General features: G+C 39.0%; 4 protein-coding genes, 1 non-coding gene and 1 pseudogene across 5 annotated transcripts in view; 1 reads left to right on the top strand and 5 right to left on the bottom strand.

Moving 5' to 3' along the window:
- Window positions 1–17,163: 17,163 nt before the first annotated feature.
- On the bottom strand, window positions 17,164–18,102 carry LOC127677417 (olfactory receptor 6B1). The gene has a single exon (XM_052172502.1). The coding sequence runs from the start codon at window positions 18,097–18,099 to the stop codon at window positions 17,164–17,166; it is 936 nt and encodes a 311-aa protein (XP_052028462.1). The 5' UTR covers window positions 18,100–18,102.
- A 4,932-nt stretch (window positions 18,103–23,034) lies between these two features.
- On the bottom strand, window positions 23,035–23,141 carry LOC127679488 (U6 spliceosomal RNA). Its single transcript, XR_007976795.1, has one exon. It is a non-coding gene; the product is annotated as a U6 spliceosomal RNA (small nuclear RNA).
- Window positions 23,142–38,267: 15,126 nt separating this feature from the next.
- Window positions 38,268–39,200, bottom strand: LOC127677416 (olfactory receptor-like protein OLF3). Its single transcript, XM_052172501.1, has one exon. It carries the CDS (start codon window positions 39,198–39,200, stop codon window positions 38,268–38,270), a length of 933 nt encoding a protein of 310 aa, XP_052028461.1.
- A 14,017-nt stretch (window positions 39,201–53,217) lies between these two features.
- On the bottom strand, window positions 53,218–54,156 carry LOC127677908 (olfactory receptor-like protein OLF3). Its single transcript, XM_052172850.1, has one exon. It carries the CDS (start codon window positions 54,154–54,156, stop codon window positions 53,218–53,220), a length of 939 nt encoding a protein of 312 aa, XP_052028810.1.
- A 3,387-nt stretch (window positions 54,157–57,543) lies between these two features.
- LOC127679603 (uncharacterized) lies at window positions 57,544–57,647 on the top strand (annotated as a pseudogene).
- Window positions 57,648–71,588: 13,941 nt separating this feature from the next.
- Window positions 71,589–72,089, bottom strand: part of LOC127677415 (olfactory receptor-like protein OLF3) — a 954-nt gene continuing 453 nt past the window's right edge. Inside the window, exon 1 of the mRNA XM_052172500.1 lies at window positions 71,589–72,089. This exon is cut by the window's right edge and continues 453 nt beyond it. Coding sequence (XP_052028460.1) covers window positions 71,589–72,089 — 501 coding nt within the window.

Below are 72,089 nucleotides of genomic sequence, written 5' to 3'. Positions count from 1 at the left end.
TACTCTTGTATCAGAAATAGGTGCAGCAACAAGACAATAAAGGGAAACTGCAAAGAGATAGGGTAACAGTCAGTGATAACAAGCCTTTCTTAGACAAAGTGATGATAGTCTTCACAATTTGGTATATCCAGCTGGTTTAAATCCCTTTTGTGCTGGGGTTTAGACACTTACCTAGCTTGATAGAAACAAGGTAGATATGTAAATAGACCAGTTAAAATGATTTCAAGCCATCACAGTGTATTAGCTATTTTCGCCAGTTCAATGAGAAAGATGAATTTAGTCTAGATCTGAGGACAAAGAGGCCAATAGGTCTTTTAGGATTAGTTTAATAGTATTTTTTTGCGGGGGGGGGGGGGGGCTCTGAAAGCAGAGAAAGGTCTGGGTTCCATCTGGAAGCACTCATGAAATCCAATCACAAAGTGGTTGATTCCTTCCATGACATTAGTGTCACTATTGCACCAGTCTTGCAAAATCAATACTTGGTCTCAGCGTTCACAGATGAGTAAGACTATTAGTTACTTTTCTTCTACCGTAGCACACATAGTATCTTCCAGCACTATAAAAGCTTTTAATAAGGATGAAGCTTCCAAGTGAGTATGAATGTGATTTCTCATATTTTATGACAAAAGTATGTAGTATCATCAGCACTATGATCTTATTTTTAAATTCTATTTAATAAGACAGAGCTATTGGCAGCAGAAACATGATGGCAGATGAAGTCAATTTACTTTAAGGATATGACTTCTAATAGTTTGGCTATCTTCCAGTGAAAGGCCATACATCCAAAAGTATACAAACTGCACAAACTGGACTTGACAAAATAAGAAACAGAATACCAAAGTTGGTTGGGAAAGGAAATGTGGTGGAGCTTGGAGAAGTTGCAATGGGGGTGAATACGATCAAAATATACTATACTAAGTTCTCAAAGGACTATCTATTCGTTCCATCTATCTATCCATCTATCTATCTATCCATCTATCTATCTATCATCTATCTATCTATCCATCCATCCATCTGTTTGAAACAAGGTCTCTCTTAATTACCACTGGTTGTTACAAAATTCACTATGTAGACCAAGGTAGCTTTACCTCACAAACATATACTTTACCTAGTGCTAGAACTAAAGGTATGAGACACCATGCCCAGCAAATGTATATTTTTAAAAAACTTAGTTTCTGTTTCCTTTAGTCCAGGATTTGAGTTTTCAGAGATTTGAATTTAACCAGAAAAAAAAAAAGCATGACACTTTGATTCTGGATAAGATGAATTTTATTCAGAGAGACTCTGATATTCTTGCTGATCCTGCAGAATGTTATTATTCCTGTTGTGTAAAGTTGCTTATCCATACTATATAATCTAGGCGCCAATGGCATGTTATTTTATTCTCATGGAAACATTATTTCATTTTATTTCAGGGTGGCAGAAGTTGATCCTGAATTAAGAGTTTAAGTCATAAAAACAAGAAATAGAATAAGCAAACAATGACCATTTTCAGTACACACTGAAATATCTGTACCAACTTGATACTCAAGTATTTTTTCTTTCAGTACACACTCACATTAATTAAACCAAAATGAAAAATAAATTCTGCTAAATTTCTTTGAAAGTTAGATTGATAGGTAAATCCCAGCCCAGTCATGTTATAGCACATTAAGGACTAAAAAAATTTACTGAAAAAAAATTATAGAAGTAATTTTCTATCACATTGTGGTCCACTGCATGATACAAGGGAAAATAACTGCATTTTTAAATGCTCTTTCCTATTTAAAATTGTTATTTAGGGTCTGTAAACCCTGAAACCAGACAACATGTCCTATATGTCCTATGTCAGCTGTGTAGATTTTCCACAATTCTTTTGTTAATATAGAATCCTGATTGGCAAATTAACAATAACTATAAATAGTTATTATAATATTCTAATATCTATTGTTTGAATGGTGTGTGTGTGTGTGTGTGTGTGTGTGTGTGTGTGTGTGTGTTTTGAGTTGGGGATGGGAGGCCCATTTGAAGAGCTTTGTTGTCAGCCTTTACCTTGTACCAGACCTTAGGGTTCGAGACTCTGCTTCTCAGTTGGAGGGATTAAATGCAATGAGTTTAATTGGGACCCCCGAAGTACAGCAGTCATACATTAGTACTGAATTGGGAAAGGCAAGATGATTGTAGTTATTTTAATGGGTAGCACAGACAAAGTCATGTCCATAATGACCTAAACTATAATGGAAAGTACAGGCAAAGTGAATTTTACTCATATGGACCTTTGGTGCTGGCTAAGTCAGTGGTTCTCAGTTTTATTCCTGCTACAGTCCTTTAACATAGTTCATTATGTTGTGGTAATCTCTAACCATAAAATTCCTTTTTTACTACTTCACAACTGTAATGTTATTATTGTTATAAATTGTAATGTAAATCTCTCTCTCTGTCTGTCACACACACAAACACACACCATTCAATGATCTTAGGCATCACCTTTGGAAGGGTCATTCAATCCCCAAAGTAACCACAACCCACTGGTTGATAACCACTGGACTAAGCAATCATGTTGTTTGTGGGTATAAAAGAGATAAGACACCTACTGAATTTTCATTTGTTCTGAATGAGTAGAAAATTTTTCAAAAAATAAAAGAAAGGTTCCATTAAATCTTGGCAAAAAGTAATCTTGGCCGGTGAACAAATTGGCCTAGAATCCCTTGAAAGAAGGGATAGCCAGGCTCCTCTAAGAAGGAACCTGGCTAAATCCCTAAGAGTTTTACTTTGGTAGGCATCTAGTGATCTAACAAATGCTTTTCTCCTCATTATCTGTTGATAAAGACAACCAGAGGCAATTAGCTTTTGGTTGGCAAGGCCTGCAGCATCCCTTTGCAGTTTTACCTCAAGGATATGTCAACTGTCCAGCCCTGAGTAATACCTTAATTAAAAGGAATTTTGATCATTTGTATATTCTACAAAATATCAAACTGGTTCACTGAATTGATGACATTATGCTAGTTGAAACAAGTGAGCAGTAACAACCACTTAGAACTTGTTGGTAACATATATGCATATCAGAAGATGGAAAATAAATAAAAATTCAAGGGCCTTCTAGTTTAAAAATATGCTTAGAAATCTAATGGTAAGGATTTGCCTTTCCTGCATATAATGCTCCTGCCCAAACCCCCATCCACAGACTTACAAAATGCCTTATTCACTGTCATGTTATCCCATATAGTATTGATTCTGATTAAGGAATTCACTTCACAGACAGAGAAGTTTGCCAGTGGGGCCAGATTATGAAATCCACTGGTTTTTACCATTTTCCCCACTACCCAGAAGCAATTTATCTGACAAAAAGATGATATGCCCATTTGAAGAGATAGTTATAGTGGCAATAGGGTGGTATATGCTTTGAATTAACATCCAGTATATGGTGTAGTTTCTACTATAACTAGGATCCCTGGGTCCAGGCATCCAGAGGTGGAAAGGGAATAGTTTTATTCACTATGACCCCTAGGTGCCAAGTCCTGCTTGGCCATGTGTAAGGGACAGTGTGACATGGTTCATGCTCCTGGAATAGAGTCAGTAGGTTGATGGCCTCCAAGGGAATGGTGGTTACTGTAGGAGTAAGGCTTGTTTGTATAATAATATACATATTTTCATATTCTCCCTTTGGGGAATGTCCTCTCTGCCAGGGTTAATGACTCCATGATAATCAGAAACAGCATGAGTCCAGAAGGTGAGGGTGTGTCTAATGTCTCAGCAAAACTGTAGAATGCTGTGACCTTCAGGACAGCCATTAAGGCTGTGGGAAAGGACTCTGAAAGCATGAGTTCAAATTCAAATAGTATAATTTTTCAACTACGTAAAATTTAAGGATGCAGCATCAATTGTATAAGGAGATTCACAGATCTAAAGTAACAGAAGCAGCTGAACTATGAGCTAGCTTGTCAGAAAGATTCTAAAGAAGGAGATAAAGAGATTTGAGGAGTGCTGATCACAGGGCAAGATCCCACCCAGCTTACTTTTTTATTTGTTTGTTTGTTTGTTTATGCTTATAAAAGCAGACAATTCCTGAGTTCAAGATCAACGTGAAACAGAGGGAATATAAGTCCTGGCCCAGATGTGTTAAGAATGATAATTTCAGGACAGAGTCCTACCCAGCTATTTTATTCTCTGTGCTTGTGCTTGCTGTGTCTTTCTAAGAATCAAGGGGCTGGGTTCATGGGGTGCTGATTCATTGGATAATCAAAAGGGAATATGGGAGATAATGACTGAATTGATACATAAATAAAAGACTGGTCTTTTGATCTACAAGAGATGAGCTATTAAGAGTTTCAGTTTTGCAAAAAAAGTGCTATTTCCTGCTGAGAGCTGTGTAGAGATCTCTAAGAAAGCAGACCACAGAGAGAGCTTTCTGTCTTTAATGTAGCATTCCCCATCAGCTTTGATCCACAATTTGACTTCAAGTCATTTGCTTTGCCACTCTCAGACACCCCTTTCTTAAAATTCCTCTCCAGGCTGAGGCTGGTCCTTGGCACCTATTAAGCTACTAAGAAATATTTTGTTTTATGTTTCTGCAAACTTAAGTTCATCTAGCCTACAAGTTTTGGTTCTAGAGGAAGGGGTAGTGTTCCTGCCAGTAGCCACAACAAACAATCTATTGAGCTCAAACTTCCCCTAGCCACTTCAGGATTTTGATGCCCTTAAGCCAATAGGCTAAGAAAGAAATAACAGTGTTAGGAGGGGTGATTGATCTAGATTATTGAGGAGAAATTGGATTTCTTCTCCACCATGGAGGTAAGAAAGAATCTATTTGCAGTGCTGAAGAAAAGAAAAATATTTCAGGGTATCTCTTGATCATCCCATGTCCTGTGATTAATCACAGGACTAAATGGGAAACTACAACATCCTATTTCAGGCAGGGTGACAGAGGGCACAGTCTCCTCAAGAATGAAGGCATACGTCACTCCTTCAGGAAAAGAGCTAAGTTCTAATTAGGTGTTTGCTGAGGGTGTGGCTAAATACAAAATGTACAATAGAGGAATTCAGTCATCTATACCAGCTAAGGCCATGTGACCAGTAGCATAAATGAAGATTATAATTGATATGCTTCTGCATATTGTACTAAGAATGGTTTTGTGGAAAAAAAAAAGAATGGTTTTGTGCACATATTTTTGCTTTCTTTCCTCAACTTTTTTATCATGAAATGTAACATCAATTTAGAGAATAGCAGTGGTTGTATTTAAATTTGAGACACTAAAGGAATGTCCCTCAAGAGACATTGCCACATAGTTTAATTACAATGCATTTGTGGTGGTACAAGGGATAGTTATATTATCATATTAGGCATAATAATGTTCTGATTATTATCTTTCTTTGGAAATTAAGCATGACATAAGGAGATATGATTGTGTGTCAAATTAACAAGGGTGAACTTCTGATGGCTATTCTTGGTTGTCAACTTGACTACAACGAGAATTAATTAAAACCCAAATGGCTAGGGACATCTGTGAAGGACTTTTTCTTAATTTAATCATTTGAAATGGGAAGACTCATTTCCAATTCACAGCTCTGAGGTAGAAAAATCTACCGTTAATCAGAATCTTTTGAGTTGTAAAAGATATTCCTTTAAATTTGGCTACACCTTCTGCTGGAAACATACACACACACTCACACACACACACACACACATATCTTGGAAGAATGAAACTTTTGCTCTTTTCATGCTTTCTCTTGCATTGCTAACTAGTCTATTTCTTCATTGGCATTAGAGCCTACTTCAGGATTCTGGCATATACCGAAGACAAATTGAGACATCCAGCCTTGAGGACTGAACAACTATTGGCTTCTTAAACCTTTCATTGGTATACAGCTTATAACTGGTAGGTAACTAGACCATAGCCTGCAGGCTGTTGTAATAAATTCCATTTATGTATGTGTTTGTATATGTGCATGTGTGTGTACATGTGTTTATATATTCATTCTGCAAGTTCCATTTCTTTAAAGACCCCTAACATACCTTCCAACCTTTTTCCCCTGAATTCATACCATCATACCAGCCCCCAGCATCAGCAGGTATTCCCCGGGACCCTCAGGCTACTTTGTTCAGGGAAGAAAGTAGAGTAACTGTAGATCTTCAAATCTCTCTGAAACCTAATTCTCAAGTATCATCCACAGCTCTGTAGCATACCACCGGCTGTGGCCTCACCTCCCTCCTTCCCTCCATCTGTCCCTCCATCTCCATTGGATCCCACAGATCTTTTCCTCCAAATTTCCTTCCCTCCACTCATTACTTTATCCCAGTCCTCAAATCCAGAAGGCATTCCCTGGGAACCTGTGGGTCAGTCCAGCCAGGGAAGCAGATAGCTTATCTTTGCATCTTCACCTTTACTTCTTAAAATCCAATGCCACACTTTTATCCCCAGCTCTATAACAGGCTTCTTGCTACAGCCCCCAGCCTCATCCCCATTTCTATCTGATATTTCTGATCTTCTCATCCAACCTCTCTCCTAGTTATCCTTTTATTCTAACCTACTACTCCAGCAGTCATTCCCTATGAACCCACCAGGCAACCCTCCAGAGAAGCAAGTAGGACAGGGAAGCATATGGGCTAGTTTCAGATCTTCACTTTCCCTCCTGTCCACAAATCCAGTTCCCACTAGTCCTGTCCACTTCTCTGTAGAAGACTAGCTGCTGTGGCCTCTCAGTGTCTGCTCCCATTCCTAGTAGACAAAGCAGTTCCTGGTAGAGCACTTGCTTTCTTTCCTTTCTGAGAACCACTGACTTAAATGAAGAGAAATTTAAGCAATTCCACTCACATCAGGAACAAGAAAATATTCATCATTTCCATACCTATTAAATATAGTACTGTGTTCTTACGCTAGAGAAGTAAGACAATTGAAGGAGCTTAAAGTGGTACAAATCAGAGAGAAGGAAGTCAATGTATCTTGATTTGCAGGGGATGTGATAATATACGTAAGTGACACTAAAAATTCACATGAATGTTCTGCAGCTGAGTAAAGCTGAGCAAAGTACCTGGATGCAAAATTAATTCACAAAAGTCAATATTGTTCATATATACAAATGTCAAACAGACGGAAAAATTAATTAGAAAAACAACTTTAACAATAGTCTTAAATAATACATTATCTTGGGGTAACTATCACAAAAATAAAAGAAAGAAAGAAAGAAAGAAAGAAAGAAAGAAAGAAAGAAAGAAAGAAAGAAAGAAAGAAAGAAAGAAAGAAAGAAGAAGAGAGAAAGAAAGAAAGAAAGGAAGGAAGGAAGGAAGGAAGGAAGGAAGGAAAGAAGGAAGGAAGGAAGGAAGGAAGAAAGAAAGAAAGAAAGAAAGAAAGAAAGAAAGAAAGAAAGAAAGAAAGAAAGAAAGAAAGAAAGAAAGGAAGGAAGGAAGGAAGGAAGGAAGAAAGATGGGGTATCCAGGACATGCTGGTAAAGGAGAATTGGGTTCAGATGTTGCCATATTGCCTTGATTTCTGTTAGTGACGTTCCTGCGTTTGCCTTTTGCCATCTAGTTCTCACTGGTGTTAGTTGGTCTTCTAAATGCTGGACTCACCAGTGTAAGCTGCCCCTTCCCAGGTGGCCGCTGGTGCACAGCTTACCTCCTGCACTGCCTGGAGACAGGGTGCTGTTGCCCAGGGTGTTTAGACCCCGAAGCAGACACCTGAAGGCTCCCGCTGGGGCCTGCTGGATTCACAGGAGCACACCGACTTCTCCCCGCTGGCCGCCCAGAAGCCCCTCTTGCCTCTTGCAGGACCTGGAGATGTGGTGTTGCCACCCAGGCTGATCTGGATCCCGAAGCATAGATGTCTGAGGGCTACCGCCAGAGGCCTGCAGACTGGAGCCTAAGCTCTGTGCCACAGGAGCAAGCTGTGCCTTGAGCTCCCAGACTGCCTCTGGGTGCACACCAGGTCTCCCGCACTTCCTGGAGACCAAGTGCTGTGGCCCGGGCTGTTCAGATCCCAGAGCAGGCACCTGACAGCTCTGCCAGAGGCCTCCAGACTGGAGGCCACTTGATCCTCGACAAAGAGGCTGAAAACATCCAATGGAAAAAAGATAGCCTTTTCAACAAATGGTGCTGGTTCAACTGGAGGTCAGCATGCAGAAGAATGCGAATTGATCCATCCTTGTCTCCTTGTACTAAGCTCAAATCCAAATGGATCAAGGACCTCCACATAAAGCCAGACACTCTGAAGCTAATAGAAAAGAAACTGGGGAAGACCCTTGAGGACATCAGTACAGGGAGAAAGTTTCTGAACAGAACACCAATAGCGTATGCTCTAAGATCAAGAATTAACAAATGGGACCTCATAAAATTACAAAGTTTCTGTAAGGCAAAGGACACCATCAAGAGGACAAATCAGCAACCAACAAATTGGGAAAAGATCTTCACCAATCCTACATCAGATAGAGGGCTAATATCCAATATATATAAAGAACTCAAGAAGTTAGACTCCAGAAAACCAAACAACCCTATTAAAAAATGGGGTACAGAGTTAAACAAAGAATTCTCACCTGAAGAACTTCGGATGGCATAGAAGCTTCTTAAAAAATGCTCAACTTCATTAGTCATTAGGGAAATGCAAATCAAAACAACCCTGAGATTTCACCTTACACCAGTCAGAATGGCTAAGATTAAAAACTCAGGAGACAGCAGGTGTTGGAGAGGGTGTGGAGAAAGAGGAACACTCCTCCACTGCTGGTGGGATTGCAAATTGGTACAACCACTCTGGAAATCAGTCTGGCGGTTCCTCCAAAAACTGGGCACCTCACTTCCAGAAGATCCTGCTATACCACTCCTGGGCATATACCCAGAAGATTCCCCACCATGCAATAAGGATACATGCTCTACTATGTTCATAGCAGCCCTATTTATAATTGCCAGATGCTGGAAAGAACCCAGGTATCCCTCAACAGAAGAGTGGATGCAAAAAATGTGGTATATCTACACAATGGAGTACTATTCAATCATTAGAAACAATGAATTCATGAAATTCTTAGGCAAATGGATGGAGCTAGAGAACATCATACTAAGTGATGTAACCGTGACTCAAAAGGTGAATCATGGTATGCACTCACTAATAAGTGGATATTAACCTAGAAAACTGGAATACCCAAAACATAATCCACACATCAAATGAGGTACAAGAAGAAAGGAAGAGTGGCCCCCTGTTCTGGAAAGACTCAGTGAAGCAGTAATCGGCAAAACCAGAATGGGGAAGTGGGAAGGGGTGGGTTAGAGGACAGGGGGAGGTAAGGGGGCTTGCGGGACTTTTGGGGAGTGGGGGGCTAGAAAACGAGAAGTCATTTGAAATGTAAATAAAAAATATATCGAATAAAAAAAGAAAGAAAGAAAGAAAGAAAGAAGGAAAGAAAGAAAGAAAGAAAGAAAGAAAGAAAGAAAGAAAGAAAGAAAGAAAGAAAGAAAGGAAGAAAGAAAGAAAGAAAGAAAGAAAGAAAGATGTGAATTGAATATGTGTCTTGGGTATTCCAAGCTTTTGGGTTAATATCCACTTATCAGTGAGTGCATACCATGTATGTTCTTTTGTGATTGGGTTACCTCACTTAGAATGACATTTTCCTGTTCCACCCATTTGTCTAAGAATTTCACGAATTCATTGTTTTTAATAGCTGAGTAGTATTTCATAGTGTAAATATATCACATTTTCTGTATTCATTCCTCTGTTGAGGGTTCATTTCTGAGTTCTGTCCAGCTTCTGGCTACTATAAATAGGGCTGCTATGAACATAGTGAAGCATATATCCTTACTACATACTGGGGAATCCTCTGGGTATATGCCCAGGAATGATATAACAGGGTCATCTGGTAGTACCATGCCCAATTTTCTGAGGAACCTCCAGACTGATTTCCAGAGTTGTTTTACCAGCTTACAATCCCACCAGCAGTGGAGGAGTATTCCTATTTCTCTACATCCTCCCTAGCACCTGCTGTCTCCTGAGTTTTGATCTTAGCCATTCTGACAGATATGAGGTGAAATCTCAGGGTTGTTTTGATTTGCATTTCCCTGGTGACTAAGGATGCTGAACATTTCTTTAGGTGCTTCTCAGCCATTCAATATTCCTCAGGTGAAAAATCTTTGTTTTGCTCTGTACCCCATCTTTTAATAGGGTTATTTGACTCTCTTACAAACCTAGATGTCCCTCAACAGGACAATGGATAAAGAGAATGTAGTACATTTACCCACTGGAATATTATTTAGTTGTTAAAAAATAAAAATATTTTTTTCAGGTAAGTGGACAGAAATAGAAAAAAATCTGACTGAGGTAACTCATATCCAAAATAACAAATATCATATGTATTCACTTATATGTGAATGTTAGCTATTCAGTCAATGATAACTGAACTAGAATTCATGGTCATAGAACCATGGAGGTTATGTCTAGAGTAAGGGACTGGGGTAGGGGGCAGATAAGTCACCCTAGAAAAGATAAATAGAATAGATATGGGTGAGTGTGTGTGTGTGTGTGTGTGTGTGTGTGTATGTGTGTGTGTGAGTGAGTGAAGGTGATTTAAAAGAAATTGCTAAATAATAGGAAAGACAGTCCTAACTGGCAATCTCTTGTCACTAAATAAAGTTCTAGTACCAGGAATGGGTGACAGCTAATTGAGTTGTTTGGAAAAAGCTTCTCATGGGAATCTCAAAAAAAAAAAACAAAAAACAAAAAACAAAAACAAAACAAAAAACAGTTTCCATGACTATAGGTTGCTTTCCACAGACTAAAGCCAAGGGACCATTGCAGAAGACAACATCTACACAATTCATTGAGCATGGAGAAGTTGAGCTTTTTTCCTTCAAAGAGCCTCACTTCTATATTCTAGTGCCTTTGGTATAGGAAGGCGATCTGCACACTACCAAAGGAGAGATGGAAATACCAATTCAATCACAAACACTTTAATCAACATTGGGAAGCTGCCTGCAACATGTGTTAGTACAATTGTGGTACAAGGCTTGAGGGAGTAACCAACTAATGTATTATTTGACTCAAGACTCATTTGAGAAGATTGGACCAATACCCAACATTGCTTGAATGATGAATAACCTAAATAACTAAATACTCTTGATCCACCAAAGGAATATAAGAGTAAAATGACTCCTAAGGATGTTTTATTATACTCATAGATCAGTACCTTACTTAGCCATAAGATCTCAGAAAATGGAGAAATCTTCTATGCTCATAGATTGGCAGAATTAACATAGTTAAAATCGCCATCCTACATTAAGACAATCTATAAATTCAATGCAATTCCCATCAAAATCCCAACACAATTCTTCACAAGACATGAAAAAAACATTTTCAAATTCATCTGGAAAGGCACAAAAACCATAATAGCGAAAACAAGTCTTAACAATAAAAAAATGTCTGGGCAAATCACCATCCCTGACCTCAAGCTTTACTATAGAACAATAGTGATAAAAACTGCATGGTATGTGTACAGAGACAGACATGTTGATCAACGGAATAGAATTGAGGACCCAGAAATAAAACCACACATTTATGGACACTTGATCTTTAACAAAGAAGCAAAAAATATACAATGTAAAAAAGAAAGCATCTTCAGTAAATGGTGCTGGCCTAAATGGCTATCTATTTGTAGAAAAATGAAAATAGACCCACATTTGTCACCTTGCACAAAGCTCAAGTCAAAGTGGGTCAAGGACCTCAACACAACACCAGATACACCCAGTCTAATAGAAGAGAAAGTAGGAAAAAGCCTTGAACTCATTGGCACAGGGGGAAATTTCCTAAACAGGACTCCAATGGCTCATGCTCTAAGATTAAGAATTGATAAATGGGATCTCATAAAACTGGAAAGTTTCTGCAAGGCAAAGGATATAGTCAATAAGACAAATCAGCAACCTACAGAATGGGAAAAAAATCTACACTAACTCCACATCTGATAGAGAGCTAGTATCCAAAATACATAAAGAACTCAAGAAACTAATCACCAAAAACCAAACAGCCCAATCAAAAAATGGGTTATAGAACTAAATTGAGATTTCACAACTGAGGAATCTTGAATTGCTGGAAAGCATCTAAAAAATGTTCAAAGTCCTTATTGACCAGAGAAATGCAAATCAAAATGACCCCAAGATTTCACCTTACACCAATCAGAATGGCTAAGATCAAAACTACAGGTAACAACACATGTTGGAGAGGATGTATAGAAAGAGGAACATTCCTCCATTGCTGATGGGATTGCAAACTTGTACAACCACTCTGGAAATCAATCTGGAATTTCCTCAGAAATTTGGAAATAGACCTATCTGAAGACCCAGCAATACCACTCCTGGGAATATACCCAAAAGATTCCCCACCATGTCACAGGGGCAAGTGTTCCACTATATTCATAGCAGTCTTATTTGTGATACCAAGAAACTGGAAACAACCTAGATGTCCCACAACAGAACAATGAATATAGAAATTGTGGTTCATTTACACAAGGGAATACTACTCAGGTATTAAGAACAAGGACATCCTGAGTTTTGCAGGCAAATGAATAGAACAAGAAAATATCCTTTGAGGTAACTGAGACCCAAAAGGACAAGCATGATATGTTTTCACTAATATGTGAATGTTAAAAAGTACAGAGCACCCAAGATACTGTCCACAGAACTCAAAAAGGTCAACAAGCTGAAGTGTCCAAGTGAGGACACCCCAGTCCCACTTGGGAGAGAGAACATTGCAATCACAAATTGGGATGGAGGGAGGGACCTGGGAGGGAAAGTAGACAGGTGAAGAGGAAGTTGGGGGAGAGGGGGATATGATCTGGTATTGGGTGAGGGAAAAGAACTGAAGCCTTGAGGACCAGCAGAAAGAATGGAAACAGGCAACCTCAGGAGATAGGAGATTGGGGTGACCCTCCAGAATACACCAGAGACCAGGGAGGTGAGAGGCTTTCAGAACTCAAAGGGAGGGACCTTAGATGAGATGACCAACAGTAAGGAGAGGGAACTCATAGAGCCCACCTCCAGCAGGAAGACAGGGCACCAAATGAGGGAGAGGGGGGGCCACCCCACAGTCACAACCCTGACCCATAATTGTGCCTCTCTGAAATGAATTACAGGGATGAAAATGGAGAGGAGCCCGAGGAAAAGAAGATCCAGAGACAGACCCAAAGTGGGATTCAGCTCAAGGGGAGGTCCCAAGTCCTCAGGACAAACTATTACTATCCACTGTTATTGAGGCTATGGAGCACTCAAAAAATAGGACTGAGCATGAGCTCACTCTAGAAGACCCAACAAGCATCTGAAAGAGTCAGATGCTGATATTTGTACCCCACCAATGGACAGAAGCAGCTGAGCCCTGTTGTTGAACTAGGGAAGGTTGAAAGAAGCTGAGAAGGACAATCCTGTAGGAGGATCCACAATCTCATTTAACTGGGACCCCCCTGTCCAGATCTCTCAAACACTGGAACATCAAACAGGCAGCATACACCAGCTGATATGAGGCCCCCAACACACAGTAGAGGACAGCTGGATCTGTGTTCATTCAGAGATGATACACCTAACCCTCAAGAGACTGGAGGCCCCAGGGAGTTTAGAGGTCAGGGGGTATGGAGGGCGGTGATAACTACGTGGAGACAGGGAGGTGAGGAGGAGGTTCGGGATGTGGAACAGTCAGAAGGTGGACAGAGGTTGGGTGAAAAATATGGAGTGTAAAAAATAAATTAATTAATTAAAAAAAAGAAACTTGCTCCTGCAGTGGTTGGGAACAAAGGCAGAGACCCACAGCTAGACCTTATGGGAGTAAGAGATCTTGGAACACTCGGCCGCAAATGAGGTGTCACCACTAAATTCCCCCATCAGTGCTCAGGAAACACTGCAAAGGAGAAGTTGGAAAGAGTGTGTGATTCAGAGGGGACAAAGGAAAGGTTCAAATATGAACTTACAGAAACTGAGGCAGCATGCACAGAGACTGCTCAGGTCTTTACCAGCTGCCCCATGAGATGACCCCCCATCCCAACATAGATGCAATCTTAATTGATAACCACTTGCAAATGAAAATTTGGTTTTCTCCATGGGAGTCTCACTGGAGAAACAAATGACACTTAAAGATAATGTGCATGTCCAGCAGTAGAAGCAAACAGAAAACCAACTCAAGAGCGTTTTTGAAGGCTCCTTGTCTCATAATGTTGCTTCAGGACTTTTCCTCTCCTTTTTTTTTTTTTTTTTTTTTTTTTTTTTTTTTTTTTTTTTTTACAAATTTTACATTATTTTTATTTCCTTTTATTTATTTATTTATTTCTCTTTTCCCATATGTTCTTTCCATTTATATTATGAATCTCACTTTCATGTTTTATTCCTGAGTGTACAAAGAAATAGGTCCTATGTCTATGAGTGTTTCTTGTGACTTTTCTAGGGCTCTTTTCCTTCTGTTTTGTCCAATTCTGATTTGTTAGTTTTTCTATATTATATTATATTATATTATATTATATTATATTATATTATATTATATTATATTATATTATATTATATTATATTATATTATATTATGTTATATTATCCCATTGTATATTCTATTATATTATCATCACTTAGAAGCCAGATTGCTTTTTAATGAAAGACAGAAAGGGGGTAGATTCACATAGGAGAGGAAGTGGAAAGGAACTGGGAATAAAGGGAAGAGAAGCCATGATCAGGATACATTACTTAAGAAAAATAAATTTATTTTCAGTAAAAGAAGAACATAACACTTAGTAATGCCTAAGAAGCAAAGGCAGGGAGCAGCTGATGGGAATAGACACCTTCACTAATGGAGCATTCTCTGAGTACAATCTACTTTTAAATCAAACTGTGGTTTCCTCCAATGTCTTTAACCTTCTGCATAATAGAAAGTGTTTTTGTTCTCATATCTTAAAAGATTTATTTTATTTATAAAAAGATAAATAAAATTAATTTGTCTATATCAAATTTTATGAAATTTCTTATAAGTTTGACTGGGGATAATGAGAGTCTTAGTGCTTGCCTTCTGGGTAAACTAACCACAAGACTTGTAGCATCTTTACCTGGTACAAACTCACTCTAAGTAAAACAGTCTGGTGTAAATGGGATTGCTGGGGAGTCTGGTGTTCTGCCATGAGCAGACAGATGGCTCAGCACATTAACATTTGATCTCAGAACTGTTCTTTATTTCAGTGACTGAAGCAGGCCTTTCCACACACTCCCACCTCTCATTCTGATTAACTCAGTTATCACTTTACCTATATGCTTAGAATCTCTGCATTGGGTTCGAGTCTAGCAGAATTCTAGCTAGCTACACAGTGTGTATGCCTTCAAAGTTCAAACAACATGAATACATAGGCAGAATGGCCTGCAACTTGTATAAATATGGTGACACCATATGGGTACCATTAGTGACTATCTGGGCCACTGAAGGAGAAATTATACAGAAGTGGAACATAGAATCATTAATTGCTAGGAAATCATAGCATACCAGTCAGATCCAGTGGCCTAACCTTAGACTACTTTCTTCACAGTTTCTTTGATCTTTCTGCTCTTCTGGAAATAATTGAAAGAGTTAAGGGGTGCAGTCACAGTGACATTAAATATATATGGTGTCATATATAACAGATAGCTTGTTGTATCAGAATTTACCTATTGAACTGTTAAGAGTCGTATTCTTTCTGTTGAGGCAAATTTGTGTATTACTCTGAATTACAGAATACCCCTCTAATTTCCTTCTCTACCTTCTTTTCTCAAAGAAGTCAAGGGTACATTCCTTCCCTTCCCTTCCCTTCCCTTCCCTTCCCTTCCCTTCCCTTCCCTTCCCTTCCCTTCCCTTCCCTTCCCTTCCGTTTCCTTAGATCTGTGCTTCCCATTTGTCCACTATATTTTATTAGTTGTCTCCTGCTGTACATGTTCATTATCCACTGGGTCCCTTTGCAATTAGCTTCCACTCCTTGCCGCCGCCAAAGAGGCATGTTTTCCTTAGGGAGACTCTGCACAGGATAGGAAAGCTTCAGAGCTCAGGATCAAGCAAGCTGAGTTTTTGACCTTTACTCTTTAATGTTTGGAGGGAAATACTATTTACAAACACTCTGAATGAGTGAATCACCAAATAATCCTGCCTAAACACTTCTTACTTTAAAAATGGTTCTTCTACCTAGGTGAAAGTTGTAATAATGCAATGAGTATTCTTGTTTAAAATTGCTCATAAGAAAAACTAAATTCTGACTCCTCTAGACATTATGTTGATTGTAGCTTACAGCAGAACTTACTTCACTCTTGTCTAGATTATGAAATAGAGAAAATCTAAAGAGCTAATCGAAAAGATTTCATGTCAGATAAAGAGTTGAGGATGATGGTGGTGTGGAATAAAAATCCTGTAATTCCTGAAAATTGTGTTGTTATTGTATCTATGCACACATGGTAAAATGAAAAGACAGGGAAAGGAGGATGAATGAGGAAATACTTGGTTTGCAAGACAAGACAATCAAGGCTAGTTGAGCCACTACTGAATTTATTTAAAATTTATTCACCATCTACTTTACATTAATCCATCAGAGAATGTAAATAAATATTCTGAAGAAAAACATGGACTTCAAGGAAAAACAAGTGCATAAATTGTATCAGACAACAAAATTTGATTGTATAATGTGCAAATCACTTTATAAAAGCTTGCTAGCAGAGAGGGTACTACTCAGAGTGGTACTTACACCAGGAAGTTGATGCCAAAGAAAGGTTTTGGAAGGATTTGAGGAACCACCTTCCAGCCTCTGCAGCAATGCCAGCTCCAAGCACATAGAAAATGAAGTTGTTGAACAAGTTACTTCCTCTGCCAGCCAGGTAAATGGGAAAGGAGGGACACCATGAAATCTTTTAACCTCACAGCTGTGTGGTGCTTGCAGGACCCAAATCAGGCCAAACCACACAACACCATACCGCATCTTATTTAACTTAGTTATTTTACACTCTTATAAACTCCATCCATATTGGATTAGAGTCAAAGAGAATTATTTTTCTATTGATATATACATAGCATGTATGTCCTTAGAACAGATCTCATGCACAAATACATACAAGTGCCAAGATTGGTTTGTACATGGTGAAATCATATCAACACCATCAATCTTGAGCTGAGACATTGAAAGAGAGAGGACAGAATAGCAGAGAAGGTAGCTTTTTCTTTCCAATCAGCCATAAGAGACTAACTAGTCAGATCGGATGGCCTGGCAATAGATCAATTTCTTTAGAGCTTCTTTGACTTCTCGGTTCCTTAGGCAATAAATGAAAGGATTGAGGGCTGGGGTCACAATGGCATAGAAGATAGAAATAACTTTGTTCATGTTGAAGGCGTGGATAGCTCGGGGTCGGGCATACATAAAAATAGTGGCTGAGTAGAAGATGGTAACCACCACAAGGTGGGAAGCACAGGTGGAAAAGGCTTTCTGCTTTCCTGTTGGCATGCGTAACACAGTGGCCAGAATACATCCATATGATAAAACAGTGATTGACAGTGGGAAGAGGAAGATGACCAGAGCCAAGACAAAGTCCACCAGCTCAGCAATGGACATGTCTGTGCAGGAGAGGTTAAGAACTGGTGAGATGTCACAGAAAAAGTGGTTGATGACATTGGGGCCACAGAAGCTGAGGCGAGAGATGAAGTAGATCTTTGCCAAAGAGATACCAAAGCCAATGACCCAGGAACCAAGAGCTAGGCGGAAACAGAGTCCATGACTCATGATGGTGGGGTAGTGCAACGGGCGACAGATTGCCACATAACGGTCATAGGCCATCGCAGCTAAGAGAACGCATTCTGTACACATAAGTGCAATGAAGAAGTAAAGCTGAATCATACAGTGAGTGAAGGAGATGCCATTACTCATGGACCAGAAGCTGAACAGAAGCTTGGGCACAGTCACAGAGATGTACCAGGTCTCCAAGAAAGACAGGTTGGCGAGGAAGAAGTACATAGGCTTGTGTAGTGGGCGGTTCTGCTGCACCAGTAGGATGATGATCACGTTTTCAGCTACAGTCAGAATATAGGCCACAAGAAACATCAGGAACACAGCTGCTCTCATGCCCAAGCTCCCAGGAAACCCCACCAGAATGAACTTGGTGACTCGTGTCTGGTTCTCCACATCCATATCAAGCACACAGGACTTAGCCTTTCTGAGAGAAAAGAATCACATGGTCAGAGTCCATAGTCTAATAAACATCTTTTACCCCTGCCCTCTTAGAATACCGAGAGCAGTAACAGTTGCTTATGAATAGCATATTATAGGTTAGAATTCAGTGATTCTCAATCTTCTTTTGGGGATCATATATGAGATGTCCCACATATCAGGTATTTACATTACAATTTATAACAGTAGCAAATTTGTAGTTGTGAATAGCAATGAAATAAATTTTGGTTGGAACTGTATAGAAGAGGTGCTGTAGTAGAGGGTGGCAGCATTAGGAAGGTTGAGAATCACTGAGTTAGATAGATGCATGGGCCATAATAACCTGCTCTAACTCAATTTTCCACAAAGCTTCTTTACTTATATACTATTATTTCTACATTAATGATATGGCATTAGAGAGGTATTAAGTATATTTTCATTTTCCCATCGACAGGAGTGTAAGGATTGTATTCAAGTCTAAACCAAAGCCATGTGCTATCTAATTTCCTCATGGATACCTCCTAAGCACACTAGCAATACCCATTTTGTGTTACTTTTGTACTTCAAAAGATACACTGGCCCTCACTGCTGTCATCTGCTCACGATTGTGGAAGTTCTTCCTTGTAAGTGGGCATCTGTTACATGTCACTTATTCTTTTTTTCTACTATCATTGGAGATGGAAAAGGCTTGTCACCATTCGAGGGTCACATGATTAAGAGGTATGAGGAGTCAAGCTTGTCCCTGTGAGATCTCTGGACTTCATTCTAATCCCAAGTTTTCCATGGAGTTGCTCTGCCCTTGAAACCATGTCCTCTCAGAAACCCATTTTCCTTTTTTGTTATGTGAATATTAATCTATTCAGAGGATGTCACAGTGGATTAAAACGAAAATTAAAATCCAGAAAAAGGTGTTTAATATAAATGTCAGATGACAATGAGTGTGGAAGGGGCTCCTGTTGCATATTAAGTCAGTAAAGACAAGTCTAGATTGGTAGTGGGGGGTGAGTAACTGCTATAATCCAGTAAGTGATGAAAAACAGAAAGGAGGGCCTGTGGGCTTTAAGTTTTGGAGGCTAAAGATAGGGTCTCTGGGAGCTGTAACTGCTTAAGCTAAAATGGAAATGCATTAGATATTTTAAAATGAAGATTAAAAATACATGAAGTAACAACATATGATCTAGAATGGGATGGTGCTTTGACCTCTGAGGAGGTGACATTTAAGCAGAAGATTCTAATTAGACCATCTTTTTTAAGACCTTAGGTAAAAGAAACCCAAGCGAAAGCAAGATCCCTGTTGCTACATTGTGGTGGATAGAAAGGAGGTTAGAAAGTGGTAGAAAGGTAAGTGTAACTGAGTAGATGAGACCCCAAAGCTAAAAAAGGAACTAAGTACAATGGAAGATAAGCAGAAGATTAAAAAGATATACATGGTTATGTCATGGAAAGATAATTGTCTTTCAAAGTGAACTACTTGAGTGTACTATGGGCTTTAACAGAAGATTCTAGTGACCCTGAAGACTGGCTTGTCAGAAGTGAACCCAGTTTAAGTTTAATGTCCATTTTAGATATAGAATCTTTAACAGAAAAGGATAGATTTGGATGTGGAAAATTGGAGGGGGGGAGATGAAGGAGAAGTCACAGATAAGATTTAGGGGTTTTCATAGGCATTTTCTAAGTAATCAAAGAAATGGAAATGGATGAGCACTTGCTTATTTAATGTTCTACTGAATCCTATAAAAAGAAATCAGGGTATATTTAGTAGGTACCAGGAAGGTTGGCTATTACTGTTCATAGAATGTAACAGTTAATCCATAAAATAATGTTAATGAGACACAGTCCAATTTCCCAGAAGAGGCACTGTATTTCAGATACTTAAAGTGGTAACAGTTTCTAATTAAATAGGGATGCAATCAGAATTATACCAAAGTTCAGGCCTGTCTGAGCTATGCCATCAACCACTGACCCACAAAGAAAGTCAGATTTTAGTCTCATCACTACTTTTAATCATTTAAAATTTGTAATTCTAGAAAATGTTCTCCAGTCTTACTGAAATTTTACTATAAGCACAGGCCATTAGCAGTGGAATAAATATATAACACAAGAATACATTTTACTTCAAACACACACAAGAGAATGAAACATACAAAGATGCTTGTCACTTGTGCCAGAGATAAAATAAGCACATAATACATCCCAAGATCTATCAGGGAGAAAGTGGAATATTGCAGACAAATGAATTAGAGAAAAAAATGCATAGAGGTCAGAAGAGCCCAGCACAGCTTAAAAGCTCAATAGCTGTGTGTTTGACAAAGAGAGCGGGAATAAATTGGAAAGGGGTGCATAGAGGGAAAAGGAGACTCATTAAGGGCCCAGATTTTGGGGAACTCCACACAAAGCAGTAGGGAGTTTAGAGCCATCCTTAAGCAGAAACCACATAATAACTGAATGTTTGTCGTGGGGATTATAATAGCTTTATAGTAAACCCTTGTTGATGATATGAGAAAATATATTGGGTAGAACAATTCAAATTAGAACTTGATGGTCAATGTCAAAGTCACACTTATAACAGACATGTAGACTTACAAGAAAGAGCAAAATCACTAGCTAAAGATTGATCGTTAAAGAAACTGAGATGAAAATATTCAGCTCTCTCCAGTACCATAAGCAATACCAAGATCTACCTACTTACACAAGAAAGACCAAGAAGTATGTAGCATAGGGATGCTGGGGATCACATAGGAATCTAAGGGTGATGATCATAACTGGGGTATTTTCTGAGGACCCAACATCAGGAAATAATCTTTTAAAAGCAACAGGTGAAACCTATTCTTTTTGTTTATTGTATAACTTTCTGCACATAAGTTTCAGAAAATGAGAATATAATTTTGTTCAGTTGCTGGAATTACAGTAGATGGAAAGGGAAAACATGAAAGATTTACAGTTGAAATACCACTGTATCTAGAGTTTGTCTGAGTATTATGGATATTGCAAGAGGGACCACTTACCTTGTCTTAGCAGCCTCTGATGGGGTAGAGTGTGAAAAACAATTCCTCACTGATTCTAAAATAGAAAGAAGTACAAAGAAAAGATTCAGGTATTGAGTAGATATGAGTATCCCTCTTCCTAAACCTACAGCAAACCAACAGGCACAGATTACCCCACTGCTTTGCAGCAGCTGGCCAGTGCTATATGAGAGGATGTCCCTGGACACTGAGACCACATTTGTGTCCAGTGTCGCATCTAGCTGGATCTTCCAGCCCTCTGGAGCCAGAGCTCCCATTGCCTTCTGGTGAATACTTTTCTGGACTAGAGCACATCAAGCTGTGAATGTCTTTGTTCATCTGAGGACTTTATTCAGCATCAAGATCTTCTTGGCATCTCTCCCAGGACTCAAGAGGAAAGAACAATGACAATGGCTGTCCAAGTCTCTTGTGGTATCCAAGGAAATTTGTGCCCACTGTGGCCATCTCATTTGTTGTACGTGATATTGGCTCCATGGGGGAAAATCATTTATGGTCACATCCTTTAGAAAGAACCATGCTTTATTTATTCTTTGTTGAAAGAGTAAGATGAAAGAGAGCGTTGCATTTAAATATCTCACTTGAGATATTGAGGAGTATTATCTTAGGTTTTGGGAAACACAATGACCATATCAGCTCTCCTAGGAAAACAATGACTACTGAGAGCTAGACTGGTATTGTGACAATTTGGTATGGGTTTAAATTGAAGTCTTTGTCATCAGGTATGTCATAAGGTAATGTCATAAAGTATGCTAAATGAATTAATCATCATGGGTGACTGTCGCTGTCATCTGCAGGGTATCATTTGACTTATATTTCATATCCTGAGATAAAATTACAGTTAAGCACTTATCACTTCTCTGTATTTACAGAAATTCTAAGCAGCCCTCACAACAAAGAAAAGCTTATAGATTCACTGTGATTTTATAAGACAGTAAGTGGAAATATTGAAAGTTAAAAACAGTCCATTCTGGGGTGACACTCACATTTATGGTAATTAGGGGAGCAGCTTCCCATGCCAATTCTTTTGCAGGACTGAAATATAGAAAACAGAGTATAAAATAGTAAAACAATAAGGTCCTTCTCTTAAATCTATGTCCTCAATTCACCTCTAAGTTACAGAAACAACCTGATATCACTGAAAATGTACAATTTAACCATAATTTCTCATCATGGATCTAAACTCTTTTGTTGTAGTGACTGTAAATGGAAAATGAGAGAATTTATACCAGACCATGGCTGCTTTAGCAGCATGAGCAGAATGCTAGGCAGGGCATGCATCTCCTCCAGAAACAGGAAACATCCTTCCTATCATGACAAGAGCCCATGAATTGCTATGACTATAATTTTGAAGTCAATTTTTTAAATACAAGTAATCTTAAATGGATCTGAAAGATTTGTCAAATACAACTGGGTATATCTGGTGCACCCTGACATGCTGTCATAAAAAGTTGAAATAATAAGGCTTTCCTTGGAACTTTTAGTGTACCTCCCAGTGGCTCCAGGCTGGTGGTCCCTGACCCGTGAGATGTGGTCTGCAATAAGGAAGCCAATGGGACTCACTACACAGATTCCTTATCTTCTGAGGTTTATAGGTGTTTTCTGTTTATCAAAACTCTCTCTTGCCATTGTGTTGCGACTGGGATCTTTTTATTTCTCCAACAATATGAGTATCACATAGTTTACTTTTGAGCAGCTGGTGGACTTATGGTTCCATTTGGGACATATTTTCAAGACTTGGGCGATTTGTAATTCTACTTTAGACTTCCCTTGCTATTGAATTAATCCTGAAGGTCACCTGGAGGTAAACTCTTTGGATCGCTTCAGACCTTATTTGAACAAGCACTCAAACCTACACATATGCACGACTTTCCCAGGTATACATCAAGGTTGTTTATTTTATTTTAAGTACTCCATGGATTTGCATATATTCCTTGCAAAAGGACCATGCTAATCCTCTCTGTAGTGTTCTGATTTTAGGATATACACTGCCAAAGCAAGCATCACACTAAGTTTTTTCAATTCCTAAATCCCCAGTGTATCTTCTTCCCCAACCACCTCCTTCTGACTATTTTCAATCTGTCCATTACTTATCCCAACCCTCACTCATAGGCAGAGGCTGCTACAACTTTCTCCTTTAAATGCTTGCAGACAGACTGGCTAGGTGGTATACTTCAGCTACTCAGCACATAGGAAACAAGGTGAAGGTCAACCTAGACAATTTAGTGAGATACCCTCTCAAGTCATGAAAATTAAACAGAGGGCTAGCTCAGTGGAGATGTGCCTAGTGCATGCAAAGCTCAGGGCCTAATCACTAGTAAACACCACCTCCCAGCAAACACACATACAAACACTGCATTCAGAAATATCATCCTACGTGAGGTAACCCAATCACAAAAGAACACATATGGTATGCACTCACTGATAAGTGGATATTAGCCCAGAAGCTCGGAATACCCAAGACACAATTCACATATCAAATGTTGTCCAAGAAGAATGAAGTAGAGGCCCCTGGTCCTGGAAAGGCTCAGTGCAGCAGTGTAGGGGAATAACAGGACAGGGAAGCAGGAGGGGTTGATTGGGGAACAGGGGCACAGGAGAGTGCTTATGGGGCTTTTGGGTAGGGGGGGGATCCAGGAAAGGGGAAATCATTTGAAATGTAAATAAAGAATATATCTAATAAAAAGAAAAAGAAAACATCACCTGCAAAGCTATTCTAGTCTTTTCTCTGAATGCTGTAAGAATTTTTTCAGTTAGACAAAAGTTAATTCAGACAGGTTTTGACATCCAGCAAATTATTTCTGTATTGAGTCAGAATTTCCCATGTCCTTGGCATAAGTGATGTTAGTAGGCACATACATGCACAACATAGATTGTTTTTGAAACTTTCAAGCTTCCCAATCCTGCTTGTTAGTTATAGATGCTTTACTGTGAGTTTTCCTTATTGAATATTTTAAAATAATTATATTTATTTCTGTTTTACATGATTTTCCTTCACTTTTCAGGGCCTTAACACATTGCCTATGACTCTTAGTTAAAAATAGATGGTGAGCATGAACATGGATAGGAAGCTTGTCTTCAATCTTAGAGAGAAATTATTTGTGCCTCTTAGCCACTAAAGATGATGCAAACTGTTAAGCATTATAGATAAAATAAATTCTTTCCCCACCCCACTTTTGTTTCATGATTCTGGCTCTCTGAAGGATCACTTCTACTGGACTCTAGTTAATTTTTAAATTCTAATATATTACTCTCTCTCTCTCTCCCTTTAGCCCATCCTATTTCTCCTTCCAACCCCATTCATGCCTCCAATTCCCTTTCAAGCCTAAAGCTTAGTGTCTGCCATTCAAGCTTTGCTAGTCATTTAGTGAATGTATGTAAGTAGGCAATAAATAGGCAATCATGTCTTTTATCTTTGAATATCTAAAAGTCACAGAAATTAAATGATTATAGACTAAAACACAGTTCACATTTCAGTCTTTCAAGGTGGGAACTTAGTGCGAAGGAATACCCCAGGTGTATCAAAAGTAAAGTTTCCATGGAAAGACTGAGGTGCAATAGTCTATCTAAGAGCAAAAAAGACAGGGCTGAAGATTGGCTTCACACATTCACTGACTTCATTATTTGCCCCCATGTAAGTGACCAGCTGTCATTTAACATCAGTCATATGCCACATAGAGTCTTTTACGATTGTTTTTGAAGAACTTGTGCTTTAGGAGGGTGCTACCCATGATATTGTGTTTCAGTGAGCCTTTCTAGAGTATGTTGCTAAAAGATCCTTATAGCATGAAAATCAGTATCAAGAAGACACAAAAACTCACCCTATAATTGGAGTTAAAAATCATCCTTGAGTTTTGGTTGTGCCTTTTTCAAGTGTCAGCTTTGTCTTATTGGGACAAAATATTATGTTAATTAAAAGGAAGGAAGACTTCATTTTGGTTTGTCCCAGTACCCCTACTCTACCTTGCATTCTGTTGTAATAAACAAGATCAAAAGCAAGTAGGGAAGAAAAAGGATTTACGTATGCTACAATGTCCCTTTATTGTTTGCCCAAAGGTGATCCTACATTAGGCCAGTTCTCATTTTCTTAGAAGTTTTATTATCTATCAATAGGATCAAGTTAAGACCTACATCTTCAACTCATGAGTCTTTAGAAAACATTCAAGGTCCAAATGATTGATAACTTCTAGCAGCAACATACAAAAACCTAAAATTATGTTAGGGAAATCAGGAATTCATGTACAGTCCACTAAAAGGTATTACAGTAAGTAAGGTCAGAAGACTATAGGAAATGTCTCTTTCCTATATAATTGGTGTATATTATATATACCAAATATACTTTTCTGACGTTTTATTTGGAGTCATTGGCATTAGTCTGATGATGTTGCTTTTGTTATATGAGAAATATAAACCTTATCTCAAATTATGTTAATAAAGGGGTAAACTATTAGTTAGGAATTATTGATGTGGTTCCTTTGAATGAGATTGGAAAGAGCTGTTATGAGGTGGCACTTTCTGTACACAGTTACCAGCATAAAGTTTGTATGATACTATTTCTTTCCTTGGAGTATGTTAGAGAAAGATGATGTATTATGAAATAACTTGATTAGTTTAGGTCTTGGCTATCCAGTTTCTGCAAAAGAAAGACATGTTGTGCAAATTTTTCAAGGAGATACATTGAAATTTATAGACCAATGATAGGCTAAGCAAACAATCTTAACAAGTCTACTTTGGTGAACAAATAAGATTGCTGGATTTACTTATAAGTGCATTGTTGCCTCCTGGGTATCCTCATCACTGAAAAGCTCACCCCAGCATAGGTAATGACTCATAAAAACTGAATAGTTTTCTGTGCAACTTGCTAAAAAATCTCCTTTCTCCCTATAATTTTCACTACTACTCTAATCTCAGGACAGACAGAGCATTGTGAGTCTTGTAAATTCCTTGTGAGTTAGAATAAAATTCTGGAAAGTTTTGTGAGCTGCTTCTCTTCTCCCCATCAGGGCATGGTTCAATCTGGAAGAAATTGCTTTCTCTTGGAAGTGTATATTTGAGGAACAGAACCTTGGCTCCTGGCAAAAATATCTCAAATTGAGTTTTTGAGATTTGTGTTAATATGTTATACTAATCCTAGGTTATGATAATGAGGATTATGATAATACTGGGATATTGGCCAAATTCTGCCAAAAGTTTGAATTACTTGTTTAGTATCAGAGGTCCTTCGTCACTATGACATTTAGACAGTAATTCCCAAGAACAAGTAATCTTTCTAAGAGTATTTTACTGACTTTAGCAGCTATGCTCTGTAACATAGAAAAACTTCCACTGAAATGGGAAACCACAAAAATGACTAATAGCACATTTATCATACTTCTACAGCCACAGAAGCTGAAGGAAATTACTTTCCTTGGAGGAATTATTTCTCAGGCTGACAGTTGAATGACCCTTCACATGCCTCTTTAGGAAATGGGTTCCAATGACAGGGCTATCCTATTGGGTTATCATATTAGTGTTAGACTGGGTCAGTCTGTGTGTAGAGGAAAGAAGAGAAGAGAAAAAGAATGTCGGTGTTGTTTCCCACAGTTGGTACATTAGTTTCTTCACTTCAACAGCACAGAAGGATTCTCTTTCTTCCATTTGCTCAACAGTATTAGTTTAAATTTGTTTGTTTGCTTTCTTTTCTTTTTTATATTGAAAACATATTCTTCTCTCATACAATACATCCCTACCACAAACTTCCCTCCCTCCACATCCCCCAGCTCCCTCCTCTCCTCTGTACCAGATCTACTCCCCATCTGTTTGTCTTCAGGAAAAAAAAGTAGGTTGCCAAGAGACAACAGTTAAACAAGACATTTGTTTTATTTTTAATTAATTAATTAACTTTACATCTTGCCTGCAGATCTATACCTACCCTTACCTCTCTGGATCTTTCAGTCATTCCTCTCTCTTCTACAGGATTTTCCAAGCTCCATCAGTGTCTATCTATGGGTCTCTGCATCTGTTTTCATCATCTCTGGGGTGAAGTCTCCCTGCTGACAGTTATGCTAGGCCTTTGTCTGCAATTATAGCAGAATGTCATTAACTGTGTTGGAGATGGGCCCTTTCTCCTGGCATGGGTGTTAAGTTTGGTCAATCATTCATTGGCTATTCCCTCAATTTCTCCCCAGTCTTTATGGCTGCATATTTTGTAAGAAGAACAAATTGTAGGTTGAGAGTTTTGTGGCTGCTTTGGTCTCTTTATCTCTCCATTGGAAGTTTTGCTTGGTTACAGCAGGTGCACATTTAAGATTGCATATCCCCCATTGCTGGGAGTTTTGGTTAGATTCCTCATAGATTCCTAGGAATTTCAATTGTTCTAGATTAAAACTCAAAAGATAGCTCATGCTGGCAAGGATATGAAGCAAGAGGAACACTTGTCTATTGGTGGTGGGAGGGAAAATTTGTACAATCCTTTTGGAAACCAATTTGCTAAATTTTCAGAAAATTGGTAATACGTCTCTCTGAAAACCCAGCTATACCACTCCTAGGCATAGACCCAAAAGATACTCCACCATACCACAAGGACAGTTGTTCAACTATGTTCATAGCAGCTTTGTTTGTAATAGCCATAAACTGGAAATAACCTACATGATCCTCAAGCAAAGAATGAATAAATGAAATGTAGTATATTTTCATGATGGAATATTACTCAGCCATTGAAAACTATGACATCCATGAAATTTGCAGGATGGAGGGAACTAGAAAAGATCATCCTGAATGAGGTAACCCAGACTCAGAAGGACAACCAAGCAAGGTACTCACTTATAAGTGTATATTAGCCACAGACTCAAAGAAGTTAAGTAACAAGGAGAGCCCAATAGGGGGATGGTTGAATCTCACTGAGAAGTGGAAATAGAATAGACATCAGGGGTGGATGTTTGAAGGGAACTGTGTAGGAGAAGGGGTCGGGAGGGGAATAGGAGGAATCAGATGTGGGAGGTTTAAGGGAAAGAGAAATGGAATTGCTGTGTTGGGGGCGTCTCTGCAATGTGCCAGGCATTTGTTTTCTTAATGGCCATCACTCTGACTGGAGTAAGACAAACATTTTTTGGCATATTGGATCTGCATTTTCCTGATGACCAAAAATGCTGAATGTTTTTTCTATATTCTTATGGCTGTTTATATTTCATCTCTTGAGAATTTCTACATAGCTATTGCCTTTTTAGGTTTCTGAATTCTCAATGTGTTTATGTAGTAATCCTCAGTACCATATGCATAGCTAGTAGATATTTACTCCCATTCTATGGGAGTAAAGAATTGTTTCCTTTGGTGAGCAGAAGAGTTTGACTTTCATGGAATTCTTTTTTCAGTTCTTGGTTTTATTTCTTGAACTATTAGGATCTGTAAGTTATTACCAATACCTTCAAACTGAAGAAAACACAATATGGTTTTGATCAACTTTTCAATTGATTTTTGTAAAAGGGTAAGAAATATGTCTAGTACCCAGCTGTCCCAGCATTATTTGTTGATGGTGCTGTCTGTTCTTCAATGTGTGCTTTGACAACTTGTCAAACATCATGTAACTGTAGATTTTCAGGTCTGTTTCTGGGTTCTCTGTTCTCTCCCATTATCTTATACATGTGTTGTTGCCCGGGTACTACATTGCTTCAGCTAGTATGGGTAGGTAGTAATAACTTGAAATCAAGCATTGTGATACCCCCTGCATTGTTCCATTTCTCACAACTGCATTAACTATTCTATGAAAAATGTTGTTGGAATTATGGTCTAATTTGCATTGAATTTATGAATTGCTTTTGGTAAAAGGTCTAGTTTCCTAATATTAATTCTGTTATTGCTTAAACATGGAATGTCTTTCCATCTTCTAATACTTTTTCTTAAATTCTTGAATTTTTTAATTATAGAAGTATTTTATTTCTTTTATTATGTTTTATTTCGAGGTATTTTTTTACTTTTGTGAGTGGAAAACTAAGCATTCTGGGAATTTAATTAGCCTTCTATAGAATAAGAATGCACACAAGGAGGCCATAATAATCCATTTGTGACCTATAATGCTTTAACAATGCCTACAATTGCTCTCATTTGAGAAGGTAACCACTAGCAAAAGGAACTATCTGTTATCTATGATATCTAATCAGCCATGACAAGTCTCCCTGTTCCTAAATAAGTCCTGACTTGTTCCTATGTATTTCTTGAACAAAAATAAGTTGGCTATTTATTCTTTCAGCAAGACAACCTTTCAGTAAGAGGTCTAGGCAGAATCTTCTTTGTCTCCACAGGCATGTTTTCAGATTTTTCTGTTCAGTGTTTACTTATAGTTGGATATAAGTTAGGTAATTTATATAATGCAAAATGAAGACATATGGATGTACTTTCCTTTGTATATTAGAAATCCCCTTAACTGACTTTTAGTTTGAGAGAAAGGCACTATGTCACAAGAATGATTGGGTACTAAGATTAGTTCTTGTTTAGACACAGGAGGCCTTTAAAACTTTGAAGAAAGAGTTTCTGCAGCATGTGCAGCTTTTGTATTGGGGAATCTTTCTGAGAAGATGAATCTCAACAGTGAGTCATCTGTCTATTTTACCAGAACAATCCCCTCTGAAAAAGTTGAATCAACCTTTAGACCTTGGGAGATATACATAGAATCTCAACTAGCCTTTTGCCTTAATGGTCAGGTATCTTGTTGAGTTTTGCATATAAATATAAAAGAGTTAGTACCTGTGAAAGGCAGAATCAGAAGATCTAATTGTCAAAGTAGGTGGTTTAGGAATACAGGGCAGCTAAGTGTGAGTATATGTGGCCCATAAGCCTTGAAAAAGATTCTGTTCCCCTATATGTATTTTCTATCCAGGGACAGTAGGTGTTATTATGAAAACTGCTATAGGAAATAGTAAACCCAGGATTTACACAATCACTAACAATAGGCATCTTTCTGTTATCTTCTGTATTTAGAGGATCATGTTAAATGTTGAATGAGGTCCTGATTTAACTAGCCTTGTGTTTCTAAAATGGCATGGAATGATTTTTTTTCTGAGCTAAATGAATGTGACCAATGTTCATGTTATTTTTAGATTTAGATTTTGTAAAGAATATATTTATGTTGAATTTGACGATTGGTTTGAATGTAAATATCTTTCCTCCTTTTAGTTTGAGGTTAAAGAATGTCAATAAATTATATTCCAGTGCAGGTGCCATGCCCAGAAGTTGATGGTCAACACAAAATAAAGATCATGCTTCTTTTGGTGGATTTTTTGTTCTGTGCTGGTTTCTTTTAGAACTTTTTTTTGTTCATTTTGATTTTTGTTTTGTGGGGTTGTTAGGAAGGTAGAAAGGATCTAGAGGAATGGGGAGAGGGGAACATGAGAATATGAAAGAAATTTAAAAATATTCTAACAAATTATAGGTTAAAAGTAAACCACGAATGAATTCATCAATAGGTCCTACCTACAAAAGAATTGGTTAGGAATTCAAAATGAATTTTTGACTATAGTGAAGCCCCTATCACTGGAATGTCCTTTATCCAGGGGAAGGGGGATATGGAAGCTGTTAGAGAACTGAAGAAGAAAAGTCTTATGTCCGTTAGGGTCTTGGTAACTTCACAAGTTGAGTGAGTTGTTAATATCAATAAAACCCTCCTTAGTATATCAGAGCTATAACACTGAGATGAAAGTATCAAATGATATGGAGTGAGACTATAATTTAAATTCCACTAGAGAGAAAAATGCTAAGCATTTAATATCAAGAGCCAGATAGGAGTAATAGAAGAGAAAAAGAATATTGGAAGTATCATTTTTTAAAGAGAGGCAGACCTCAACATAAGCTGATCTGGACAGTCTTTTGACTTATCTATACAAAGAAACAATACCTAATTAATTGATTTGTAGATATTTAATGAGAAAATATATGTGCTGCTGAAGCACAGACAATATATCTCTGTCCCAATTCCTATAACAACTAGTGACATGGGATAAAGGTTAAAGGAAACCTGCCTGAGAATTGTGGCTTAAGCAAAACAAGCACTTTCTTACACATTTGCAAAGGGAGCAGAACAGCATAGAGATGCTGCTATGGTAAGAAGTGAAAGACATGCTGTGGAATCAGGTGGGGATCAGAACACACAGGACACTCAGATCATTATTACAAATGAGATCAAGATGCTGGGCACTTAGTTCATTGTAGCAAATGAGATTATGTCTGCTAATAGGTGGGCACCATTAAAATATTTAAGTCAGAGTGAAAAATATACGGCATGCAATTATATATTGGCAAATCATTAGAATATGGATGATAGCTGAAGATAAGTAAGTTTTACAAACTTATTTTTCTGTAAGAAAGAAAATCAGGGTCTGGAGAGAGCTCTCTGAGGTAAGAGAACTTGCTGTTCTTGCAAAGGAGCCAGGCTTGGCTCCCAGTGGCCACGTGGCAGTTCGTAGCCACTTACAACTCTAGTTTCAGGAGATCTGATGGCTTCTTCTGACTTATCCAGGAATCAGGCACACAGGCATACAGGCAATACACTCATACACATGTAGATAGATAGATAGATAGATAGATAGATAGATAGATAGATAGATAGATAGATAGATATAGATACAGAGAGGGATGGATGGATGGATGGATGGATAGATGGATGGGTGGGTGGGTAGGTAGATAGATGATAGATAGAGAGATAGATAAAACATCTGCAAAAGAACAAGTAAAAGAAAGTATACTGAGTAATTGCTGCCCTTCAAGTCCAGAATCCTCCATGCTTGCTAATGTGTTTGTAAAAAGATAGAGAAGATATGTTTTTGTGGATGTGTGGTAAGGTGTGGGGAAGGAGGTGCCTCAGTGGGCCCATGTGAAGGCATCCCTTCCCCCTGAAGGACCAGCCACAGGGCAGTATAGTATAGAATAGTTTATTAAGGGCATGGGGAGGGGAGTTAAAAGGGTAGTAGAGGCAGAGAAAGGGAGAGAGAGAGAGAGAAAGAGAGAGAGAGAGAAGGAGGAGGAGGAAGAGAAGAAAAGGAGGAGGAGAAGAAGAAGAGGAGGAGGAGGAGAAGAAGAGGAGGAGGAGGAGGAGAGGAGGAGGAGGAGGAGGAGGAGGAGGAGGATGCCTCTCTCTAGAGGAGGGTGCAAACAGTACCTTTTATAGTGGTTTTTGCCATGTAATGGTGCGAAAGAACATACCTGAATATTGTCAGGTAATTGTGGGGCAGAGCTTAGACAAAATGCTTACAGTTGCCTTACTACTGGAGTCTTTGATTGAAGAAAAACAAGTGTCAGAACAGTGTTGAAACAATCTTCTGGGTGATTAAGCCATATTTCCTGTGCATCAAACCTTTGTCTTCTTATTAGCAATAAAATAAGATAATGAAATGACATATCTAGGAAACAGAGACTGTGCAAGCTATCTCTGTGTTTTTATGCAATTGAGAAAGTCACAATGACTCAAATGATAACTCATTGACTTGCAAAAATAATATCTTCTTTTTCCAAATATTAAATATTTCCTCCTATTACACAGAATTTAGATTTCTTTAAAGATTTCAGTTGGTTTTAATAGCACTTAATACTTAAATACAAACAGCTGTATATCATAATACTATCTGACATCATTTTCTAATAAAAATTTATATACTGTACTATGAAAACCCTTTTAATGAAATATTTTCTTATTTTATTAGATATTTCCTTTATTTAAGTTTCAAATGGTATTCACGTTCCTTGCTACTCCTCTGATAATCCCTTATCCCATCCTCCCTCCCCTGCTCACCCCCCCCCCCCCACTTTCCTGACTGGCATTCCCCTATTCTGGGGAATTGAGTCTTCACAGGACCGATGGCCTCTCCTCTCATTGATGTCTGAAATGGCCATCTTCTGCTACATATGCAGCTGGAACCATGGGTTCCTCCATGTGTTCTCTTAGGTAATATTTGGAAAAAGTACCTGAGAACTCTGGGGGTACTTGTTGGTATACATTATTGTTCCTCCTGCAGGGCTGCAAACCTCTTCAACTCCTTAGGTCCTTTCTCTAGTGGCTCCACTGGGGACCCAATGCTCAGTCTATTGGTTGGCTATGAGCTATGGGTATTTTGATCCACCTTCCAATAAGGATCAAATTATTCACACTTTGGTCTACCTTCTTGAGCTTCATGTGGTCTGTGAGTTGTATCTTGGGTATTACAAACTGCTTTCATTGTGTCCTATGAGTTTGGGTATGTTGTGGTTCATTTACATTAAATTCTAAAAAGTCTTTAATTGTAACTGGCTGCAGTTGCATCAAACAGGTTACCTTGAAGGGAAGCTGGGGATGTATTAGAAGGCAGCAAAAAAGAGATGGAGACCAAGATAACACCTGCTATTCAAGGTCTCAAAGTTTAATGAAGAACTCCCAATATATATAGACAGGGGAAAAGTCTGGGAAGCTTCTCAGCAGAATCAGTTCAATTGCTCCACAGGTGGCTTGTGTTTTTCAGGAAACTGCAGGTCCTTGAAGAACAATAGGCTTCATCTTTGTCTGGGCACCCTACTCTAGGTGGGGGGATTATGGTAGACACAGGAGTTCTCACTCAAAGGCAGGGAGGGAGAGGAACTTCACATATGGTCGATATCAAGTTCCTGCCACGGCGTGGCATGGCACCTCAATAAGGCTCTCTACATTTAATTTTTTTTCTTTATTTCTTCCTTGACCAAGTTTTCATTGAGTAGAATATTGTTTGGTTTCCATGTGTATGTGGGATTTCTGTTGTTTTTGTTGTTATTGAAGACCAGCCTTAGTCTGTGGTGATCTGATAGGGTACGTGGAATTATTTCAATATTCTTATATCTGCTGAGGTCTGCTTTGTAACCCATTGTATGGACAATTTTGGAGAAGGTACCATGAGGTGCTGTGTAGAAGGTATGTATATTCTTTTGTTTTAGGATGAAATATTCTCTAGATATCTGTTAAGTCCATTTGCTTCACAACTTCTTTTAGTTTTACAATGTCTCTGTTCATTTTCTGTTTCCATGATCTGTCCATTGATGAGAGTGGGGTGTTGAATTCTCTGTATGTCTGTAGGACATATGCCCAGGATTTTCTGGCTTTCAAAGTCTCTGGCGAGAAGTCTGGTGTAATTCTGACAGACCTACCTTTAGATGTATTTGACCTTTTTCCCTTACTGCTTTTAATATTCTTTCATGGTTTAATGCATTTGTTTTTTAATTATTATGTAACGGGAGGAATTCCTTTCCCTTCCAATCTATTTGGAGTTCTTTGGGCTTCTTCTTTAGTTGAGGGAAGTTTTCTTCTATAATTTTGTTGAAGACATTTACTGGCCCTTTAAGTTGTAAATCTGCTCTGTCCTCTATACCTATAATCCTTAGGTTTGGTCTTCTCATTTTGTCCTGGATCTCCTAGATGTTTTGAATTAGGAGCTTTTTGCCTTTTGCATTTTCTTTAACTGTAGTGTCAATGCTTTCTATGATATTTTCTGCATCTGAGATTCTCTCTTCTATCTCTTGTATTCTATTGTTGATGCTTGCATCTATGATTCCTGACTTCTTTCCTAGGTTTTCTATGTTAAGAGTTGTTTCCCTTTGTGGTTTATTTATTGTTTCTACTTCCATTTTTAGATCCTGGATAGTTTTGTTCAATTCCTTTACCTGTTTGTGTTTTCCTGTAATTCCTTAAGGGCTTCTACCTGTTTAACTGTGCTCTCCTCTATTTCTTTAAGGGAGTTATTTATGTCCTTCTTGAAGCCCTCTATCAGCCTCATGAGCTGTTATTTCAAATCCAAATATTATTTTTTAGCCATGTTGGGGTATTCAGGACTTGCTGTTGTGGGACAATTGAATTCAGATGGTGCCATGTTGCCTTGATTTCTGTTGGTCATGTTCCTATGTTTGCCTTTCATTATCTGGTTATCTCTGATATTAGTTAGTCCTGCTGTCTCTGGCTGGTGCTTGTCCCTCCTGTGGGCCTGCAAGCCTGTCTCAGCACCCCTGGGTAACTAGCTCTTCCATGGCACAGAGTTCTGTGGCTCAGCCCAGCTGCTGGGTGTGCAGATGGAGTCTGGAAGGACCCTGTCTCAGCTGCTCTGCCACTCCTGTGTTCCCTGTGCTCCTGACTGTACCTGCTTGCTCAGTCACTGGAGAGAAAATGGCTATCTCACCTCCAAACCCAGGAGTCAAATCACCCCCCCCCCCACCAGTTCTCCCCTGGCAGGATCAGTGCACAGATGGATATGTCACTGCCCAACTCCTGGGTGCAATTGAAGCCTGGACAGACCCTGTTCCTGCTGCTCTGCCACTCCTGTGATCCCTGTGCTCCTGGCTGTATAGGCCTGCTCTGTTACTGGAGAGAAAATGGCCTTAACAATATATTTCCATTCACTCTTTTAGAATTTCATATACTTATACATTTGATCATATTTCCTCTTTTAACTCCTTTCACATCTATCTTCACTCTTTTCTTCCTCTAAATTTGTGTTCGCTTTAAAAAAAAATAATGAAGCTACTTTTAAATACTCATTTAATATGTGTGCATACATATGAATATCTGTGTGAGAGTGTGTGAATTCATGTGGGGTCATTGATGAAGTCAGTTTTCTCCTTTCATCATAAGGTTTTAAATGGTAAGAAGCCTTGGTGGCAAGTACCTTCTTCTATTTCTGATTATCATGGAGTCATTAACCTTGTAGAAAGGAAGGAAGGACATAAAAATATGTACACTATTATTTAATCTAGCCTTTCACCCACAGCAACCATCAACACTCATGGAGGTTTATATCTGCTGGCAGCTTGAGGCCAAAAGATGAGGGAATGTCTATGTCTCAGCAAAATGGTAGAATGCTGTGACCTTCAGGACAGGACAGGGCTGGCTCCCATACAGCTAACTATCCTATTGTCTATGCTTGAGCTTGCTGTCTCTTTCTAAGGTTCAAGCTGCTGGGTTTATAGAATGCTAATTCATAGCATATAAATGAAAGGAACTGGGCAAAGACTGAGGAAATATGTAAAATAAAAGACTGCGCTTTTGTTTTGCAAAAGATGAGCTATCCAAAGAGGTTTTTAGAATTGAAAAAATTTTTTTCTCAAGTAGGGAGCTGTCTAGAGGTCTCTAGAGAAAACAGAACATAGAGAGAACATTCTGCAAAGCTGTGTTGAGCAGATCATAGGCTATCAACATAGACCCAGGATTTGACTTCAAGTCGTTTGTTTTGCCACCCCTAGATACCCCTTTTCTCAGAAATCCCTCTCCAAGCCGAGGCTGGTCTTCGGCATGCCCGAGAATGTTCAGGCTTCAAGAAAGATTTCTTTTTTTAATGCTTTTTTTGTGTTTATTTTATTTTATTTATTTATTTATTTTAAATTAGCTATTCATTTTTTTATTCGATATATTTTTTATTTACATTTCAAATGATTTCCCCTTTTCTGGCTCCCACTACCCAAAAGTCCCACAAGCCCTCTTCCCTCCCCCCTTTTCTCCCATCCACCCTTTCCCACTTCCCTGTTCTGGTTTTGCCCTATACTGCTACACTGAGTCTTTCCAAAACAAGGAGCCACTCCTCCATTCGTCTTGTACATCATTTGATGTGTGGATTATGTTTTCGGTATTCCAGTTTTCCAGGCTAATATCCACTTAGTAGTGAGTGCATACTATGATTGATCTTTTGAGACTGGGTTACCTCACTTAGTATGATGTTCTCCAGCTCCATCCATTTGTCTAAGAAGTTCATGAATTCACTGTTTTAATGGCTGAATAGTACTCCATTGTATATATATATACCACATTTTTTGCATCCATTCTTCCGTTGAGAGATACCTGGGTTCTTTCCAGCTTCTGGCTATTATAAATAGGGCTGCTATGAACATAGTGGAACACATATCCTTATTCCATGCTAGGGAATTCTCTGGGTATATGCAGGATCCTCCGGAAGTGATGTGCCCAGTTTTCTGAGGAACCACCAGACTGATTTCCAAAGTGGTTTTACCAATTTGCAAAACCACCAGCAGTGGAGAAGTGTTCCTCTTTCTCCACATCCTTGCCAACACCTGCTGTCTCCTGAATTTTTAATCTTAGCCATTCTGACTGATGTAAGGTGAAATCTCAGGGTTGTTTTAATTTGCATTTCCCTAATGACTAATGAAGTTGAGTATTTTTTAAGATGCTTCTCAGCCATCTGAAGTTCTTTGGGTGAAAATTCTTTGTTTAGCTCTGTACCCCATTTTTAATAGGGTTATTTGGTTTTCTGGGGTCTAACTTCTTGAGTTCTTTGTATATATTGGATATTAGCCCTCTATCTGATGTAGGTTTGGTGAAGATCTTTTCCCAATTTGTTGGTTGCCGATTTGTCCTTTTGATGGTGTCCTTTGCCTTTTTTAACATGAAAGATTTCTAATTGAAAAATTCTAGAGAGCCCACTCCATTCTTACAAGAAGTGAAGCTATCAAAATGAAAGAAAAGTCATACATTTATACGGTTTATTTATAATTGATGTAAAAATTTCTCCTTTGACAAGAATCATCAGAGCTTAGACCACATCTCAAAATTTCCAACTGATTGTACCTATAACTTCAGAGGTGAAACAGAATGATTTGTTTTGTATTCGTAAAGTGAGTTATGTGTTTGAGTTAGCCGAGAACTTAGAAGACTTAAAGGAGGGAGAAAGTGAACATTTCCTCTATTGATGATGGTGAGCATTTAATATAAATTATTGCTAATTCATACAGCCACTCTGGAAGCTTATAATTTTTCTCTATTTACAAAACAGCATATTTCTGGCATAAAATAGTTCAGAAACTGACCAGAGAGCAGAGTTAATGAAAGGCAGAACAAGGATCCAAGGCCAATTGTATTTGGAAAAGCTAAAGCTCATTCCCTTCTCACTAACAGACTGACAAGATCAAGAGTTGGAAGAAGAAGCCTACAAATCACTGCATGTTAGAGGAAGAGTATCTCAAGGGGGCATCTCATAGATGACTCAGTTGGCCTGGGTTGTTCTGTATGACAACATCATTAAATAGGTGTAGAAACTTCTTTGATCACACTATGTGATCACAATGATCATTTTTTCCTGTTGAAGTACAAGAGCTCTGCCTACATTTTTCTGATTTCTGGTTTGGTTCTGAAGACAATTGGCACAGGCATCTGGAGATCTTTATCTTTTACCTTAATTTTTCAACAAGTTTCCTAAGAGCAGCCATAACTTCTTTATTCCTCAAGCTGTAGATCACAGGGTTTAACATGGGTGCCACCACAGCATAGAAAAGAGCAACCATTTTCTCCTTGTCCTCAGATGAGGCAGAACGTGGCCCTAGGTAAGTGAAGATGGTGGCTCCAAAGCACATACAAACCACAGTGAGGTGAGAGGCACAAGTCCCAAAGGCCTTGTGACGTCCCTGGGTAGAACGAATGTGCAGAATGGCAATGACTATCCGAGTATAAGAAAATAGAACTAGGCAACAGGGAAGCATGATCACCAGAAACCCTGAGATGGCCACCATGACTTTGTTGAAAGAGATGTCTACACAGGCTAGCCGAAGCACTGCAAGGGTCTCACAGGCAAAGTGATTAATGACATTGCGACACAGAGGAAGACGGAAGGTGATTACTGTCTCCATCAGTGAATTCAAGAAACCAGCCACCAAGCAACTGGCAGCCAGTCCCAGGCACAGTCCTCTATCCATGATGACAGTATAGTGCAATGGATAGCATACTGCCACATAGCGGTCATAGGACATAGCTCCCAGAAGGAAGAACTCAGATCCACCCAAGGCCAAGGAGACACAGAGCTGGAGTACACAGCAGTCAAAAGGGATGAGCTTTTGGGCTGAAACCAAGTGAGCCAACATTTGTGGGGCAATACTATTCCCATAGCAAAGATCCACTATGGACAGAACACTGAGGAAGAAGTACATGGGAGTATGAAGTCTGCTGTCCAGTCTGATGAGGAGTAGAATCAGAGAATTCCCCACAACAGTTATGATGTACATGACAAGGATCAAGACAAAGAGAAAGACCTGAGTGTTCCAGTCACTGGAAAGCCCCAAGAGGATGAAATCATTCACCCACGTCTGGTTGACAAATTCCTGACCCATGAACTTCACAACTGGACAGGTATTTTTTCAAACCATGCTGCAAGCTGACACTTGTGAGTTTCAAGACATCCTCACTGAAGATCACAGTAACATGTAACGGTGCTTCTGAAATTAAAATGAAAAGAAGTGAGATCTTCATGATTTAAATTATTGGCACATCATTTCTTTTCCAAACCCCTAACCTTATTTAAATGGCAAGAAAATTAGGTAATTTTAGATTCAAAGTCTTATTTGACTTAGTATTTAGGGGATTGTGCCTCTCTTTGTGTTAAGAAAGGTTTTGTGACTAGTAAGTCTCTGTATTCTAGATGATAGTTTAGATAAATGTCCAGTTTCATTTAACATTTTTGTTACTAGATTTCTCCTGTAGAGATCTAATATTAAGCCTCCATAGTAAAATACATCCATGAAACATGAAATACTTTGAAGGATCTTTATATATATTCCATCACTAAGAAATGTTAATCTTATTTTGTATAACTTTGGCTTTTGTGAGTGTGTGTTTAAAAGCACAAATTTATTGGGGGGCTATAATTTCAATTAATTGGTATTACTTAGTTACTTGTGGATAATAATGATAATGGCAGGTTTACAGTGTCAAATAGAGGGCGTCCACATCACCCACATTATACCACTGAACCAGGTATCCCACTGCAATTCAAAATGTCAATTTAAGACTTTGTGTTACATAATAGCAAAAAATAATCCTACATGCCTTTAAGGTAGATTTAATGAAGTGTACAATAATGTTATGTTCCTACTGAGTACTAATATTTTCTCAGTGGTGACACCTCACATTTCCACTGGAAAAGAGATTCATCCTTTTGAGTAAAGAGAGAAGAGTACAAGATACAGCACTAACCATAGAACGTATATAATAGTGATATTGCTTGCCAGCTGTGATGATTTATGCTTGTAATATAAACACTTTGAAGGCTGAGATAGAAGCAAGAATTCAATAAATTACATCCTAGCCTGGGTTGTTTGATGAGTCCCAGGCATCCTGGTGGTACAATATGAGATTCTGTCTAAAAATACAGGAAGAAAAGCAAACAAAAAAGATAGTAGTGTCACTTGTTGGATGGCTAGATTTAGCAGCTTATTTAAGTTCTGTAAAGCAAAGGAGAGAGCAAGTGAAATGTGAACTCAATTAGCAGAGCAGAATGGGCAAAAACACAAGCAAAGCATCCCTGATTAGGTCAGTGTTCATGACCAGAAAGTCCTCCAGGAAATATCTGCAACTCAAAAAATAAAAGAAAACATAAAATAATCCAAGCTTATAACCAAATGATCACTAGAACATCAAATGGTCAACAGGACTGTGAAAACCAGTACCACTGCTAATAAAGTGCTACCCAAAATGACAACAATGCTTCACTGTTAGCAACTTTTGACTCCATGAGGTTATTTTCTTCCCACTTCCTCAGTCTCAGAAGGATGAAAGTAACCTACTACTCCAGAATGAAGATCATATTCCATGACTTGAAGGGAGTCCTGCAACAATACACTAGATTGACTATTCCAACAGGTTCTACGACAGTAACTACGAGGGGTATTCAACACTGTTGTCTCTTCTGATGGGTTCTCCTATGAGCTTTTGGAATGTTCATTAGACATCACATCATTTATGTTGCTAAGGTACCTAAGATTAATGCCCAGTGTCATGAAAAAAGCAATGTCACTCCTTTATAAATTTCTGTTATACTACCTCTTTACTTTTAAACTTATTTTTTTTCGGATTTTTTTGAGACAGGGCTTCTCTGGGTAGCCCTGGCCATCCTGGAACTCACTCTGTGGGCCAGGCTGGCCTTGAACTCAGAAATCCACTTGCCTCTGCTTCCCAAGTGCTGGGATCAAATGTGTGTGCCACCACTGCCTGGCTTAAACTTATTTTTGTTCCACCACATTTTACACAAGATAAAAGATGATTTGTTCTAGAATCATTATGCTAGCTAGAGATTTTCTTCATTCTCCTTCAAAAAAATTGAAGGCTGTTGGTGTTTACACTGTTTTTGTATGAAGATATAAGCCCATTTCTGCCACTCTAACACCTTTAAGTGAGAAATCAGTAGCTGAAGAAACCACACTGCAAAATATAGCTTAATAGAAAACTTGTCCATCCTTCCTTGTCTTTTTCTAAGAGAAAGGAACAAATAGTTCCTTTCTCTTAGAAAATATGTGTTCTGAAGTCATTTTTTAGTAATTTGACGACAAGGAGGACTTTTCAAAAAAGATAATTATAACTAACCTATCTGGGGACATTGGTTTTCATCCTGAACTTGTGAAATTAAAGATTTGAAATTTATTTCTTTAGAGTAGGAAATTTTCCCCTTTTCCCTTTTTTGTTATCTCTTTCTCATGAGAGACTGGCTACAGACATCTGTAATTCTGCCATTCAATCTTTTTCACTCTCTTAAATAGAAATATGTGACCATATATTGCTAACAACATGGAGTTAAAATAATATTTTTTTGCTTACTGTTTTGCATAGGGTTGAAAAAATTTAAAACACAAATATATCAGTATACAATAAATGACTCTAAAATGTTTATATTGTGAATTATTCTTTAAAGCAAAAGCAATAATTCTTTCTATATTATGTGTTAGACATTAACAAAACACCCAGAAGCTAGAAAGAAACCAGATGTTCCTCAATGGAGGAATGGATACAGAAAATGTGATATATTTACACAATGGAATACTACTCAGCAATTAAAAATGAATTCATGAAATTCTTAGGCAAATGGTTGGAACTAGAAAATATCATCCTAAGTGAGGTAACCTATTCACAAAAGAACACACATGGAATGCAGTCACTCATAAGTGGATATTAGGCCAGAAGCTCTGAATACCCAAGACACAATTAACATATCAAATGATTCCCAAGAAGGACAGAGAGGGCCCTGGTCCTGGAAAGGCTTGATGCAGAAATGTAGGGGAATACCAGGAGAGAGAAGTCGGAAGGGGTTGATCGGGGAATGGGCAGAGGGAAGAGGGATTATGGGACTTATGGGGAGGGGGGAAGCGGGAATGGGGTAATCATTTGGAATGTAAACAAAGAATGTAGAAAAAAAGATAGCAGCCCTGTCTCCCAAGTCTTCATATGTAACTGAGGCAGCAATGCTCCCAAGTGTAAACAGAACAGTATGCATGCATACACACACACACACACACACACACACACACAGATGGAGAGAGAGAGAGAGAGAGAAAGAGAGAGAGAGAGAGAGAGAGAGAGAGAGAGAGAGAGATGGATCTGAGGGCCATTCCATGAGAGAGAACTCATGCTTTGTACTTTAAACCTGACCAGCAACCCATAACTAAGGAAGTCATAGGTCCTAGAAAGAGTAGTGAGTTTATACGGCATCAAAGCACCTTCAGTATCTGTGTTTATATGAAAGACAAAGGCTTCTTGCTGCCTTAATCAGAGAAGCTATTTAATTTTTGCAGTGAATGGAGGTGAATTCAGAGCCTTAGCTGCACAAGATGCTGAAAATAAAGCCCCATTGAGGATGCAGCTCTACAAGTGACACTTATGCCACCATTTTAAGGCTTGGGAATGCTGCAAAATGTGGTACAGAGAAAAAAATAAAATCTGAAAGATAAGAAGAAGGTCTACAAATGCTATTTTCTAAGTGAAACATGGGCATAATAGCCAAGAACTTACAGTAAAACTCAAAAACTGCACCTAGTGTGACTGGGTTTACAAAGTCAGCTCTATCTTTAGTCAGGTATGTGTGCAGAGGAGGCTGAAGAGCCCTACTGCATAAAACTGAATTACTTACAACTAACAGAATCTGTGTGTTAGGGAGTATAGCACCTACTGATAAGCCTTCAAACTTCAATGAATAATTCCAAACTCATGGCCACACAGAGGTCCCTAATTAAACTCCATGGGACACAAAATGAAACCCAAAGTCATGATCATGGGAACCAGGTCTGTTGGGGAAAGGGGGCTGAAGGGGCTGGAGGGAGCAAAGAGATTGAGTAGAGACAGTGCTCAGAATGTTTTTTATACTTGTATGAATTTGTCAAAAATATATTAATATATTAATAAAAATGTAAAAATGAATTGTTAGTTGTTTATACTGTTTATGCTTTTACAACTTAAAATTAAAATGATTAAACCATAACAGCCACCAAACAAGTGATGTTTCCCTGGCTGTCTCAAAAACAATCTTGAAAGAAGAAAAGTTGTATTTGAAGCTATGTTGTCTTTGTTTAATAGTAGAATCGTAAAAGTATATTTCAAAGGACTTAGTACTGCTATAAGTAATTTTATGTTTGACCAAATTAAAAATACTTTGCATTTTCATTTCATACTCATTTAAAATGAGTATGAAAATCAAAGAAGACATGTTTCTGCAAATAATAGAACTTATTGATAAGCTATGAGAGGAATCAAAAACAATTTTTCTGTAATAGAATTTTTAAAAAATATTTATGGATGTCATTGAATATATAGTGAGCAGTTTATTTACTGTTAAAGTTGAATTTTATAAATTAGCACTTCTGATAATTTTAATTTTGTTATTTACTGTTGCACACTAATTTTAGTCCTTCTTATGAAAGTTTTCTAGAATTTAAGTTTATCATGCTGAAAATTCTGTTCAAAATAGTGAGCATGGAGATAAAAGATCCTCAGTTTTAGACAGTGGAAATTTTAGAATCAACTGCACACATGGAATTCTTTTTTCCACCATCCTTACAGAAAACCTAAAAGATAGAACTCATCAGATGCTGGAGAGATGGCTCTGAGGTTAAAAGCACTTGATGTTCTTACAGAGGACTGAGTTTGGATCTCAGTACCACATGCTAGCTCTGAACTGCAGATAGCTACAGCTCCAGCAGAGTTTCCCATACTCTCTCTAGCTCCTGAGGGCACTGTACCATATATGTATATCCTTCTGACCCTATCCTTTAGAACAGATTTGTAAAAAGCTAAACTGATAAAAGCAGAAAGACTGAGTAAAACACACAGAGAGCATAAGGCAACAGACATAGGGGGTAAGCAGATAATAAGCTAGATTCCTCTGACTCTGTGAGCATGGCTCCTACTACCTTGATCACACTTGGCCAGTTGTTGCATTGTCATTTTGTTTCAGAACATTTTTAGGGTAATATCTGGTTTTGTATAAGTCATCAATCCAATTGAAAGAGTAGTTTTAAATGAAGAGAAAGACACAAATCCTGTCATGTTAACATTAAAATCATGAACCACAAAGGCATTATCATTTGTCCCAGAATATTTAGTGAGCATTAAGAAGAATCCAGTCAAAATGGTGGATAAACAACACTTTATTTCAAATAGAAATAAAACATTCAAATAGTTCTTACATGTATGTGGACATGTGTGAATGTTGGTGTGCTTACATGTTTCGGGAGGCCAGAGGCAGCTTCAATTTTTGGTCCTCCAGTGCAGCCCCGCTTGCCTCTGGTTTCCCTGCAATAGGAATGCAAGTGTGGAATGTGAAACAAGCTTAAAAAATATGTAGGTTTTGGGACTAAAACTCGTATCTTTATTCTTGATTGGTAGGATACTTTAAGTAGTAGTTTCCATGATTTTCATGTTACCATGACAGTCTTTGTGTCTTTCTCTTTACTTAAAAATACTCTTTTTATTGGATTGATGTCTTATGCAAAACCAGATATTATTCTAAAATGATAAGAGATCTACTTTCACACATATGAAATCAAGATTTGATGAAAAATGATCTTTCTCCCAAAGTGTAAGCATATGTTCAGCAATATTATGAAGTGAACTTACAAGTGAAGATACCATTAAAACTGTAATAATATTTTAAAATATGTGCCACCTAAGTATCACTTTTTACATACAAGGGTAGATACTGTTTGTAGAGATGGATGGCGTTCTGCCCAGCACTAGATGGGACAGTTGTAGGAAACAAAAGAGAGATGGATGACTCTTAGGAAGCTCAAACCCATCAAAGTCTGGAACCCCATAAATCACATGCAAAGTGTGGCTTTCTGTCTTGAGGAACTAGAATCCAGGTTCTGAGGACCAACTTTGACAGGACAACTTTTGTATCAAGCCACCACCCTTTGAGGCTCAAGTAGAGAGGATGTGGGGTTCAGCAAACTAGTTTTTTGAGTTATATTAATAAATGAGTTTAAAGAAATAAAAATTCTGACTCACCTTTGGAGAGCTCAACAGGGCACCCTATACCTTTGAAAGGTGGCAAAGCTGAGAATGTTTGGAATTTGAAGACAGTGACTTTGGAATAGGTAACTTTCTCAAACTTTAGAAAGGAAATCTCTAGGGGCCAATTATGCTTTGTTTGTTAGACAGACCTTCTTTTCTTTCCCTACATATCTGGCTACTTCTGTATTCTAACACCCTAAGCATTTTAACTTTGCAAATAGAAGTTTGTTGTCCTTGTCCCTGGAGCAAGGCAAGGAAATTGCCAAAATTTAATTTATCAAGGGACTAACTTCTGTTCTTACATGTTTACTTTGAATCCCAAATGATAAGGATGCAGATATGAGTAAGCCTCTACTTTCTAAGTCCAGTCTCACCATCTCCAGTTTCTTTGTCCAGCAGGTCCAGTCCAGGGAACCCAGGAGGACTTCTAGATATTTCCTGTACATGACTCAATGGTGTGAAAACATATCATGGATCATTATCTCTTAACCTTAATTCTATATTCTTGGTCTATGTTTGGGGTTCTATACCACATCATCAGCTTCCTTAGGATCCTGGTGTTTGCCTGTTTTCTGAAGAAGATAGACCATAGACTATTTCATGGTTGAAAAATTAGAGAGTCTACTTAGCTAAGTTTTCAATAAAAGTGAAACAAACTATTGCATACTCTAGTGAATATGATAAACTCTATGAGCAACGAAATCCCCAGAACTAAGTGTGTTGTCCATCTTCTTCCCTTGAAGAGGAAGGCTTCTTCTCTGCATAGGCACTCCTGTTCTAATTCTCTGCTCTGCAAACTAGGACTGCACTAGGAAGTCTGACATCTTGTTTCTTCTCCTTAAAAGTGAGAACAAGGCCATTCACTCTTGGCCAGTGGTTCAGGAATCATGTTCTAAAGACAAGATAAATCTGAACAGAGAGAATATCATATTAGTGCTGGATCTGGAAAAAGAGAGAGATAATACCCTATTGGTCAGCCCAGGGTTATGAAAAGAGAAGAAAGGATAGGAGGCCAAAGAGAAGGAAAAGAGATATGGGGATGGGGTGGAGAAAAAGATCTTTGTATTCCAAAGTATCACTGACATCTCTCCTAAAGTACTTTCATTTTATTTATAATTCTCTCTACTGTTTGAATTTATCATCTCATCTCTTATTCTTTCACCAAAATTTAATGGTGGTAGAAGGAAATCCTCCAGTCACACTGAAGGCCAGTAGTTCCAGAGAAAAGGGGCCTCATGAATTTACAAAGCTTCCATATGGAAAAGCAAACCATTAATCAGTAAAGTGAGAGTTCACAAAGTGGGATTAAAAATAAGTGCTTGTTATATATTGCATCTAGGATTAATAATGAGTTTATACAAAAAAATTAAAAAGATAAAAATGAAATCAAAGAATGTAATCAATAATGGGCTGATGTAATTAAGATAGTTCTCATAAGATGGGATACAAATAGCCAACAACATACAAAAACTAGCCAACTTTATTCTCCATCAGAAAATCAAAACAAAACTATGTTGATATTATGTCTCACCCTAGTTATAATAACATATATATATGTTATTATATAATAATATATATATATATTATATAATTAGGATGTGGATAGAGAAATGTAACACGCTGGTGATAGGAATCTGCGATAATGCAGGCATTATGAAACCATAGGTTTCTCAAAAAATTATCAAGAGACATCCTACATGATATCCTAGGTATTTTCTGAGAGACTCCAAATCAACATATAATAGAAAAACTTGTACGTCAATTTTTATTGCAGCACCAGACATGATTACAAAGCTATGGAATTAACCTAAGTGTTCATCAACACAGACATGGACAAGCTGAGTGTGATAGGTTTGCAGAATGTAATTTTTCACCCATTAAATTTTAACCATTTGCAAGAAGTGGATGCAACAGGAGACTGCCATATTAGCAAACTAACCCTGAAGGACAGGCTCAGAAAGACAAACATTGTATGTTTTCTCTCACGTGTAACTCCTAGAGTTCATACTAATAAATAATATCATGTATGTATATAGAAGATGTATATGTAGAAGTAAAACTGTCTAAAAGCTAAAGAGCACAAAAGGAGAACAGGAATGGGGAGAGATGAGCAGAATATGCTCAATGTGCTATTTTTATTTAAATCTTGTTTTAATGAGCAAAACACTTTATGACTTGTTCAATAGTGGTAACTAAGGTTTCCAGAGGAAAAGCCTTACCTGTGTTAGCAATACTATAATGATGAATAGCTTATCAGAAGTGTGGCAGATAGGAAGGTAGGTTAAAGGAGGGAACACAGAATGGATTAACTTACACTAAAGACCATTTTAAAGATTTTTATGAAAAGCTACTACTATAGAAGCTTCCTAAAATGTACACATATACATATAAAAATTATATGCAATGGAGCTAATCTATATGGAGAGACAATATTCTAACTGTACAACTCATGCTAGAAAACAAAAATCTTAGTAACAAGAATAGGTAGCCACTTTGTTTGCTGTTGTATGATGGAGTCACAGAGAACCCAATCACCATAAGCAATTGTGTTCTTGACTATTCTTCAGAACTTGATAGTAAGACTATATTGCTAAATAAACAACGTACTTGAGTCACAGAACATGAAGAAATCAAGTTAGTACGCATGTGAAAATATCATCTCTTTAGCTAGCTCTCATACTGCTGGAATGTGCCATTTCCTTCTTCCAGAGGAGAAAACTAATCTTCTCTTTCATCTATATAATAACCACAGGCCTGATAAACCCGGTCCTTTGGTGCAATAGTGGAATAGACATAATATAAATAATCAGCCATTTTTCTGATTGTATCTAAGGTCCATTCAATGAAATGCAAACCATACCTGACACTACTAAATAAACCAAGAACTTATTGCCAGACATGTCATAGACCTAAGCAAAAACCAACTTACTACTATTATTCTACAAAATGGATCTATTATTAAAATGATTCATAATGAATCATTGCTTAACCAATACATCAGTCTTAATCAGAGAATCTCCTTGCCATTAACAGCAGTTATTACAGAGACTCTTAACAGGTCAACATACAGAAAAAGAAACTTTATTCAGTCCTGAATGAAACATGCTTACCATACAACTTCTTCAAAGGTCCTGGAATCTTCATGGAATAGAGAGAAGAAATAGAAAGATTATTAGAACTACGAGTGGTGGCAAATCTCAAGAAAACATTGTCTTAGATACAACAGGGAGGGTAGTAGTAGCACATATGAACTCGTATGTGCCAGCATTGCACAATACCTACACAAGCTTCAGCTAGACAAGATACCAGCAGAGAGGGGGAAAAGTGGACATGAAGTTCTACCATTAGGTGAGGAGCCGTTGAAATTTGATAGTTTCTTGGAGGAGTAAACTACATTTTCTTCTACCATATGACCCCTGGTAGACTGACCACACATTAGGGCAGGTACCACTCCCAAGACTAGCAAGGAAGGATACACTAGATTCAATGGGGGGGAAATCTCAAAAGCTGAGTATGAGGGATGGGAGGATGGCGAGAGTAGTAAAGATCTTATGAGATCTAGAATATTGCTCATCCAGTTTAAAATTATTTTGGGTTTCTTTAACCTCCTTAAGAGAGGTTCATTGCACATTCCTGGATCTGTCCTATCATCTTTGTGGCTAATAAGTTTTGGGTTTAGATTTTATTATCAGACAACTAGCTTTCATTAATCCAAGAGATAATATCATTGGCTAGCACAAACCTGTGAGGCAGAGTTTGCCAGTTTGTTGTAACCTATGTACCTGACATGTTCACAACTGTATTTTAAAGTGCCTAGATTAAGGACTTTCTTCTTGTGTATAAGTGGACAATTTAATGAAATAATTTCCACATTGGAACTTGTTATTTAGCCTAACCTAAATTTATGTTCCGGTCCATGGTCACTCATATTTAGTTGAAGAATAAATTATCTGCCCTTCCATATTATTTGAGAAAATTTTGCATCAGCAATAGTTTTCCATTCATAAAAATGTTAAAATCAGCTAAATGGGTATAGCTTTTAAAGATGTGTACTAGGACCAGTAAGATCAAGCAGAAAACAATAGTTCTTGCCACACAAGACTAACAACTGAAGCTTGATCCCAAAACCCATGAAAACAGATGCAGAAACTTGGACCTATAACCCAAGCCCTTCTGCACAGAGATGAAAAACAGGCAGAGAATCTCACTGAATCTCATAGACCAAAAGTCACGGAATATTCAGTGATGTATAGAGAGCTTATTGAAATGAGGTGGCTGAAGATAATCAGCTCCCAAAAGTTTTCTCTAGCCTCCACATGCATCAGATATCCATGTACAAACACACACACATATATGCACACACACACACGCACACACATGCAGTATTAGGATTGAAATTGCCTTGAATTTAAATAAACGTTTGTGGAAATCTGACTTTTATGTTATTAACTGTTCTTTATGCAAAATAAATAAGTCTCCTTTTTTTCTTTTATCTTATTTAATTGAGGTTTTTTAATTGAAATTAGTGTTTTCTCACTATAGTCATATATTTGGGTCATTAGACTTATTTCTCAGTTCATGTTATTGTTGTAAATGGGAATTCATTATTCATATTTTCAGTTCATAGTTGATAGAGTATGAAAATACTATTGATTTTATTATTACAAGACACCATCTTGGTTTTCATTATTAACATTGTTTATTAATGTTTTAGTTATCTTAAAATATTTAGGCATGGAAGTCATGCTCTATGTCATAGACTATTTTCAAAGTATAAAAGTAATATACTAATTGTTGGCTAGTAGTAAAAAATAAAATAACCTCATGCTTTTTGGAATTATAAAAGTTCAAAACAAATGACTGAAGAAATGGTTCGGTGGATTAAGTGCACTTGCTGCTTTTACAGAAGTCTCAGGTTCAGTTTTCAGCTTTCAACACTACATTTATCCAAAGTTCCAGGAGATCCAATTCCCTCTTCTGGTCTGTATGGCCATCAAGCATGCACATGGTGCACAGACACACATGTGGGCATTACTCATAAATAATTAACTATGTTTTGAGTTTGAATATGTATTTTTGAGCACATCATACATGAGCACTGGATGTACATAATTTCCCTTTCTTCTCCACCCTGTACCTTATTCCATGTTCACCCTTCTCAAATCCATGATCTCATCTTAAAGTATAATTATTACATGTATACACACACACACACACACACACACACACACACACACACACACACACATATATATATATATATATATATATATAATGTGTATGAGTGAGTGTATGTTATCTGATTCCATTTAGTTTTTAGAGTTTGTACATGTGCTCAGGGTTGACCAGTTGATACTGGACAACCTACCCATGACTTTGTCTCTTGAGGTTACTGACCCTCACTCTCATAGTAGGCATTGACCACGGGTAGCTATTTGTCTGGGGAAGGAATGGGAAACAGCCATTGAAGTTGTTGGTCAGGGGAAAAAAGAGACTCCAAAATTGCAAAGAATATTGCTATTGCATTTGGTTGCCTCTGGAACCAGAATGTAAGAATCTATTGTAGAAGGTGCCGCACACTCCAGACTCAGATCTTAGAAGTGTCCATCTGAAAGTGACTTATGTTCCTTCTCCCTGAGGACTGGCTCTCCTAAAGGTAGGAGGTGCCATTCAAATTTCCAAGTGGTATATCTACACAATGGAGTACTATTCAGCCATTAGAAACAATGAATTCATGAAATTCTTAGGCAAATGGATGGAGCTGGAGAATATCATACCCAGATTCAAAAGATGAATCATGGTATGCACTCACTAATAAGTGGATATTAACCTAGAAACTGGAATACCCAAAACATAATCCACACATCAAATGAGGTACAAGAAGAATGGAGGAGTGGCCCCCTTGTTCTGAAAAGACTCAGTGAAGCAGTATAGAGCAAAATCAGAACAGGGAAGTGGGAAGGGTTGGGTGGGAAAACATGGGGAGGGAAGGGGACTGATGGGACTTTCGGGGAGTGGGGGTCCAGAAAAGGGGAAATCATTTGAAATGTAAATAAATATATCAATAAATTAAAAAAAATTTTAAAAAAAGGAATAAAATCAGCAGGTTCTCTTCCATGGGGGGGGGGGAAGAAGCAACTAGTAATATATTTTTTTAAGTTCTTAATATGCCCAGTGTTGGTGAGATTGTGCATGTATAAAAAAATATTTGTGTAGCCTAGGCTGACCTCGAACTCGTGATCTCCCTTCCTCTGCCTCCTTCAGCAAATCCTACCGGTAGATGTGTGCCACCACAACTGGTAATGGTGGCACATGCCTGTAATCCCAGCACTCTGGGAGGCAGAGGCAGGTGGATTTCTGAGTTCGAGGCCAGCCTGGTCTACAAAGTGAATTCCAAGATAGTCAGAGCTATACAGAGAAACCCTGTCTTGAAAAAACCAAATCCAAAAAACCAAAAAAAAAAAAAAAAAAAAAAAAAAAAATTGTGTTCCAAAGCAAGGGTGTAGACATAAATCCAATTCTGGATAGCATTATCCAGGTTCAAACAACTTAATAACTGTATGTGTGCCCCAAGCAAAGTTTTATGCATGAAATTAAGTGCAGAATGTTACAGTGTTAGTTAGTTGAGTGGTATTACCACGAGTGAGAGCTGAAACATTAGCAAATCCATGGGTTAGCCTAAATAGTTATAGTATTTGACTAGAACTTTGTATAAATTGTAAAATATAAAGCTAATTGTTGGAAAACTACAGAATGAAATATATATTTATATACACATATACATATACATATGTACATATTCTATATAAATAAATGTATATATGCACTTCCAGACACAATTACTCACAGTAGATGTACATAATAATAGTTTTCTAAATAGCAAGAGATAAATGAAAATAAAGAATGCAATGAAAACATTTTGTTAACTCCTAAAAATTAACAAAGGGCTTGTACATACGAAGCTATCTCTAGAATTGAGGTGTTTTAACTATTAACTATGCACCTGAGTCTTATTATTTTTATTGGTTCACTAAGAATTGTTTGCAATGTGTTTGAATCACATCTACCCCTCCCCTAAGTCTTCCCAGATCCATCCCCTCTCTCTTGCCAACACAATTTCATGCTGTCTTTTCTTTCTATCATACTCATCAAGTCCAATTGTGCTGCCCATTTACTCTCAGACATGCGGTTTTCCACTGGAGCATGTTTTATTTACCAGGGGCTGAATCCTTAGAGAAAACTGCTTCTCTCTCACCCAGCATACCCCCAGTTCCTATTAACTTCTTTGTTAAAGGAGGGGCTTCATGCTAACTTTCTCCCCAAGAATTTGATAAACAGCTTATTTTACAATTCCCCAAAACTGAAGATTTCCCTTCATGTATGTTCAGAAAATACAACTAACATAATTTTTAAAAAAGTGTTAAATGATGAGTTATGTAACCAGCAGGAAGTCAATGTCATTTCTAATGTTCAGGTAATGTATGCAGTAAAGTCTACATACCCTTTTGTTCAAGAAGCTTACACTCTACTTTTGAATAGAGGCAGAATCTAGACCAGCCATGAAGGTCTAGATTCAGTTGTTTCTTATTTTGTTTTTGACTTAGTGCACGGTTAAACATATAATGAAAAAGCTTATACTCTATTTGTTGAATAGAGCCAGAATCTAAACCAACTATGAAGGTTTTCAGTTCTTATTTTGTTTTTGATTTATCACTGCGTAGTTAAACATATAAAGGGTTACAAAAAATATAATCCTTCTTGGTAAAAAATTTAAGAAGAATGTGCATATCCATCAATTCCTATTTATTTAAAGTGTGGGTGGGGTTTTTTGAATGTTAGCACAAGAAATTATACTCATCTATTTTTTTCCTTAAGTTTCTCCAAAGTTCTTTTCAAAGCTCCAATCACATCATTGTTCCTCAAGCTGTAGATGAGGGGATTGAGCATTGGGGTCACAACAGCATAGAAGAGAGCAACCATCTTCTCCTGTCCTGCTGAAGATCTGCCCACAGGCCTCATGTATGTAAATATGGCTGTTCCAAAGCACATAGAAACCACTGTGAGGTGGGAGGCACAAGTCCCAAAGGCTTTGCGCCGTCCCTGGGAAGAGCGAATGCGTAAAATGGCAGCAACAATGTGAGCATAGGAAAATAGCACAAGAATACAAGGAAGCATGATCACCAGAAATCCTGAGATGGCTACCATGACCTTGTTGAGGGAGATGTCCACACAACTCAGCCTCAGCACAGCCAACATCTCACAGGCAAAATGATTGATGATCTTATGACAGAAGGGTAATTGGAAAATCATGAGTGTCTGCATTAGTGAATTTGTGAGACCAGCAGTCAGACAGGCTGAAGCCAGCCCCAGGCACAGCCCTCCATGCATGATGACCATGTAGTGCAGAGGGTGGCATACTGCCACATAGCGGTCATAAGCCATAGCACCTAGCAAGAAGAACTCTGTGCTGCCCATGGCTAGGGAGATATACAGCTGCATCACACAACTGTGAAACGGGATGGACTTCCTGGCTGACAGGAAGTGGATGAGCATCTGGGGGACAGTGCTGTTGGTGTAACAGATGTCCACAAATGACAGGATGCTGAGGAAGAAGTACATGGGTGTGTGGAGCTTGCTGTCCAGTGTGATGAGGAGAATGATGAGGAGGTTCCCCAGGACAGTCAGCAAGTACATGGCCAGGAACAGTACAAACAAGGAGACCTGAGTCCCCCAGTCACTGGACAAACCCAGCAACAAGAATTCACTCACCCATGTCTGATTTTCCTTGCCCATTAGCTTCCTGAGAACTAAGCCGAAGTTATATATCAATAAATAAAATATTGGTCAGCACCAAAATTCTTCTGAAAGTCTTCCTTAAGTGAAGAATTTACTAAAATGCTTGGATGTCTCAATTAAAAAGTGTGACCATTAAGCCTCACTCTCTTCTTTACATCTAATTTTTAGCCATAGAATTTGTGATTTTGTTGAATGCCTATTTCCTCCTTATTACTATCCCAGAACCCACAGTGATATAACATAACAGTTATGAACACTCTTCTATTAATTTACCTTTTGTAATCACTGAATTCTCCAGCTGTAAAAATATCTTGTTCTTTTTTTCTTTTTGTCTACTCAAGGACTTTGAGTTTCAGTTTAGAAAAATAGAAAGTGAAAATAGATTTTTGAGTTTCGAGGAAATGTCAAAAACTCCATTTCAGAGTCAGTAAACTTTTAAAAGTAAAACCTATGTAACCATATTTCATCTTAAAAATCTTCCCGTGATTGTCTCTTGGGCTTAGAATCCATGATGGAATGATCCCCCATGCTATGTTCTTCTTCCCAAAAAGTAGCAAAGAAGGGGTTAACAGGAGACTCTATCTGTGAAGACACAAGTCAAATTCAGAGATGCATTAGATTCTCGCCTAAGTGTAATAACCAATACTACCACAGATATTATCTACAACCATGAGACCACAGAAGTCTGGTATTTTCTCCCCGATTGTGTTTGTGTTTCCTCACTAAAAGGCAGAATTTAGACGCGAACCAGGAACAGATGAACAATAACTCACTTGAATTAGCTTATTGATATAACTGTTGATTATATATCTGCTTCTTAACATCCCTTTCTTCTTTCTCTCTCTCTTCACCCCTTCTCACTTCTCTCTCCCACATTGATAGCTATACATAATTATCATACAGTAATGCTTAGTCAGATGTAACTTATTCAGATACAGAGTTCCTATGCAAAGCCCATGGACATTTTCTCTGCCCCCCAAGTTAAATTTTCAAACTTATGTATCTGCAGTTCACAACACTAACTGTCATGACCACAATTGGCACACAGTACGATATTTATTTTCTGTGGCATCACCTTATTACACATGGCAAGCAGGTAACACACACACATGTGTACATATATATTATATATATTCACACACTATATATGTATATATATATACATATGTGTATATATATCCAAGGATAGAATCAAACTCCCTTTTCTAATCTCTGTATAACCAGAGATGATTGTAGACATTCTTCAGGACACCCAGATCCTTTGCTCTCATTTTCTTCTAAAACAACCAGGTGTTCTAGTGCCCTGGAAACATGTCCTTTCTCAAGCTTTCCTCTTCTGTTTTGATTGTAACTGAGGCAGCCGGAAGATAACAATGTAACTGCCTTGATACAGCCCGAAAACTTCCAATCTTGATGTATTTTTGAAGCCTTAAGATCCTGTGTTTAGAAATGCCCTTAGGAGCTCTTAGCAACCTTGTGTTTACACTTCATTAAACACACAAGTAGTTTCCAAAAGTCTCATGAACTGAGAAAAATGCTTTTAATCTCTCATTTTACTCGACCTCTTCAGAAGGAAATGTGAAACACACACACACTTTTCTCTATCTTGGTTATCTGCTTGCCTAAGTTATCCATCTTTACTTCCTTATGCACACATGTACAGATATGCTCTGCCACTACAACTACTAAACATGGAGTCCATGTTTCTTCTTCAGCTGAAGCGGCCTCTAGAGAATCACTGTGGAATATTGAGATGTCTCAAACCTGTGCTGGCACCCTATGCCACAAGTCACCACAAGTCCTCAGAAACTGTTAGAGTCATATTATCCTGCCTCTGTTCTTTGCTAAGGACATCTTGGACCAAATGAAACCCCATCTTTCCTTCCTCCAAAGCTATTACTCTTTTTCACAAATAAAACAGAACAGACTTGAACCTGTGCTCCTTTGGGGCAGATCCCAACACCTTCCAGGACAGCAGAATCTACTATTTCCTGTGTAAATGCTCAAAGTCATATGCCTAGTGGTCTCAGACATCTGAAAGGACTTGTTTCTCAGTTTGGTTACACAAATGTGTGTTTTTCCTAGATTAGGACCTCAGAAATTAACCTGTTGCTCTTTAGTAACCAGTTTCAGTCCACCTGTCAGAAGCTTTCGGCAAGCGAAGAGAGGCTGTGTGGTTCTGAGACCCTGTCTTCAGCTGTGTGGTTCTGAGACCCTAGCTTCAGCTGTGTGGTACTGAGCCCCTGGCTTCAGCTGTGTGGTACTGAGCCCCTGGCTTCATGCCGCTGTTCCCATCTATACTCACTCATCTCTGAGAAGGAGTCTGGCGTTGTCCAGGTGCAGATGAGGACTTCCAGAGATGTGGGATTTGGAAGAAGAAACTCTCCTCCTCAGGGATGAAATCTCTATAGGCCAATTATGAGGCTTCTGTTACTTTTGTTCTTCACTTTTCTCTGTCTTAAAAAGCCAAGCAATTCAACTTTGTCCCCCTTCTTGGGAATTTTTTAAAAGTCATTTTAGTTCTTGAATTCTTGTCTACATTTCAGACTTGCAAATGGCAATTTAGGCTTCACTAAGTGGGAACAAGAGAAGAGAATCTAAAGTCCCATTTCCCCCTGGAGACATCTGTCTGATTTTGTTAAAAGTGTACTTTAACGACTTTGTAGCTTGCCCATCCTTTAAGCAGTGAGTTAACTTCCTTATGACTGGAATGCTTAATCCAGTATGTCCAGTCATGCAAGACACATTCAGGCAAGTGCTCTGTACCATGGCAATTCAGCTCTATAGGACACACTTCCCAATATTCTCTTCATAACCAATGAAAACATTCTGAGGAACCTTTAACCCTTTGGAGCCACTACTCAAAGACTTCTATTTAAACAGATACTATGGAGTTATTTTCCTTTTTTTTAAATCTAGAAGTCTACCTTTGTGTTCTACCAATACTCTAGAAAAATATTACTTATAAAAAGCAATGCTGAAATAAAGACAGACACACAGAAAGAGAGAGAGAGAGAGAGAGAGAGAGAGAGAGAGAGGGAGGGAGAGAGTTTTCCCATGTATCTCCCACATTTTAATCATATAGTGTTAAAATTACTACGTTGGGAACTAGAGAGATGGCCTAGTGGCCCAGTGACCCCGTGGTTAAAAGCACTGACTTCTCTTCTAGAAGATCTTGGTTTAATTTCCAGCATACACATGGCAGCTGACAGCTATCTACATAATTTCAGTCCCAGGGTAATTGATTCCCCTCTTATGACCTCAATAGGCTCTATATGCACATGATACACATGGATAGATGCAAACAAACACTCATAAAAATAAAATAAATATTTAAAATAAAACAAAATAAACCTTAAATAAAAAATAATTAAAACAGATGTGACTGCTGTGCTAAATGTGCATCAGTAGGTGGCAGAGAGGAGAGGAATATGTCTATGTTCCATGTTCTGACCTATGAACATGTAAATTATTAGGATCCTAACATTTCCTGAAAACAGCAAGCCTGAGACAACCACGAGTCCTGCACCAGGGAGCTTGGACAGGGAGGAAGCCTGGTGTTGAGAAGGCCCTGATGGCTCCCAGCACCAGGAGGAAGCTTGAAACTAGAAGAGCCTTGCCAGGGACTGAGGGCCCCAGTTGGTAGTGAGCCCAAGACAGATGACCCCCACAAGGGGCCACTTGGGAGAACAGAGCAAGAACTGAATTCTAGACAACTACCAGACCAGCGCCATGGAGTCTGGACAGGGAGCTAATCTAGGACAACCATCAGCCAGGTGCTGTGCAGGCCTGGAAGAAAAGACCAGGCCCAAGATGACCACTTCCTGGCAACATAATGCATGAGCAGGGCATAGCACTCCTGAGACCACTCCTGAGAAGATCCATGACACTCAAAGACCAGAAGTGCTCAAAAAGGAGCAGGAAAATGGCAAAGAAATGGAAGAGAAACAGAAACAGAAGGACGTGGACACAATAAAGAGAGGCAGAACTGGAGACTTGGGTGGGGGGAGGATGATGAGAAACAGCCTGATGTGAGTAGCCAGTAATGCCATGTGGGACCATGGTGGGGTTCTGTCCTGTGCTACAAGGGGAGGACCACATCTGGTTCCATGGCTCAGAAGCAGAGGTTTGTTACCACCAAAGTCCAGGAAGACATCACTGATTAAGGTAATTGCCCGACAATGTGTTGAAGCCTGAGGGCTGTGCAGAACTGGCACCGCCCTGATCTGTGCATTGGAGGAGAGCTGGCCCTGGGGGCATGAAACCAGGAGAGCTGACCCTCCCTTTAGACAGCTGAAGTACTGGGGAGAGTGTCCCACATATTGCTGGAATTGCAGGTGTGCGGCCCCAAGGATATGAGTGGGCAAGACCTGGCCCTATCCCTCATCTCCAGTGCAATGGCATGGACAAGGAAGAGATGCGCTCTCCTTCCCCTCCCCCCTCACTACCTAAAGCACACAGGAGACCTGGCCCTGGGGTTGTGAGAGAAGAGCTAACCCTGTCTCTCTCCAGCTGCAACCCTCAGGTGCAGGCCATGCACCTCACCTGGGCAGAACAGTAGAGCTGACCCAGGTGGCATGGGTGAACTGGTCCTGAGGGTGTAAACACAGGACACCTGACCCCTACACTTGTCTGCCATCAAGTACCATGGTGGAGGGAAAGATGATCCCCTCCCCCATACCCTTGACCACCCACAGCAGGCAGGGGTGCTGGTCCTGAGGTCATCAGCGAGGGAACGCTGGCCCTGTTCCTCACCTGATATAACACTAGAAAAGAGCAGGCCCTGCACCTCACTTGGGCAGCACAGAAGAACTGATTCTGATCGTGGGGGCTCAGATGATCTGGCACGAGAGTGTAAGCATGGAAGAGCTGGCCCACAACTTCTCTTCTGTGCATTTATATGAGCAAGAGACAAATGGCCCATCCTCATCCCTTGTCACCAACGGCAGGCAAGTGATCTGGCCCTGAGTCATCAGGGTAGAAAAGATGTCCCTGACCCTCACTTGCTGCAGTACTCATGTTCAAGTCATACACAGTAGAGCACAGCCTGGATAGAGCACGGCCTGGATGTGGGAGCTGCAGCTGAGCCAGCTCCGAGGGCATGAGTGAGAGAGAGATATCCATGCCTATTATTGTCTGCTGGGTGGGAGCACTGACCAGGGAGAGACACCCTCCTCCCCTTCCCCATCCTTCATCATGCTGCCTATTGCAGTCGGGAGAGTTGTCCCCACGATCGTGAGAGTGGGAGAACTGGCTATGTCCCTCTCTAGCTGCAACACTTGGGAGAGGGGACCCTGCACCCTGCCTGGGCAACAGGGTAAAGCTGGCCCTGGTAGTAGGGGTTTCTAATGAGCTGGCCGAAGGCATGAGAATGGGAAAGTCTGTGGTCTGACCAGCTCAGATACATCTCAGGCTCATATTCAGGGCTTTGAATTTGCCTACCCCAATATCTACTCCATCCATAAATTGCTTGAGTGCATAAAGGGGCCAGTCTTACAAATCCAAAACTACAAGATCTCCATGACCTGGGGCAACAACAGGATATCTGAGAAGAGTCCCAGTGATGTTTCTGTATCCAGTACTTCCAGAGTTCCCAGGGAGTAAACCACCAACCAAAGAGTGCACGTGGAGGGACCTGTGGCTCAAGATGCATATGCAGCAGAGGATGGCCTTGTGGGACATCAATGAGAGGAAAGACTCATTGTCCCAGTGTAGGGAAATGCCAGGACAGAGAAGCAGGAGTGGATGGGTTAGTGAGCAGGAGGAGCGGGGTTGAGATAGGGGGTTTTTCAGAGGGGAATCCAGAAAACATATGAAATGTAAATAAAGAAAATAGCTAACTCTGCCTCCCACCAGTCACGAGAGACTCACTTCCATCTTGGTTCTCGGACTCCAGAGAGATCAGACAGACTGAGGTACGCAAATATAACCCGAGGCCAACATCACGGGGGTCTAAGCCCGATGGGCATTGGCCTGCACCCAGGCCCTAGGCTGTTCGGGGGGGGGGGCATCGGGGTGCCAAGCCAGCCAGGATGTTTTTTGCCCAGGCTGGTGCACTCGCCGCTATTTTGCCTACCAGACACCAGAGAGTTCGAGCAGGCAAAGCCAGCTAACAGGCATAGCCCGAGGCTAACATAGTGGGGGTTCTAGACCCCAACAGGCCCGGGACTGACCCCAAGAACTGGGCTGCTCGGTGGGCCATCTGTGTATCAACCGGGCCAGGAGGTTGTTAGCCCAGCAGACTCTTCCAGCACTTTCAGGGAGCACGTGCACCCACCATCCTGGCCACCTGACAGACCCAATTAACAGTCATAGCCCGAGGGGAACTTTGCTTGGACCTTGGCCTTCCAGGCTTTTGCCTAGACTCAGGACCTGAGCAGCTAGGCTAGCCTTGTGTACACCAACCCAGCTGGGAGATCGGCTGCCCAGCAGAGTGATCAGCTGAAAGCCCTGGAACAAAAAGAAACCAATTCCCCCAGGAGGAGTAGAAGACAAGAAATCATCAAACACAGGGCTGAAATCAATCAAGTGGAAACAAAGAGAACCATACAAAGAATCAACAAATCCAGGAGCTGGTTCTTTGAGAAAATCAACAAGATAGATAAACCCTTAGCCAGACTGACCAAAGGGCACAGAAAAGGTAACCAAATTAACAAAATTAGAAATGAAAGGGGGATATAACAACAGAAACTGAGAAAATCCAAAAAATCATCAGATCCTACTACAAAAGCCTATACTCAACACAACTGCAGAATCTGGAGGAAATGGATAATTTCCTTGACAGATACCAAATACCAAAATTAAATCAGGACCAAATAGATCGTCTAAACAGTCCCATAACCCCTAAAGAAATAGAAGGGGGTCATAGAAAGTCTTCCAACCATAAAAAGCACAGGACCAGATGGTCTCAGTGCAGAATTCTATCAAACCTTTAAAGAAGACCTAACACCAATACTCTTCAAACTATTCCACAAAATAGAAACAGAAGGAACACTACCCAATTCCTTCTACAAAGCCACAATTACACTGATACCAAAACCACACAAAGATCCAACAAAGAAAGAGAACTTCAGACCAATTACCCTTATGAGCATCGATGCAAAAATACTCAATAAAATTCTTGCCAACCGAATCCAAGAACACATCAAAACGATCGCCCACCATGATCAAGTAGGCTTTTTCCCAGGATTGCAGGGTTGGTTCAATATACAGAAATCCATCAATGCAATCCACTACATAAACAAACTCAAAGAAAAAAAACCACATGGTCATTTCATTGGATGCTGAAAAAGCATTTGACAAAATTCAGCATCCTTTCATGCTTAAAGTCTTGGAAAGAACAGGAATTCAAGGCCCATACCTAAACATAGTAAAAGCAATATACAGCAAATTGATAGGCAGCATCAAACTAAATGGAGAGAAACTTGAAGCAATCCCACTAAAGTCAGGGAATAGACAGGGCTGCCCCCTTTCTCCTTATCTTTTCAATATTGTACTAAAGGTACTAGCTCGGGCAATTAGACAACATAAGGAGGTCAAAGGGATACAAATTGGAAAGGAAGATGTCAAACTATCATTATTTGCAGATGATATGATAGTCTACCTAAGTGACCCAAAAAACTCCACTAAAGAACTCCTACAGCTGATAAACAACTTTAGCAAAGGGGCAGGTTATAAAATCACCTCAAGCAAATCAGTGGCCTTCCTATACTCAAAGGATAAGCAGGCTGAGAAAGAAATTAAGGAAATGACCCCCTTCACAATAGCCACAAACAGTATAAAGTATCTTGGGGGTGACTCTTACCAAACATGTGAAAGATCTGTATGACAAGAACTTCAAGACTATGAAGAAGGAAATGGAAGAAGACCTCAAAAAATGGGAAAACCTCCCATGCTCATGGATTGGTAGAATCAATATAATTAAAATGGCCATTTTGCCAAAAGCAATATACAGATTCAATGCAATACCCATCAAAATCCCAACTCAATTCTTCACAGAGTTAGAAAGAGCAATTATCAAATTCATCTGGAATAACAAAAAACCCAGGATAGCTAAAACTATTCTCAGCAACAAAAGAAATTCTGGGGGAATCAGTATCCCTGACCTCAAGCAATACTACAGAGCAATAGTGTTAAAAACTGCATGGTATTGTTACAGTGACAGGCAGGAGGATCAATGGAACAGGATTGAAGATCCAGAAATGAACCCACACACCTATGGCCACTTGATCCTCGACAAAGAGGCTGAAAACATCCAATGGAAAAAAGATAGCCTTTTCAACAAATGGTGCTGTTTCAACTAGAGGTCAGCATGCAGAAGAATGCGAATTGATCCATCCTTCTGCTTGTACTAAGCTCAAATCCAAATGGATCAAGGACCTCTACATAAAGCCAGACACTCTGAAGCTAATAGAAAAGAAACTGGGGAAGACCCTTGAAGACATCGGTACAGGGAGAAAGTTTCTGAACAGAACACCACTAGCGTATGCTCTAAGAGCAAGAATTGACAAATGGGACCTCATAAAATTACAAAGTTTCTGTAAGGCAAAGGACACCATCAAGAGGACAAATCAGCAACCAACAAATTGGAAAAAGATCTTCACCAGTCCTACATCAGATAGAGGGCTAATATCCAATATATATAAAGAACTCAAGAAGTTAGACTACAGAAAACCAAACAACCCTATTAAAAAATGGGGTACAGAGTTAAACAAAGAATTCTCACCTGAAGAACTTGAGATGGAGGAGAAGCATCTTAAAAAATGCTCAACTTCATTAGTCATTAGGGAAATGCAAATCAAAACAACCCTGAGATTACACCTTACACCAGAATGGCTAAGATTAAAAATTCAGGAGACAGCAGGTGTTGGAGAGGGTGTGGAGAAAAAGGAACACTCCTCCACTGCTGGTGGGGTTGCAAATTGGTACAACCACTCTGGAAATCAGTCTGGCGGTTCCTCCGAAAACTGGGCACCTCACTTCCAGAAGATCCTGCTATACCACTCCTGGGCATATACCCAGAGGATTCCCCAGCATGTAATAAGGACACATGCTCTACTATGTTCATAGCAGCCCTATTTATAATTGCCAGATGCTGGAAAGAACCCAGGTATCCCTCAACAGAAGAGTGGATGCAAAAAATGTGGTATATCTACACAATGGAGTACTATTCAGCCATTAGAAACAATGAATTCATGAAATTCTTAGGCAAATGGATGGAGCTAGAGAACATCATACTAAGTGAGGTAACCCAGACTCAAAAGGTGAATCATGATATGCACTCACTAATAAGTGGATATTAACCTAGAAAACTGGAATACCCAAAACATAATCCACCCATCAAATGAGGTACAAGAAGAAAGGAGGAGTGGCCCCTTGTTCTGGAAAGACTCAGTGAAGCATTATTCAGCAAAACCAGAACAGGGAAGTGGGAAGGGGTGGGTGGGAGGACAGGGGGAGATAAGGGGGCTTACGGGACTTTCGGGGAGTGGGCAGCTAGAAAAGGAGAAATCATTTGAAATGTAAATAAAAATATATCGAATTTAAAAAAAAGAATGGGAAGAAATTGTAGATTTGAGGAAGGTTTGGAGAAAAGAACTGTCTTGAAAAAAAATCAACTCAAGCAAATCAGTAGCCTTCCTATACTCAAAGGATAAGCAGACTGAGAAAGAAATTAGGGAAATGACCCCCTTCAAAATAGCCACCAACAGTATAAAGTACTTTTGGGTGACTCTTACCAAACATGTGAAAGATCTGTATGACAAGAACTTCAAGACTTTGAAGAAGGAAATGGAAGAAGACCTCAAAAAAAAAAAAAAAAAAAAAAAAAAAAAGGAAAAACCTCCCATGCTCATGGATCGGTAGGATTAATGTAGTTAAAATGGCCATTTTGCCAAAAGCAATATACAGATTCAACGCAATACTCATCAAAATCCCAACTCAATTCTTCACAGAGTTAGAAAGAGCAATCTTCAAATTCATCTAGAATAACAAAAAAAACCCAGGATAGCTAAAACTATTCTCAACAATAATAGAAATTCTGGGGGTATCAATATCCCTGACCTCAAGCAATACTACAGAGCAATAGTGTTAAAACCTGCATGGTATTGCTACAGTGACAGGCAGGCAGATCAATGGAACAGGATTGAAGTTCCAGAAATGAACCCACACACCTATGGCCATTTGATCCTCGACAAAGGGGCTGAAAACATCCAATGGAAAAAAGATAGCCTTTTCAACAAATGGTGCTGGTTCAACTGGAGGTCAGCATGCAGAAGAATGCGAATTGATCCATCTTTGTCTCCTTGTTTTAAGCTCAACCCCTAATGGATCAAGGACCTTCACATAAAGCCAGACACTCTGAAGCTAATAGAAAAGAAACTGGGGAAGACCCTTGAGGACATCGGTACAGGGGGAAAGTTCCTGAACACAACACCAATAGCGTATGCTCTAAGATCAAGAATTGACAAATGGGACCTCATAAAATTACAAAGTTTCTGTAAGGCAAAGGACACCATCAAAAGTGCAAATCAGCAACCAACAAATTGGGAAAAGATCTTCACCAACCCTACATCAGATAGAGGGCTAATATCCAATATATATAAAGAACTCAAGAAGTTAGACTCCAGAAAACCAAATAACCCTATTAAAAAAATGGAGTACAGAGTTAAACAAAGAATTTTCACCTGAAGAACTTCAGATGGCGGAGAAGCATCTTAAAAAATGCTCAACTTCATTAGTCATTAGGGAAATGCAAATCAAAACAACCCTGAGATTTCACCTTACACCAGAATGGCTAAGATTAAAAATTCAGGAGACAGCAGGTGTTGGCAAGGATGTGGAGAAAGAGGAACACTCCTCCACTGTTGGTCGGGTTGCAAATTGGTACAACCACTCTGGAAATCAGTCTGGCGGTTCCTCCGAAAACTGGGCACCTCAGTTCCAGAAGATCCTGCTATACCACTCCTGGGCATATACCCAGAAGATTCCCCAGCATGTAATAAGGATACATGTTCCACTATATTCATAGCAGCTGTATTTATAATAGCCAGATGCTGGAAAGAACCCAGGTATCCCTCAACAGAAGAGTGGATGCAAAAAATGTGGTATATCTACACAATGGAGTACTATTCAGCCATTAGAAACAATGAATTCATGAAATTCTTAGGCAAATGGATGGAGCTAGAGAACATCATACTAAGTGAGGTAACCCAGACTCAAAAGGTGAATCATGATATGCACTCACTAATAAGTGGATATTAACCTAGAAAACTGGAATACCCAAAACATAATCCACCCATCAAATGAGGTACAAGAAGAAAGGAGGAGTGGCCCCTTGTTCTGGAAAGACTCAGTGAAGCATTATTCAGCAAAACCAGAACAGGGAAGTGGGAAGGGGTGGGTGGGAGGACAGGGGGAGATAAGGGGGCTTACGGGACTTTCGGGGAGTGGGCAGCTAGAAAAGGAGAAATCATTTGAAATGTAAATAAAAATATATCGAATTTAAAAAAAAGAATGGGAAGAAATTGTAGATTTGAGGAAGGTTTGGAGAAAAGAACTGTCTTGAAAAAAAATCAACTCAAGCAAATCAGTAGCCTTCCTATACTCAAAGGATAAGCAGACTGAGAAAGAAATTAGGGAAATGACCCCCTTCAAAATAGCCACCAACAGTATAAAGTACTTTTGGGTGACTCTTACCAAACATGTGAAAGATCTGTATGACAAGAACTTCAAGACTTTGAAGAAGGAAATGGAAGAAGACCTCAAAAAAAAAAAAAAAAAAAAAAAAAAAAAAAAAAAAAAAAGGAAAAACCTCCCATGCTCATGGATCGGTAGGATTAATGTAGTTAAAATGGCCATTTTGCCAAAAGCAATATACAGATTCAACGCAATACTCATCAAAATCCCAACTCAATTCTTCACAGAGTTAGAAAGAGCAATCTTCAAATTCATCTAGAATAACAAAAAAAACCCAGGATAGCTAAAACTATTCTCAACAATAATAGAAATTCTGGGGGTATCAATATCCCTGACCTCAAGCAATACTACAGAGCAATAGTGTTAAAACCTGCATGGTATTGCTACAGTGACAGGCAGGCAGATCAATGGAACAGGATTGAAGTTCCAGAAATGAACCCACACACCTATGGCCATTTGATCCTCGACAAAGGGGCTGAAAACATCCAATGGAAAAAAGATAGCCTTTTCAACAAATGGTGCTGGTTCAACTGGAGGTCAGCATGCAGAAGAATGCGAATTGATCCATCTTTGTCTCCTTGTTTTAAGCTCAACCCCTAATGGATCAAGGACCTTCACATAAAGCCAGACACTCTGAAGCTAATAGAAAAGAAACTGGGGAAGACCCTTGAGGACATCGGTACAGGGGGAAAGTTCCTGAACACAACACCAATAGCGTATGCTCTAAGATCAAGAATTGACAAATGGGACCTCATAAAATTACAAAGTTTCTGTAAGGCAAAGGACACCATCAAAAGTGCAAATCAGCAACCAACAAATTGGGAAAAGATCTTCACCAACCCTACATCAGATAGAGGGCTAATATCCAATATATATAAAGAACTCAAGAAGTTAGACTCCAGAAAACCAAATAACCCTATTAAAAAAATGGAGTACAGAGTTAAACAAAGAATTTTCACCTGAAGAACTTCAGATGGCGGAGAAGCATCTTAAAAAATGCTCAACTTCATTAGTCATTAGGGAAATGCAAATCAAAACAACCCTGAGATTTCACCTTACACCAGAATGGCTAAGATTAAAAATTCAGGAGACAGCAGGTGTTGGCAAGGATGTGGAGAAAGAGGAACACTCCTCCACTGTTGGTCGGGTTGCAAATTGGTACAACCACTCTGGAAATCAGTCTGGCGGTTCCTCCGAAAACTGGGCACCTCAGTTCCAGAAGATCCTGCTATACCACTCCTGGGCATATACCCAGAAGATTCCCCAGCATGTAATAAGGATACATGTTCCACTATATTCATAGCAGCTGTATTTATAATAGCCAGATGCTGGAAAGAACCCAGGTATCCCTCAACAGAAGAGTGGATGCAAAAAATGTGGTATATCTACACAATGGAGTACTATTCAGCCATTAGAAACAATGAATTCATGAAATTCTTAGGCAAATGGATGGAGCTGGAGAACATCATACTAAGTGAGGTAATCCAGACTCAAAAGATGAATCATGGTATGCACTCACTAATAAGTGGATATTAACCTAGAAAACTGGAATACCCAAAACATAATCCACACATCAAATGAGGTACAAGAAGAACGGAGGAGTGGCCCCTTGTTCTGGAAAGACTCAGTGAAGCAATATAGGGCAAAACCATAATGGGGAATTGGGAAGGGTTGGGTGGGAAAACAGGGGGAGGGAAGGGGCCTATGGGACTTTTGGGGAGTGGGGGGTCTAGAAAAGGGGTAATCATTTGAAATGTAAATAAAAATATATCGAATAAAAAAAAAGAAAAAAAAGAAATATCAAATTTAAATTTAAAAAAAAGAAAAGAAAATAGCTAATAAAAAAAAAAGAAAATAGAGTAGCAGAAGCCAAAGTCCTCATACCAGACCAATGCGTCACTGTAATGAACACTGTAAAGTCCATACTTACAAGCAAGTAAGTATGGACTGAAGGGCATACTGTGGGACCTGCTTTGACACACTAAAGCTTCTATGTTAGATGTTTTTTCTCTGATGAGGGAGGAGTTGCAAGGGTGGAGGGAGGTTATGAGTGGGAAGGGGAGATGAATGGGATTGGGGTGCCTGATGTGATATTCACAAAGTATCAATAAACTGTTAAAAAGAACTTCTGCATTGCCTCTTAAGTTCATGACTAACCTTGACTACTTGTGATATTTTTCTAAAACATTTATTTTTCTAATTAAATCCCCATCAACTATGTATGAGGATTTCTTTCACCTCAGGCTTTCTCTGGTATTGTCATTGTCAAACCGTTCCATTTTAGTCACTCTGTTGGACCCACCATATGGTTATATTGTGATATGTCATATATTTCTCGTACTCAAATGACTTGCATGTTTTCTAGTACTTATTTGCCATTTGGGGATTCCATTTTCTAGAATATATGTTTCTTATTTCCATGTATTTTATATTGTTCTCTTCTCTCTCTCTCTCCCTCTCTCCCCCCTCTCTCTCTCTCTCTCTCTCTCTCTCTCTCTCTCTCTCTCTCTCTCTCTCTCTCTTGCTGAATTTAGTTATTCAGATATCTCAACCAGTTTTGTTGCTTTAAGTAGAAAAACATTTTCTCCTACACTCTGACTTCCTTTGTATATCATATGTGTCTTCGATCAAATGGCACTTAACTTTTATGCAGCTCTGTGCATTGCTCCGGGGAAGGAACTACTGATTTCTGCATCTGCTCTTTGATATCTTTATCTACCTTCAGTCATGAACTTGACCTTCAACGTGACCCTTTTGAAATTTGGCTGTTTTACAGTCCTTGATTAGATAACTAAACTACATCTATATTGAAAGTTTAATTTATTGGAGGCCCAGATTTGTTTTTGTGAGTGTGAATAACAATTTGACCTAGTGCACATCATCGGGATTGGATGTAAATACTTTCTGAGAAGGATGCCTACGTCCAGTGCCATTGAGATAACTGGGAAGGTAATGCATTTGCTACCAAGCCTTATGACATAAATGTGAGCCCTGGGACCATATAGTGGAAGGAGAAAAACAAGTTGTAGTCTCATCTCCACACATTTGCTCTATCATGTACACATGTGCCTCAGTAATTCAAACAAGTTATGTAAATCTGTCATCCTTGAAAGAATAATTGTTGTGTTTGAAAACCACCTTATGCCCCTAGTCTCAAGTTTATTTTATGTTGCAAATTTCAGTGCACTCTCTTTAGTGATTTGGCGGTCAGTTGTCTGTTTGAAACTTCCTATGCCTGGAGCTTTAAAAGAGTATGGGAGGGGTGGGGAGGTGCCCACTGTGTGCTCCTCTTGTAAGTCAGACAGACTGTGAAAGTGACTTCTGTCATAAACTTCCTGTGATCCCATATAGTTCCGCCATGTGATGGCCATAGTGGAAGTGAGGGTGGGAGTTGCGAAGAATCCATCAGCTTCAGACTCTCTTCTCACACTTCTGCCTTGCTCTCTTCCATCCATGCTGCTTACAGTTTATTCCGACCAGAATGCTATCCTGTACTTGCAATCTTCAGCACAGATGTTCTTAACATTTCGGGTTAACATTTCTCCTGGTTCGTCTATGCAAGCAGTATTGAGCATTCATGCGAAAGTCTCCTCTTAGTGTTTTTTGGATCAGGTAGTTTGTCAACATTTTGTTATCGACAATCTTGCCCGTGGTTCTTGTGAGCACCTGTTTAACCTTCCCTAAAAGATCTATGTTCCTGTGTTTTAATTCTTTACTCTGAGCTGCGGTAGCTTTGATTGACATGTCTCTGTCTTGTGAATTATAGTAAATTATCACCCATTCACTGGCACCAACACATGAAGAATACTTCTCTGCTATTTATCATAGCAGCATTCACAACAGTTACATGTGTTTCTGTAACAAAATTTTAGGACTAGATTAACTTTAAGGTAAACTATAAATGCCAGTATGAGGACTATGTAACCCTTGATCATTTATAGTTTTTTATATATTTTGATTTTCAGACATTTTTTGTGTTACCCTTTTGCTGGCATGAATGAATATGTAGCACCATGGAGGCTGAGAGAGTGCAAAGAACCTCTGGAACTGGAAATATAGACAGCTGTGAACTGCTTTGTGCTTTAGGGGAATTGAACCCAGGTTCTCAGCAAGGGAAGTAAATGCTTTTAAGAGCTGGACCATCTCTGCAGCCCCCAAACCCTCAATTTTGAAGCCAGAGCTTCTGTGACATATTCACAAATGGAAGAATCTCACTTGTCTGAGCTGATGAAGGCAGAAAGGCAGGGAAGGTAGGTCCTGCTCTATGTTCTCTTGAAATGAGAAGGCTCACTTCTGTTTCCTCTCCTCCTTCTCCTTCCCTATACCCTGTTCAGTCATTTCATTCACCTCTTTTAACATGCACGTGTTTATCTAAAAGGCAACGTGTGTGACCAGAATAACCCAATCCTCTGAAATAGTAAAGAAAAAATAAACCTAAATCATCTGCTCTTAAGATGAAATTGCACAAAGATGTTAAGTGGGGCCTAGGGTACTTTTTGTACTGCACAGTAACTCTTCTGCTTTCTTAAAATCCATATTAAAGCAAAAATCTCTACGGTCATGTTCAAAGAATATTCTTTATAAGGTCGGATCTGGCTTTGATGCTTTTCCTAGTCAGTTAGTTGTTTCCCTTTGGTTATTTGCATTCCAGTTTTTCAGAACATAAATTGTTTTCTGAAATTAGATTGCTCCAATGTTTTTGATGAGACTCCATACATACATAATAATTTTCCTATCAAATTGTTCAGGTTTATAAAAAATGTTGGCTTTTTCATTGATTTTAATGCCGCTGTGTATAAATAGCTTGTGACTAGATCTCAGTAAATATTTTAGTTGATGCTTCTCTACCCAGTTCTCTCAAAATGCACAATTTGCTAGATCTTATACACAAAAATGCTGAATCTGCTTGGATAGAAGTATTCTCATATTACATCAGAAAATTATGCATCAGAAATGTTCTAGAAGAGGCTACATATACCGTGTATCACTGAGAAAAGCTTCAAGTATGAAATGTATTTGACTCCATAGTACTACTATTTGATTACCAATGCTGCACCATGGTTTTTTCCAAAATACAAATAGTTTTTCAGTATAAGATTTTAAAATGTTAATTTTAATAACATTTAATAAGAAGTAAAATGTTTATAATAAGAGTGTACCTAAAACAGCAATAAAATGTTCATTTTGCATCAATTACACATTCTCACTCTCAGCCTCTCATTAGGAGTCATCTAAGGTTAGAAATATCATTAGGAAATAATGCATCTAATATATGCAGCATAGTGGATGTCTAAGCTTATCCATACAGGACACAGGAGATGACCTTGTAAAAGCCAGCTGGATATGAATCACGTCCCTCTACTCCAGCCCTCTCAGAGTATCATGCCACTTAATGCTAGCTCCGGAAGATGGCCAAACTCAAAACTGAAAGCACAAATTGAATTTAATGAGCATAGCTTTTGAAATATCAGGAAGTGAAAAACTGGGTGTTGATGAGGAACCTGAACTGTAAGAATGGGGCTGAGTAATGATGACAGCGCTGCTGAATTCCGCTGAACACAGTGCTGTGGGATGAAAATACACCCACGTCACACACCCACCATAACCACTGAGATACCCGCATGACACCGTAAACACGTTATTCCAGCACCTTCCCTGTTGCCATGGAGATACCTATTCTAGCTGAGTTGGAGGAGAACAAAAGCCATCTTCTCATCAATGCTCAGGAGTTATCAACTTGTCAGTTTTGATGTGAGCCCAGAGAATTTTCCTAATAGTTTCTGCCAAGCCCCTTTTACCTCCTTATTCCTTAGACTGTAAATCATGGGGTTCAGCATGGGCATCAGTATGGCATAGAAAAGCGAAATCAACTTCTCCTGCAGGACAGAGGGGCTGGAGTGGGGCTGGATGTAGGTAAAAATGGTGGTACCATAGCAGAGTGTTACCACAGTGAGGTGGGAGGCACAGGTGTGGAAGGCCTTTCTCCTTCCCTCTGTGGACTGGATTTTCAGAATGGTGGAAATGATTTGGATGTAGGACAAGAGAACCAGAAAGAAAGGTGTCATAAGCAAGACAATGCTAGAAACCATGATCACAATCTCATTGGATGACGTGTCCACACAAGCCAATCTGACCACAGCTAGAATTTCACAGGAAATGTGATCAATATACTTATTTGTGCACATGGGCAGCTGGAAGGTGATGGCAGTGTGCACAAGAGAGTTGATGGAGCC

This window comes from Apodemus sylvaticus, chromosome 2, assembly GCF_947179515.1.
Source record: "Apodemus sylvaticus chromosome 2, mApoSyl1.1, whole genome shotgun sequence".
In the NCBI taxonomy this organism is placed as follows: domain Eukaryota; kingdom Metazoa; phylum Chordata; class Mammalia; order Rodentia; family Muridae; genus Apodemus; species Apodemus sylvaticus.
The sequence above is the reverse complement of the archived record's forward strand: the minus strand, read 5'-3'. Positions and strand labels throughout refer to the sequence as shown.

Excerpts from the sequence above, each read along its gene's own strand:
- LOC127677416 (XM_052172501.1), bottom strand. The coding sequence starts at position 39,200 with ATGGGTCAGGAATTTGTCAACCAGACGTGGGTGAATGATTTCATCCTC.
- LOC127677417 (XM_052172502.1), bottom strand. The coding sequence starts at position 18,099 with ATGGATGTGGAGAACCAGACACGAGTCACCAAGTTCATTCTGGTGGGG.
- LOC127677908 (XM_052172850.1), bottom strand. The coding sequence starts at position 54,156 with ATGGGCAAGGAAAATCAGACATGGGTGAGTGAATTCTTGTTGCTGGGT.